This window comes from Pleurodeles waltl, chromosome 4_1 (assembly GCF_031143425.1).
Source record: "Pleurodeles waltl isolate 20211129_DDA chromosome 4_1, aPleWal1.hap1.20221129, whole genome shotgun sequence".
Classification (NCBI taxonomy): Eukaryota; Metazoa; Chordata; class Amphibia; order Caudata; family Salamandridae; genus Pleurodeles; species Pleurodeles waltl.
The window spans coordinates 875654869-875726957 of record NC_090442.1 but is presented as its reverse complement, the minus strand read 5'-3'; positions in this window follow the sequence as shown (position 1 = coordinate 875726957).

Sequence of the window (72089 nt, the reverse complement as noted above, 5' to 3'; positions counted from 1 at the left end):
GGTATTAGAGGAAGAGGATATTTATTCTTTATTGTAGCCTTATTTAGTCCTCTATAATCGATACACGCGCGCAGGGATTTATCCGGCTTCGGGATAAAAAAGAGTGGAGATGACACCGGAGATGTGGAATGACGGATGAACCCAGACTGTAGTAGGTCATCTAGGTAGGTTCTTAAGTATTTGGTTTCTTCGTCAGTCAAAGCATATACTCTGTTATTAGGTAAAGGGGCCCCTGGGATAACATCTATACGACAGTCATAAGACCTATGTGGGGGCAGCACACTAGCCTTTACTGGATCAAAGACGTCTTTAAAGTCAGAATATTCAGGAGGGAGACTTGGTTCATCTTGTATAACACTAGCACAGTGTAATACTGTGCTCTGTTCTGTACCTGCTTCTTGATAGCAATTGGTTCTACAGAAAGAGGAATCCAAAGTAACATTTCTATTCACCCAATCAATTTTTGGGTTATGAGTTGTTAACCAGGGTACCCCGAGAATCAAACCAAAATTAGGAGTATCTATCAGATCAAAGCTAATCACCTCTGTGTGCCCGTTCTGACAGACCATAACAAGTGGACTTGTTTGTTTTGAGATTAATCCAGAGGTCAATTCTGACCCATCCACTGCACATACTGCTTCTGGACAAGGCTTTAGGCACATAGGAAGTCCTAAGTTTTCAGCTAACTTATTATCCACAAAATTTCCTGTCGCGCCTGAGTCCAGTAGGACAGGGAGAGAATGCCTCACTTGGGTAGTAACAATGAAAACGACCTGAATTATGAAATGTCTAGGTATGTGCGGTACCATGAAGGCTGCAGCATTAGAGGTTTGATTAAGATGTTTTCTCGAACAAGTAACCTCTCCCCTTGTCGAGCTTAATCGTTTCCCGATTCAGTTGAGGAGGTGGAGGAAACAGCACCCTTTTGTGGATTTTTAGGCTTTACTGGACATTCTCTGGCAAAGTGACCTGCCCTTCCACAATATAAACATAATTGAAGTTTTCTCCTTCTTTCTTTTTCCTCTGATGTGAGTGAACCTCTGAGTGTCCCTATTTGCATAGGCTCAGGTTCAGGGAGTTTATTATCTGGGTCTTTCTTCTCGTGTCTAATACAAGTTAACCGTGATTCCAGTTTGTATTTATCTCCCTTTCTTTCTCCTAGTCTATGTTCTAATTTCACAACTAAATCTACAAAGTCCGAATAGTCTTCTGGCAAATCAACGATATGAGCCAGCGCGTCTTTTAACTCGTCTCTCAAACCTTTATAGAAAAGGGAGACACGCTTTTCTTCTGGCCAGTGTGTCTCGGTGAGTAAACAATTAAAACTAGTGAGATAGGTCAATAAATCCTTGTTACCTTGTTTAAGATTTAAAAGCTCATTATCACTTGCCTGCATGAAAGTGTGTTTTGCAAAAAGGCTGGTCATGGTACGTTCAAATTGATTCCAATTATGGAGGATGGGATCATCTCTCTCCACGAAAGGAATTGACCAATTGGCTGCTGTGCCACCCAAATAAGACAAGACGAATGCCACTTTCGTAGCATCAGTAGGGAACTGTTGTGGCTTACAAATGAAGTGTAATTGACATTGATTGATAAAAACATGGAATTTGTTACTATCTCCATGAAAACGTTCAGGTGCTGCTAAGGGCACAGCATTAGGAACATTAACAGTGACCTCAACTGGGGGAGGCAAAGTTGTATGTTTTGATGGCGCCCCTGTCTCTGAGGAGGTTTTAAACAAAGGCGTAAAAGCTGTGTTCCACTGAGATACCCTAAATTTATACCTGCTTAAATCCTGTTTTAAAGAGGTATTCTCCATCTTTAATCTCTCTATTTCCTCTTGCATATGTTGCAAGATGCCAGACACTGATTCATTATGAGCCAAGTCCTCATTTAGGGCCTGCGCCATATCCGTGACGTCAATGCCCTCTATTTCTTCCCCGATATTCATCATCCACCAGAACTGAATTTTTATTTTTTATTTAAGGCTTGTGCTTCTGTCAAAGCCCAGCTCACCTGAGTCCTTGTTCAGTTCTGATGGAGGTTGAAGACAATCCGACCCCACCCTGAAACTGCTTGTTCCAGCACACTAGTTTTTAAAACAGTGCACTAAGAACAGAAGCTCAAGGGAAGGGGGAAGTGGATAAAATAAAATAAAGAGACAACTGCGTTTCCACTGTTGAAGTGCTGCACAAATCTGCGGCCCTCTCTGACTTCGGTAGAAACTGGTGCCTAATGAAACATAAACAAAGAACAGATAAGTACATCCTATTCCTAACTGGGTTCCTGACTATCCCTTTATTTATTAGAAATTTTCTTCTAAAAGTACCTCTTGGATCCTGGTCTCTAGTTTCCAGGTTTGGAATGTGTTACTGCTCTGGGATGTGCTTTCTATTACTCTAAAGCTTCTAAAACATTAAACAAATACTGTCATCAGAATTATCAATATCAAACATTCATCTCAATATAACTAAAGCCTAAATTGCCAATAGCAGACTCACTTTTCCCATATTTCCAGAATCTTTTATAAAACAAATACTGTACTTTTACGTCAAAATACAGCATGTAATTTGTGCAAGTCCTTGATTTACTGTTTGCCTTGCTGTTAATGGTTTCCACGGTTCGATTCTTAAAAGTTCCATAAAAAAATGTTTGCTTCACAAAGTTCCGCAAAGTATTGTTGTAACAAAGAGTTTGAATCACAATGTTCGTGGAAGGTATCTTGTTTCAAATTGTCTATACACTAATCCAGAAATTGTTGTCAAAGTTCTTTCAGGTAATAAAAGTTTTGCACTTACTTGTTGCTGGCAAGAGATACTGATCAGTCTAACCTTGTCTTCTTTCTCTTTTGCAGGTTGCTTGTAGGAGAGAGGCTGAGGCAAGGAGGAACCGGAAACCGGAAGAAGGAAGAGCCACCAGCTGCGCCCATTGAAGCCAATGAAAGTCTGTAGAGAGCAGGAGTGCCAGCGCCGAGGGATCTGTCCTCAGGTAAGCGGGAGGTAGACGAGCACAAGCACTGGGCGAGGCTCGAGGGCTGCCTTTTATAGACAGGGCTGGGTGTGGTCCTCACATGCTGCAAATGTTCTTGAAAGGTGTGCAGAGCTGGGTGTGGTTTGAAGAGCTGGGTGTGGTCCTCACATGCTGCACATGTTCTTGAAAGGTGTGCAGAGTTTCAGTTATTATGCAAATGAGTTAAATTAACACATGGCCTAGAGAGGAGTGTTTTAAAGAAGCCTTGGTAAAAGCAAGGCCCAATGTGTAAACAAAACAGCACATTAAACAACATACACAGAAGCCTGGGGGGGGGAAAGGTGAGATAACAAGAAAGGCTTTCAATAGTAATTTTAAAAGGGAGCAATTACAGAACCCACTAGTGCAGTGAGAGGGGACATGCTCTTTGCTGTGCACAAACCCTAACACCTGCATGCCATGGCCGGATCCATTGAACTGGGCCTTTTCACTCAAGCACCGCTGAACTGGGCCCGCCGTCTCAAGCACCGCTGAACTGGACCCGCCGTCTCAAGCACCGCTGAAATGGGCACCGGCGTCTCAAGCACCGCTGAACTGGGCCCGCCGTCTCAAGCACCGCTGAACTGGGCCCTTTCACTCAAGCACCGCTGAACTGGGCTCCGCCGTCTCAAGCACCGCTGAACTGGGCACCACCGTCTCAAGCACCGCTGAACTGGGCACCGCCGTCTCAAGCACCGCTGAACTGGGCCCTTTCACTCAAGCACCGCTGAACTGGGCACTGCCGTCTCAAGCACAGCTGAACTGGGCACCGCCGTCTCAAGCACCGCTGAACTGGGCACCGCCGTCTCAAGCACCGCTGAACTGGGCACCACCGTCTCAAGCACCGCTGAACTGGGCCCTTTCACTCAAGCACCGCTGAACTGGGCCCCGCCGTCTCAAGCACTGCTGGCCCATTCGCGGCTGGGGCAGGCCCGCATCTGTGTCGGGCAGGGCTGCACGAAGCACTCTGGGCACCAGTCCCCCTCAGGAACCAGTGGAGACTGTCATCCACTTGAGAGACTGTGGCTTTGCACTCCCCAGGATGTTACAGTGGGCAACCCACCCACTGTTGAGACTTGTGAGACTGTGGCTTTGCACTCCCCAGGATTGAACAGTGGGCAATCCACCCACTGTAGAGACTTGAGAGACTGTGGCTTTGCACTCCCCAGGATATGGCAGTGGGCAACCCACCCACTGTAGACACTTGAGAGACTGTGGCTTTGCACTCCCCAGGATATGGCAGTGGGCAACCCACCCACTGTAGAGACTTGAGAGACTGTGGCTTCGCACTCCCCAGGATTGAACAGTGGGCAAGCCACCCACTGTAGAGACTTGAGAGACTGTGGCTTTGCACTCCCCAGGATTGAACAGTGGCCATGGAGGCCCCTCGTGGATCTGGCGTCGTGCACTCATCTGGCTGAGGTGCCCCCCTTCCCTTCCCCCTGAGGTGCCTGTAGTTTTCCTATCTGATGCCCCTGCAGTGTTCTCTCCGTTGGAGTCAGGTATCCTGTGTGGGCTTTGCCCATGTGATTTGGGCCCAGTGGTCCACGGACAATGCCTGCTACAATGCTCGGACTTGTACATATATGTTTATAAGTGTTTTTGATGTGTAGAAATATATATATATAATTCAGCCAGTATTACAATATATTCCAATGTTTAGATTCATTTCCTTTTGTCTTTGCTTTCTTCCGAGGGGTTTTGGGGGGGGGGGACTGTGATGTATTTCTATGCATTGATGTGTGTGTTGTAGTGGGTGAAGGTGGGGGTGGGTGTGTCGCGTATGTGTGTGCCCGTAATATTTTCATCTCCCCCCTCCCCTGTGTCGTAGGTGCAGTACTCACCGTTGTCTTCTGCGCTAGCGTTCGTGCTCCTGGTAGAGGAGCAGGAAGACAATCGCTGGGAGGATGTGGAGTTCGGGTTCCATGCTGTCCTGATTCCTCGTGGGGTGTATGGAGGTGAGCGTTTTCCGTTTGTAATAGCTGTTTCCGCCGTGTTTTTATCGGCGGGGCTACCGCCCCGGAAAAGGTGGCGGATTGGTGTGTTGTGATAGGGTGGGCGGTACATTGTCTCCCGCCTGTCTGTTGGCGGTGACCGCCGCGCTGTTTGTTTGTCCCGCCGTGGCAGGCGGTGTGTTGATGTGGTGGTCTCTGTTGGCGGTTTCCGCCAGGGTCGGAATTCCATTTTTTTTACCGGCTGCCTGTTGGCGGTTTAGCCGCATCTTTAACACCGACCGCCAGGGTTGGAATGACCCCTGAAGTCTTTTAGGTCCTGAGACTTCAGGGAACACGAGGCAAGCTCTATCCAAGCCCTTGGAGAGCACTTCTCACCACAGCCAGAGAGCAGCAAGGCAGCAGGGCAACAGCAAGGCAGCAATCCCTCTCAGAAAGCAGTCAGGTGAGTCCTTTGGGCAGCCAGGGAGTTCTTCTTGGCAGGATGCAGGTTCTGGTTCAGGTTCCCTTCTCCAGGAAGTGTATGAATTGGTAGGGGCAGAGGCCCTGTTTAAATACCCAAATGTGCCTTTGAAGCGGGGGGAGGCTTCAAAGAGTACCTTAGGGGTGATGTATATGTAGAAAAAGGGGAGTTTTAGGCTTGGCAAGTACTTTTAAATGTCGATTCGAATTGGCAGTGAAACTGCACACACAGGCCTTGCAATGGCAGGCCTGAGACAAGGTTAAGGAGCTGCTTAAGTGGGTGGCACAATCAGTGCTGCAGGCCCACTAGTAGCATTTAATCTAAAGGCCCTGGGCACATATAGTGCACTTTACTAGGGACTTATGAGTAAATTAAATAATCCAATTGGGTATGATTCAATGTTATCATGTTTAAAGGGAGAGAGCATATGCACTTTAGCACTGGTTAGCAGTGGTAAAGTGTGCAGAGTCTTAAAACCAGCAAAAACAGCATCTAAAAAGTGGAGCGAGGCAGGCAAAAAGTTAGGGGTGACCAGCCTAAGGCTGTCAGGTCTAACATGTGTCCCCCCCAGCTGAAAGTGGGTAGAGCTGCCCAAACTCCTGGGAGCTCTCATCGCTAAGGCGGAAGTATCTGGAGAGACCATCATCGTTGGCGTGGTCAATCCCCCGGCGATGCTCCACTGTAAAGTCCATCCCCTGTAGGGAAATGGACCACCTCAAGAATTTAGGATTCTCACCCCTCATCTGCATGAGCCATCTGAGGGGCTGAACCCAGAAGTGAGTCTCAAACAGGTATGGTCTCTGCTTCTTCAGTGCCCAGGCCATAGCAAATGCTTCTCTCTCAATAGCACTCCACTTCTGTTCCCGTGGTAATAGTCTTCTGCTAATAAAGACTACTGGTAGGTCTAGGCCCTCCTCATTTAGCTGTGATAGAACTGCACCTATGCCATGCTCTGAAGCTTTTGCTTGCATAAGAAATTCCTGCGAGTAGTCAAGGGTCTTGAGCACGGGGCCATGCACATGCCTTCCTTCAGGGAGTCAAAGGCTTTTTGACAAGCCTCTTTCAAATTCACCAACCTAGGTTGCTGTTTGGAAGTAAGTTCTGACAAGGGTGTCACAATGGATTCATAGCCCTTGACAAAACTGCAGTAGTATCCAGTGAGGCCTAAGAAGGCTCTCGCTTCTGTCTGTGTTTTAGGTGGTTGCCAGGCCTGGATAGTTTCAATCTTGGCCTGGAGTGGCTGAACCTTGCCACCATCTACTAGGTGTCCCAAGTACACCCACGGAACCCTGCCCAATCTGGCACTTACTAACTTTGATGGTCAGGCCTGCCTGTTGCAGAGCCTGAAGCAACTCCTTGAGGTGGAGCAGGTATTCCACCCAGCTGGAACTATAGACTGCTATATCGTCTGGGTAGGCTGCGCAGAAGGCATCCTTGCCAGCTAGGACCCAGTTGACCAACCGTTGGAAGGTGGCAGGGGTATTTTTCAACCCAGAGGGCATCACCTGGAATTGGTAATGGCCCTCCAGTGTGGAAATGCAGATCTCTCTTTACCCCCCTCAGTCAAGGTCATCTGCCAGTACCCTTATGTGAGATCAAAAGTACTGAGGAATTTGGTAGTGCCTAGTCTGTCTACGAGCTCATCAGATCAGGGGATGGGGTGAGCATCAGTCCATGTGACTGAGTTGAGACCCCTGTAGTACACACAGAAGCGGAGTTCTGGCTTGTCCTCCTTGATGCTGGCCTTCACCTTATCTGACAACCTTTAAATTTTGTTCTTTACAGGGGGACTGTCTCCAGTTTCAATATCGTAGACACACAGGTGGGTGAGTCCAGGAGTATGGGAAAACAGGGAAGAGAACTGCTCCAACAACTCATAGCAGTCTCCTCTCTGATTTAGAGTCAGGGAGTCAGAGAGATTGACACCCTCCACTGACCCATCACCTTCTTTGGCAGAGAGGAGTTCGGGGAGAGGTTCACTCTCCTCTTCCATGCCCTCATCTGTCACAAGGAGCATACTGACCTCAGACTTTGCAAAATGAGGCTTGAGTCGGTTGTGGTGGAGAACCCTCAGGGGGTGTCTAGGGGTCTTGAGGTCCACTAGGTAAGTGGCCTCCCCTTCTGCTCCTTTATCTCAAATGGGCCAGTCCAGCAGTCCTGGAGAACTCTAGGCTCAACTCGGTCCATTACCCAAACCTTGTAACCAGGTGAGAATTCAACCAGAGTGGTCTTCCGGTCTTACCACTCCTTCATCACCTCTTGACTGGCTTGCTTCCAGAAGCGTTGGGTTTGGTTGCGGAGTGCGAGCATGTAGCTGACCACATCCTGGGGAGGTGTCTTGGGAGCTTTCTCCCAGCCCTCTTTCACTATGCTTAGTGGTCCCCTGACAGGGTGACCATAGAGAAGCTCAAAGAGGCTGAACTCCACCCCTTTCTGGGGCACCTCCCTATAAGCAAAGAGAAGACATTGCAAGAGGAAGTCCCACTTACTCCTCATGGCCACACGTATGCCATTTATCTTGCATTTGAGGGTCTTGTTGAATCTCTCAACAAGCCCATTGGATTGAGGCTGATAAGGGGTGGTAAACTGGCAGGTCACCTCACACTCATCCCACAAGGAATTCATGTACGCTGACATGATGTTTGTGCCTCTGTCAGACACAACCTCCTTTGGGAACCCGACACAGGTAAATATTCCCATCAGGGCTCTGGTCACCACCGGTGCAGTCACTGTTCTCATACGGATTGCCTCTGGATAGCGGGTGGCATTGTCCATTAAAACCAGGATAAACCTGTTTTCCAAGGCAGTTTTGGGGTCGAAGAGACCAATGACGTCAATGCCCACCCTTTCAAAGGGGGTGCCAATGTTTGGGAGTGGGACGAGGGGGGACTTAAGCCTTTTCCTGTCTTCCCACTAGCCTGGCAGGTGGGGCCAGCCCTGCAGAAACTATCTGAGGCTACCCGCATTCTAGGCCAATGGAAGTGGGTGACAAGCCTGGCTAAGGTCTTGTCTTGGCCCAAATATCCTGCCAAGGGGATGTTGTGAGCCAGACCCAGTAGGAAGGACCAGTAACACTGGGGACCACCAGCACCCATGCTGCCCCAATGGCCGGACCCTTAGGCTCACTGTAATGAAGATAATCTTCTCAGTAGATATGGTGATCGCCAGAGGATTCACCAGCTGCTTGGGCTGCGGACTGTTGCCTCAGACCCTCAAGGGTGGGGCATTCTTTCTGTGTCTTGCAGAATTCTGTCCTGGTTGCCCACCCTCTACTTTCCAGCCAGCAACTTCAGGCAGGTTGCCCAAGTCAGCAATATCCTCTCCAGTTGGCTCAGGGGCCTCCTCCTATGGGGCCCCTTCCTCCATTGTTCCAGACTCCAGATGCCCTTGACTCCCTTCCCGGGCAGCCATGGACCTTGTGGTCATGCAGACCCACTCAGGCAAACCTAACATCTCCAGGTGGGATCTGAGCTCTACCTCTTTCCAGGTATTATGCTCAAGATCATTGCCTAACAGACAATCTACAGGCATGTCAGGACTCACAGCTACTTTTAGACTACCAGAGACTCCTTCCCCCCACCCAAAGGGAACCAGAGCCACCGGTAGGTGACTCTCAAGATTGTCAGCAACTATGACCTGGTGGAATGCATTAGGGACCATCTGATCTGCTGACACCAGCTGACTCTTGACAGTAGTCATACTGGCTCCTGTGTCACGCAGAGCCTCCACACTTTGCCCATCAATGGTGACTCACTGCCTATACTTGGAAGTATTGGCAGGCATGTGGGCTTTTGGCACCATCTCCTTATCTCCCAGGGATACTAGGGACACCTCTATCTACTAACTGGGACTGTCTCCCCCCTGAGCGCTACACTAGCCAACCCAGGTGTCAGCTCTCCAGGGGTGGGCTGTGCTCTCTTGGAACACTGGGAGTCGCCCTTAGAGTGTCCATGCTGGTAGCATTCTAAGCATTTGAGGATGAATTTCCCTATCTTCTTATCAAAGTACCCTGGTTACTTCCCAAACTTAGATGATGAATGGTTACTACCCCTCCGTCCTTGGGAATTGTTTTGGGGGCGTTTTGAGAGTTCCTTATCTTTAAATTTTTCTCCCCCCTCTTTCTTCTGTTGGGAACCCTGACCACCTTTGTGAGTGTCCCCCCCAGACACCTTTTTGGATACTCTGGTGCTAACCCAGAGATCCGCCTCCTCAGAAAGCTTCCTGGAATCAGTCAGCCTACTGTCTACTAAGTGCTGGCGCAACTCTGTAAAACAAATACAGAGCATATGCTCTCTCTGAATCAAATCATATAATCCTTTGTGATAATTTACTTTGCTGCCCTCACCCATCCATTCAGTGCCTTATTGGAGAAATCAAAACATTCTACCCAAGTCTGTGTGGAAAGTTTGGTGCTGTCCCTAAACCTCTTCTGGTATTTTTCAGGGGTCAGCCCAAACTTGGCCAGTAAAGCGGCTTTCATGGGTGCATAGACATTTTCATCATGTGGATCTAGTGTAAGAAGTGTCCCCCCCCCCCCCACTGCTGGTACATAAAACCACAAGGCCACCCCCCCATTGCTCCTCAGAGGTCCCATGAGCCCTTAGTGCAACTTCATAGGCAGCCAACCACTTGTCAATGTAATCGCCCACCACATAACTTGGCACCACATCTTTGGGCATACAGACCTTTCTCTCCCCAACAGGTCCTGCATGTATGCTGCCACCATCACTGCCGAACGCAGACTGTCTTGTCTTGATCTCCAGCTCCTTGAGACTCAGTTCATGAGCCAACAAAAGTTTATTTTCAGCCAAGGCTCTCTCAGCAGCACCCTCAGCCCCCTCAGCTTCAATTTGCTTGGCTGATCTCTCAGCTTCAGCCTGTTTGGCTTATCACTCTGCCCTCCTCTCCTCCTGTTGGGCTTCAATTTTTAACCTTGCCATTTGCAATTGGAATTATTTTTCCTCTTTCGTATCCAGTGCGGTCAGGCCCTGATCACAGACACAGCTCCCTGGTTTCGCAGGGGGCACAATTGCAGTGGTAACATCCTCCACCATTGGCACACAATCCTCTGAGGAGCCATCCTCTGGACCCTCCTCCTCAACATGCTCATCAGAAAGGGATCCTGCCCAGGTCCTCAGCACCTTTTGGAATTCCTCCTTTCTGGAGGCCTTCTGGATAGGTACTCCCATATTCCTGCAGAACCCCTTCAGCTGTTTAACAGTGTAGGTCTCCAGCATGGCCAGATCAAAATCTTCATCTCCTGCTTGAGACCGAACCAGAGACATGTTGAATGAGGATTTTAGTTAAAAAATGTAAGGTCGAAAAATGAAATTGCAGAAAAAGATAAAAAATCAAGTTGACCTTCAACTGTGGGTAGGTAATGAACACTTAGCTATTGTATGTCACTGCACAAATACAAGTCCTATCCCATGCTGCCACCAATGCTAATAATGGGGTCTTTGGTTGGCAGTCAGGTTACCCCCTGTTGAAGCAAGGACCCTCTCTTTAGTCAGGGTAAGTCACACACAATCCAAATTATCCTGTGCCCACCCTCTGGTAGCTTTACACTGAGCAGTCAGGCTTAACTTAGAACGCAATGTGTAAAGTATTTGTGCAATAAATCATGCCATAACACAGTATAGCACCACAAAAATACACCACGCAGTGTTTAGAAAAATATATAATATTTATCTGATAAAATGCTAGTCAAAACGATTAAGATGCAATAAGCATATGTTGAGATACAGCAGTAAAAGTGATGTAAAGTGTCTTTAGTCTTTTAAAAGCAATAAAGGTCTCTTTCAAGCACAAAGTACCTGGTTTGCGTTCAAAATCTCCGCAAAGGACCACAAAGGAGGAGATGCGTGGAAAACAAGGAGGTGTGCGTCGATTTCTCAGGCTCCCCACGGGGATGCGTCGTTTAGTTTTCGCGCAGGGATACCTGTGCGTCGATTTTCGGCCCTCTGCCATGGATCCTCTTTGTGTTGCGGGGTTTTCAGACTCCCCAGGATTGATGAGTGGATTTCTGCCGCTGACAGGACAAAGTCACATGGGCTATGTCGATCCGGGGGCATTGTGTGGAAATTTCTACCGCACGGCAGGCGCTGCGTCAATTCCTCTCTGGAAGTCGGGCTGAGTTGTTCTGGCTCAGCTGTGTGTCGATCCAGTGGGCCGTGCATCGAATTTCCGGTCGCTATGCTGACACTGCATCAATCTTTTCACCGCAATGCAAGCTGTGCATCATTTCTGGCAGGCTGTGCGTCAATTTTCGACGCACAAGGAGTCCTTCTTGTAGAGATGAAGTCTTTTTGGTCCTGAGACTTCAGGGAACAGGAGGCAAGCTCTATCCAAGCACTTGGAGAGCACATCTCACCCCAGCCAGAGAGCAGCAAGGCAGCAGGGCAACAGCAAGGCAGCAGTCCTTCACAGAAAGCAGTCAGGTGAGTCCTTTGAGCAGCCAGGCAGTTGTTCTTGGCAGGATGCAGGTTCTGGTTCAGGTTCTCTTCTCCAGGAAGTGTCTGAGTTGGTAGGGGCAGAGGCCCTGTTTAAATAGACTTCAAAGAATGGCTTAGAAGTGCACAAGGTCCCCTTTCAGTTCAATCCTGTCTGCCAGGGTCCCAGTAGTGGGTGTGGCAGTCCTTTGTGTGAGGGCAGGCTACTGTCCTTTGACATGCAAGTGTCAGGCCCTCCACCCTCCAAGCCCAGGAAGACCCATTCAAAATACAGATTATGCAAGTGAGGTTGGGTACCCTGTTTTTGGGGTGTGTCTGAGTGAATGCACAAGGGAACTGTCAACTGAACCCAGCCAGTTTTGGATTGTAAGGCACAGAAGGATTTAAGTGCAGAGAAATGGTCACTTTCTAAAAGTAGCATTTCTAAAATAGTAATATTAAATCCAACTTCACCAGTCAGCAGGATTTTCTATCAGCATTCTGGCCATACTAAATGTGACCTTCCTACTCCTTTCAGATCAGCAGCTACCACTCAAACAGTATATGAGGGTAGTCCCAATGTTAGCCTATGAAGGGAGCAGATCTCACAGCAGTGTAAAAACAAATTCAGTACATGTAAACTACATAAGTGCATGTCTTGTCATTTGCCTACACAGCACCCTGCCCTATGGGTTACCTAGGGCATACCTTAGGGGTGACATGTAGACAAATGGGAGTTTTAGGCTTGGCAAGTACTTTTAAATGCCAAGTCAAATTGCCAATGAAATTACACACACAGGCCTTGCAATGGCAGGCCTGAGACAAGGTTAAGGAGCTACTTAAGTGGGTAGCACAATCAGTGTTGCAGGCCCTCTAGTAGCATTTAATCTACAGGCCCTGGGCACATATGGTTCACTTTACTAGGGACTTATGAGTAAATTAATTAATCCAGTTGGGTATGATCCAATGTTATCATGTTTAAAGGGAAAGAGCCTATGCACTTAAGCACTGGTTAGCAGTGCTAAAGTGCGCAGAGTCTTAAAAACAGTAAAAACAGCATCTAACAAGTGAAGGGAGGCAGGCAAAACGTTAGGGGTGACCACCCAAAGGCTGTCAGGTCTAACAGTTCATGACGTATGTCGTGTCTCCCAAACAAAGGAAAACTAGGAATGCATCTAAAAAATAGTGTCCCCCAGCTGATGTGTAAGAAGAATAAATAACTGTAGTAACTGAAGTTACTACCGCTTCCTATGTGTGATGCATTCTGTGGCACGCATACATAGATGACTATGCCTCTAAGAGTTATTTTTGTGTAGGAATGTGTCCCTTCCTGCACAAAGATAGTCCTGCATGCAACAGAGGCACCCTTGCACTATCGTGCAAGGGTGCCTTTGTTATACTATGTAGCCCATTGTATACCAGTATAGGGTGAAAGGATAGGAATGCACTGTTCGGCCAAAATACTGTGCACTGCTGCCCTTTCCTAGTGGCGCAGGGTAGCATAGATTGGTGACTTGCAGCACTGCACTGTGCCACTTTCCTAAATATTTGGCCCCTAATGTCATGTGTACATAGTGGGGACAACGTGCAGTATCATGTAGCCAATGATTTCACATACTGAAATTCCCTCACTATTCTGTCAATGTCAGATGCTACAGAACATCTGTGAGCAGTAATGTTTCATTCCAGTATGTGCGAATGGATGCAACCACATCAATTGCACTGGTCAAAGAATTACATCAAAAACCATCTGTATCCCAAAAAAGTTCATATGAGTACAATGGCTACACAATACATAACTGTGACATGAGTATCTCCACCATGGTGTACCTACTCTTTGTATCAGTCAACGGTCCACAAATTCAATGGTGTGATACCAAATACTGTGGAAATGAATAAGAATGTCACACACAGCAGTATACTTGTACGTTGTCCAAAGTTTCATGAGCAACACTGGAAGAAGTATTTACAAAGTCCCTGTGTGGCATGCAATGGAAGTGTCGGCCTCAGGAATGTATAAATGTCAATATTGGTTAACTTTGTGATACCAACAGTAAACAAATGTCTCATAAACATACAGACAGATTAGGTACACACATAAATATAGGTATTAGCTTCATTGACATTTGTAAGCAACGCAATAGATCACCAGTTTTGTGGTGTAAGGTTGCCCAACTGAAGAGCTTATGAATCCATGAATGTGGAACTCACAAAGTCTAACAGAATGCTGTCAAGCATATCATGCATCAGTCATGAACATAGATTAAAACACAACCTGTAAAAGGCATCACAGTGTACTCAGTATACCAATGTCAGCATTCATGTGTCACAGCAATGAGGACAGAATCAAGGCATGGAGTCAAAGAATCCTCTACATGTTAGAGTCATACAGATATATGTTAAAAAACAAAGTATTCTGTCCAGATTTGTTGTAGACAGCCACTTGTAACAACATCAGTATATCCCACATAAACATGGCCCACATTGTTCCAATCCAAGTGCATCATAAGAACTTCTCTGTCAAAAATCATTAGCTGAAGGCTGACAACAAATTGTCGAACAATCCATGTTACATGTTTGAAACACACAACATTTATGCACCACATCCACATGCTAAAGCAAGTGAACAATGAAACGTCTGTTTCAATGTCATGAGGGCTAGCAAAATCATCAGTGGCTTTACAAGGACATATGTATGTGTCAAACATGTTGGGAATGTCACAATCTACCTAGAGAGGAGCAACTGGCCAAAAATGTGATCAATAATCTGTCACTTTATGTCACACACTTGCCTAGTTCCAACCGCAGAGACCACGCTGGACCTCCAATCCCACTCGAGGCAGGGAACGAAATCAAGTAACATCACCCCTAATTCATCCACTGCCTCCAATTGGAAGGGAGGATGGAATAAAACAAGAAAAGATGGAGTGTTATCACTTGACCTGCTATGCTGCCTTGCGATACTGCCTAGAAGAGTCTGAACTCCCTGGAGCTCATTTCTGTTGATGCAGATGCAGAGAACTAGAAACAACAAGAAGCATTGTTTACCAACAATTCTCAGTTCATACTGTTTTAGCAATTGTTTACAAATAATGTACACTTACAGGCTTCATCACAATTATTGCATAAAATAGCAGGAACTATTTCAGAAATTACCTGGAGTTTCTGGAAATTCCAAGAAAGTCAAAACACACAAGTTTCAGATCAAAACTCAAAAGCAAGATTGTGCGGTAGAAGCTTCTCCAATACTTAATACAACTAGTCAAGGACTACAATAGAAAAAAATTCAGTTCAGGTTTGATAAAGCTCCCAAGAAAAGTGTCCAGAGTGATGGGCCTCTTTGGGACTGAGGAACTCATACAATGTCCAATCTCCAAGAATGTACTCACAACTTTAAGAAACTCAGGCCCTCATTACAACCCTGGCGGTCGGTGATAAAGTGGCGGTAATGCCGCCAACAGGCTGGCGATAAAAAAAAAAATGGAATTATGACCATGGCGGAAACCGCTCAGACAGACAGACACTTTAACACTCCGACTGCCATGGTGGTAGCAACAAGCACCACGGCGGTGACCGCCAACAGCCAGGCGGAAGACAATGTACCGCCCACTGTATTAAGACAGGCCTATCCGCCCCCTTTTCCTGGGCGGTACCAAGGACATCAAAAGCACGGCGGAAACAGAACACAGAAGTCAAAGCACTCACCTCTGGACACTCAGAGAACAATCACAATGCCATGGAGCCCGAGTTGCACATTTTCCCCATGCTCGTCTACCTCTTCCTGCATTACGAGCAGCAACGCCGGCAAAGACGACCACGGTGAGTACTGCTGCCTAGCACACAAGGGAGGGGGGAGGAAAAATAGACTGACACACACACGCACCACACAGCACCCCCACCCCAACACCATACACACAACCAGATGCAGTAACATTACATATTCCCCCCACCCCTCAGGAATAATGCAAGGACAAAAAGATTGGAAGAAAGTGAGTGTAATATGATAAAATAACATGAATAAGTGCATCAAAATACAAAATTATATACATATTTACAAATGAAGGGACACTGCCCAGTCCTCAATGTCAGTGGGCCACAGGGCCACAACACATAGGCCAAGGCCCCACCTCACTCCTGCAACAACACGCAGAGAACACTGCAGGGGCATCAGGTTGAAAACACACAGGCACCTCAAGGGGCCAGGAAATGGGGGGCACCTCAGCAGGAAGAAGGTAGAGTGCAACTGGTCCTGGAGGGGGCTACATGCTCTGTGCGATGTCCTTGGGAGTGCAAAGCTACAGTCTCTCAAGTGGGTGGTTTCCCCAATGTTTGGTCCTGGGGAGTGGAGGGCCACAGTCTCACAAGTAGGTGGTTTGCCCACTGCTTGGTCCTGGGGAGTGCAAAGCCACAGTCTCCCAAGTGGGTGGCTTGCCCACTGCTTGGTCCTGGGGAGTGCAAGGCCACAGTCTCTCAAGTGGGTGGTTCGCCCACTGCTTGGTCCTGGGGAGTGCAAGGCCACAGTCTCACAAGTGGGTGGAATGCCCACTGCTTGGTCCTGGGGAGTGCAAGGCCACAATTTTTCAAGTGGGTTGTTTGCCCACTGCTTGGTCCTGGGGAGTGCAAGGCCACAGTCTCACAAGTGGGTGGAATGCCCACTGCTTGGTCCTGGGAAGTGCAAGGCCACAGTCTCTCTTGTGGATGGCTTCTCTACTGGTGCTGGAGGGGGCCTTGTGCCCACTGTGCTTCATCCTGGGAAGGATGGGGTGAGTGGATAGCTTCTTCCACTGGTTATGGAGCAGGCCTTGCGCCCAGTGTGCTTCATCCTGGGAAGGATGGGGTGAGTGGATGGCTTCTTCCACTGGTCCTGGAGGGGACATGGTGCCCAGTGTGCTTCATCCTGGGAATGATGGGGTGAGTGGATGGCTTCCTCCACTGGTTCTGGAGGGGGCTTTGTGCCCTGTGATGGAGATCTTGGGAGTGCAAGGTCACAGTCTCTCATCTGGGTGTTACACCTACATGATTTGCAGGTTCCAGGATGCACTACAGCCCATGGAGGCAGGACTACACACTGCCCGCCGGCGGTGATGGCTGCTCAGTGGTGGCAGTGGTGGGTCTGGTGTCGGGGCTGCCAGTGGTGGAGGGAGGCTCCAGCCCATCCCCTGCAGCCTCAGACGGCTACCCACTGGGGCTGCTGCTGCTGGCAGTGGCAGGTCTGGTGTCGGGGCTGGCAGTGGTGGGGGGGCTCCAGCCCATCCCCTGCAGCCTCGGATGCCTGCCCACTGGGGTTGCTGCTGCTGGCAGTGGTGCTGGTGGTGGTGCTAGCAGTGGTGGGGGGAGGATCCAGCCCTTCCCCTACAGCCTCGGATGGCTGACCACTGGGGCTGCTTCTGGCTGCACAGGTGGCGGTGCTGGTGGCAGTTCTGCTGGCGGTGCTGGTTGTGGTGCTGGTGTTGGGGCTGGCAGTGGTGGGGGGAGGCTCCAGCCCATCCCCTGCAGCCCCAGACAGCTGCCCACCGGGGCTGCTGCTCTGGCAGTGGTGCTGGTGGCGGTGCTGGTGGTGGTGCTGGTGGTGGTGCTGGTGGTGGTGCTAGCAGTGGTGCTGGTGGTGGGGCTGGCAGTGGGGGGGGGGAGGCTCCAGCCCATCCCCTGCAGCCTTAGACGGCTGAACCACCAAGGTTGGTGGTGGGGGCTCTGAATGAGTCCCAGCTCCAGGCTTCCTGTCCTTCCTGCTTGCTGGTGTTGGCCCCATGCTCTTCCCTTTTGCAGCTGGTGCTGCCTCCTTGCCCTTCCCTTTGGAAGCTGGTGGTGCCTCCTCGCCCTTCACTTTTGCAGCTGGTGATGCCTCCTTGATCATCCCTTTCACAGCTGGTGGTGCCTCCTTTCCGTTCCTTGATGCACCTGGGGCATGCACACTTCCAGTACTGCTGGCTGGTTCCCAGGATCATCTCCCACCTGAGTAGCTGTCAACACCACTGTGGCTGTGGACTGGGTGGCTGAGGTGCTCGCCTGGGTTCTGACCACGCTGGCCCGACGTGAAGGATGGAGGGGAAGGGGTAGGGAACAGGTCAACGGTGGAGAGGAAAAGCTTCTTAGGGACATTGGGGCTTGAAGAAGGTGAAGGTTTGGGAGTGGAGGAATGGGGAGTGGTTGTAGGAGGTGTCTGTCTGCTGTGTTTGGGTGCAGGTGCTTGTGCTGGATGCTGTTGTGAGGTGGATGGCTGTTGGGTGTCTGAGTGCTTGCGTTTGTGTACATTGGGAGGAGGGATGTGTAGTGATAGGCGTGCTGGTGATGGAGTAGTGGATGAGGATGTAGTACATGCAGGTGTGTGTGGAGACGCTACTGGGAGGGAGGTGGAGGAGGAGGGGGACACAGTGGAGGCAGTGGATGTTGGTATGTCTGCATATGGATGTGTTTGTGTGAGTGCCTGCGGGATGATGTGTGGTGCTTGTATTTGCCTGAACCACTCCTGTGTGTTGTCCTGGGTGCATGCTGGTCTGCCTGTGTGCTTGGGATAGGTTGGGGTTGAGAGGAATAGGACCAGGAAGAGGAAGTTGGAGGGGGGAGGCTAGAAACAGGGAAAATGGCGATCATCAGAGAGGCTTTGAGGATTCATCTCTGTTGGCACGCGATGCCAGAGTGAATGCCCTCCAGGAATGCATTTGTATGTTGCAAATGGCCTGAGAGCCCATGGATAGCATTCACAATGATTGACTGCCTAAGAGGGATGGATCGCATGAGGTCAATAGCCTCCTCACTCAGGGCCGGGGGCAGGGCCTGAGGTGCCTGGGGCGAAGGAGATGCCCACCCTCCTTGGTGAGCGGGCACAGGAAACTCACTGAGGGGCTGCTGGGAGGGCAGTGCTGGTACGGGGTGGCAGTTGTACCACCACCAGGGAGCTTCTATCGGAGGAGATATCCCTATCCGAACTGTCCCCTCCTGTCTCCACCGTGGTGCTCCCCTCGCCCTCCGTCCCACCTGTGCCATCACCGTAGGTTGATTCGGCCTCCTGGGCCCTATGGGATGCAGCTCCCTCTGTCACTGGTGCATCTACTCCTGCGCCAGATGATGCTAATGCACAGAAGGACAGGTTGACAAAACAAAAAGGGTGGGGGAGAGACAAAGGATACACTGGGTCAATGGCTGCTCCAACACCACCGTTAGTGTACACGACACACACACACAGGGAACAGCCCTACTCATTAGGCAATACGCTACCAGTCACAATGCTAGTCACCATCCCATGGAGAGTAATACCTAGCGCCACTAACAGCATACCAGAGACCCACAGACCCAAGCCCAGTAGTGGATGCCTACTAGCATGGTTGGAGGTGGTTCACATAATACCCTGCCCAACATGGGACCTTCCCTGCAAAGTCCGGCTTGGCCTAGGGGCACCCACAGGCCCACATCCCCCACCCGGAGATCACCCCACGACGCGCAAGTAGTATATTTGGAAACTGTACTCACCCCCTTGTGGCTGTTGTGATGCCCTCAAGTGCCCATCCAGCTACGGATAGGCCACCGCCAGTATGCGGGCCATCAGGGGGGTCAGGGTTTGACAGGCACCCCTTCCTCATTAGGAGGCCGTCCCCAGCTGGGCCTCCGTCGTCTTCCTTGCCCAGCGTCTCAGGTCCTCCCATCGTTTCCAACAGTGGGTACTCTGACTGCCATAGACCCCCAGGGTCCGCACGTCCTTGGCGATAGCACACCATATACCCTTTTTCTGATGGGCATTCATCTGCAGAAAAAGACAAATAGGAAAAGGGTATCAGTCAGACTGTCCAGCCTGTTACACTCATGTCCCACCATTGCTCTCCCATCCCCTTATGCACAGACATTGCCCACCATACATGCAGCACGCTGCCCAGGACCTTTCCACCAACCCCCACTTACACGAGGCCCTCACACACAGCACTCCATGCATTCATGCCCCATGCATCGTGCTCACAGTGTACTCACCTGTTGGTCTGGAGGCCCATACAGCATTCGGTACTGGGGTAGGACCCCATCCACCAGCCTCTCCAACTCCACAGCGGTGAAGGCAGGGGCCCTTTTCCCAGTCACACAAGCCATGATTGGTTCCAGACACAGGTCACAGCAGCACTTGCAGTGTAGGTCCTCTCCTGTTGAAGGTCAGGTAGCAAGTGGATGAACAGATAGAAAATGGCATTCAGGTCCACGGCGGTGTGTACTGTCACCACCGGAGTACATGACCATTGGCCACTGTAACCCATAGAGCCCAATGGGATCCAATGAGGAGTTGCACAGTGGTTTTTGACTGCCTCCCGCAACGGCGCACAACATCAGCGGAATTACCTCATTTCCACATGTCACTCCATACAGGACAGGCGGATGCCATTTCAGGGGGGAGGGCAGGCCATGGCACCTAACTGCGTCACAGTACACATATGCACCATTTGGGGCTATACAACAATCTTGTGTTACAGTCACAACATGCAATGCAGTGTAGTGTTTTGAAATATGGGATACTGACCAGCTACTTACTGTTTGCCCCCTACATTGCAACCGCTGCAGATGAATCAGAGATGGAGACATCCCCCGTGTACAGGCCCCTGGTGGACTTGGTAACAATTGAGGACAGGCACATTATAGACTCGACAGGGCCACAATCACAGAGCTGTGCGCCCAATTGGAAACTGACCTGATATCTGCTATCCATCAGCCCACCAGGACCCCCCCTCTTGTGCAAGTCCCATCTGTGCTCCATTTCCTGGCAAGTGGCTCCTTCCAAGTGACAGTGGGCTTGGCAGCAGGAATGTCTCAGCCAATGTTCTCTATAGTGCTGACCAGAGTGCTGTCTGCCCTGATTAAACACATGCACAGCTACATCGTTTTCCCCAAGTTGGAGGATTTGGCCACAGTGAAAACTGAGTTCTATGCAATGTGACACATCCCCAACCTTATTGGGGCTATTGATGGTACACGTATTGCATTTGTCTCCCCCCCCCTGGCGAAATGAACAGGTGTTCAGAAATCAAAAGAGCTTTCACTCCATGAATGTGCAGATAGTGTGCCAAGTACCCTAGGTCTGTACATGATGCCTTTATCCCAAGGAATAGCAGTATCCCATATGTAATAGATCAACTCCAGAGGCACAGGATGTGGCAAATAGTGATCCCTGGTTCCCTACCAGTTGATGTTGGTGGATGTTGGTGTATGGGTATGGTGTGGGCCCTAAGGGTTAGTGTGTGTCTAACAGTTGTCCCTCGATATTTTCAGGTGACTCTGGTTACCCCAACCTCTCATGGCTACTGACCACTGTGAGGAACCCCAGGACAAGGGCAGAGGAACATTACAATGAGGCACATGGGCGAATAAGAAGAATAATTGAAAGGACATTCGGCCTCCTGAAGACCAGGTTTCATTGCCTCCATCTAACAGGTGGATCCCTGTACTACTCGCCCAAGAAGGTGTGCCACATCATCGTGGCATGATGTATGTTGCACAATCTTACCTTACGTGGAAAGGAGCCTTTTCTACAGGAGGATGAGGCTGGAGATGGGCGTGTGGCAGCAGTGGACCCTGTGGACAGTGAAGATGAGGAAGCAGAGAGTGAGGATGAGGACAACAGAAGTGCTATTATAAGAAAGTAGTTCCATTGACACACAGGTAAGACACTGTAATTACACTTTACATTGACAGTTTTGTATGCAAAATTGTCACTGGCAGGCTACTTTTCAAAATTCTATGCCCACTTACTGTACCCTTTGGCATCTCTATTTTCAGATATTTATGTCCCACGTCCTCGTGTGTTGACTGCAGCCAACTACAGGTCATTCCTATGTATACAATACTGTACAGTTATATTGGAGTGTTTAAAACTTGTTAAACGAATACATGCTTAAATGATTTGACAGACTCCATCATTTTTTTTAAAGAGCTAATGATTGGACGGGGATATGCAATGGGCTGGGTTGATGATGGAGGAAAGTCCAGGATAGAGTCCAGTCTATTTGTATCACAGGTGCATTGTCCAAGGGGGCATGGGAAGGGGAGCAATGGCAGTTCAAGGTGGACAGGGTGACAGAGTGGGACACAAGGGTGACATTGAGTAGAGTCTTATTTCCTTGCGGGGGTCTTGACAATGTTCTCTGGGTTCTGCCTGGATCGCAGGGACTGTTTGCTGGGTGGTTCTCCTTCTGCGGGGGGTGGGGTGCTGGTGGTCTATTGGTCCAGTGGCGGGGCCTCGTGTCCACTAGTGGCAGCGGAGGTGGAAGGCTGTTCATCTGTTTGGCTAGTGTCAGGAGCCTGGTGCAGTGCCACTGCCTCCCTCATGGTATTGGCCATGTCAGCCAGCACCCCTGCAATGGTGACCAGGGTGGTGTTTATGTCCTTCAAGTACTCCCTGATCCCCAGGTACTGTCCCTCCTGCAGCCGCTAGGTCTCCTGCAACTTGACCAGTATCTGGCCCATCGTCTCCTGGGAATGGTGGTATGCTCCCAGGATGTTGGTAAGTGCCTCCTGGAGAGTCAGTTCCCTGGGCATGTCCTCCCCCGTCACACAGCAGTCCTCCAAGCTTCCCTGTTGTCCTGTGCCTCTCTCCCCTGAATCGCCTGCCCCCCCGCCACTGACCCCAGGTCCCTAATCATCCTGTGTTTGTGGGGTGGCCTGAGATCCCTGTGGTGGTGGACACACTGCTGATTGATGTGTCCTGGGGACAGAGGTATGGGCCCGCTGGGTGGGTACTGTGGTAGTGTTTCCTGAGGGGGAAAGCTCTGTGGTGGTATGGGACTGTGCTTGGGTAACCGACTGTCCGGAGATCCCTAATAGGCCAGGTTGGTCATCCAGATCCAGGTTTCCAGAGCTGCTGTCATCACTGTGGGCCTCTTCCGGGGGTGGACTGGAAGTTGCTGGCACCTCTTCTCCAGTGAAGTTGGGTGGGGGACCTGTGGGGATGTAAATGCAGTGTTATTGTTTCTGTGTGTGTCATCTTGTGCTTGGGTGTGTTGCCCTGTATGGTTGTTATTGCCCTGACAGCTTTGCCTTGTGTGAGCAGTGATTTTGTGGGCTAGGTGATTCTCTCTAATATGCATGCTTTAGTGATGGGTGTCCATGCAGGTCTGCGAGTGGTGTCCATGCATTGGTGTTACATGCAGGGTTTGGTATTGGGATGAGTGGGTTGTGATGGTGGGGTATGTGGGAGGTGGTGAAGTGGTGGGAGTGAGGGGAGGGGTGGGGGTTTGTGATGGCATGCAGGTAGGTGGGGTGATAGTAATAGAGATTTGACTTACCAGAGCCCAGTCCTCCTACTCCTGCCAGGCCCTCAGGATGCATGATCGCCAAGACTTGCTCCTCCCATGTTGTTAGTTGTGGGGGAGGAGGTGGGTGTCCACCGCCAGTACTCTGTACAGCTATTTGGTGTCTTGCTGCTGTGGAACGTACCTTCCCCCGTAGGTAGTTCCACCTCTTCCTGATGTCATCGCTTGTTCTGGGGTGCTGTACCATGGCGTTCAACCTGTCCACGATTCTCCACCATAGCTCCATCTTCCTTGCAATGGACATCTGCTGCACCTGTGATCTGAATAACTGTGGCTCTATCCGGATGATTTCCTCCACCATGACCCTTAGTGCCTCCTCAGAGAACCTGGGGTGTCATTGCGGTGCCATGGGTGTATTGTGAGTGGTGTGGGTGAGGGTGTTTGGGGTGCAGTGTTGGGGTTTGTGATGTGGGGTACATGAATGGTGTGTAGGTGATGGTGGTGTGTGTCTGTGGTCTGTCTGTGCTCTTGCTATCTCTCTTGTGGCACTTGTTTGTAATGGTAAAGGGTTGTGGGTAATGTGGGTGTGTGTTTTATTGTGGTGTGGGTGTGGGTGTGTGGTGTGTGTATGTGTGTCAGGTGTGTGCAGTTTGAATTGTCCAATGTGGTGCTGTTTTGTATGTGTGTGTGTATTTTGAGCGCAGCGATATGTACCGCCTATGGTTTAGTGCCATTGAATGTCCACCACGGTGATTCGTGGGTCATAATGCTGTGGGCATAGTTCCGTTGACATTACTCTGTGGGTTTTGGTACCGGCAGTTTATCACTGACCTTTGGTCTGGCGGACTTGTGTGTGTGGCTGTATGGTGACGGATTGCTATGTGTGGGTCATAATGTGGGTGGCGGTAATCTGCTGCGGCGGCAGTATGTTGGCGGCAGTCAGCATGGCGGTAAGTGGGATTTACCTACAAGGTCATAATGAGGGCCTCAGTCTTGGATTTATAAACTAAACTATGGATTAGTGTGCTCCACACTGAGGTTTAAGGACTTAGCCTTGTCTAAGTTCTTAAACTGGAATCTCAAGGAAGACAGGTGGCTGTGGTGTAAGAAGCCCAGTTGGAGGCAGAATTGTAGCCATGATTAAAGACAAAGGAAGCATTGCAGGACTTAGGATCATAGGATCCGCATGAAGGTTTTGAAGAATAGAGCACTGGAAGTTCCGGGCGACTCAGGAGGTGAGTGTAGGAAAGATGCTTTTGTAGGACTAGAATGAGGCCAAACACTCATTCAGGTTCAATGGGGTATTTATGCTGGATGGAGGCTTTGTTCTAGAAAGGCATGTGTCTCACCTGGAAGAATGGAAGTTTCCAAAGAACCTGGGGAAGAGCACGTGTTACACACAATGAATATGACCCCTTGCAGGTGGCAGGTGGAAGTGGCAGTTGGAAACAATTAACAATGATTAACGGAAGCCAAAAACATTATGGTAAAAGTCAACAGGTCAGGGCATTTGCAGCTTATTGCCCAGGAAGCATGTGGTTCATCTGCAGGAGCAAGACAGAACAAGCTAGCAAAAATACAGGAGGTTCACTGGTTCAAGAGCTCTGGGAGGAAGGCCCTGAATTGCAAAAGACAGAAAGGTGCCACAAGGGAAGGATTACACGAGCCCGGTGTGTAACTTCTACAGCACAGAGGGTACATGTGGGGTTCATGACAATGGGGTTCATGTAGTGAGTGCACATAACATAGAGAGATCTAGACCCTCTCAAAATGATGATCATATTAAGCTACTGGCTAGACATGAAAGTCAGAATGTACAAGTGTCCAAAGTATCAGAGCATGCTCATCATTTGCTATTACACAGAGAACTGGAAGAGACATGTGCAAACCAAAGGCCAACTGTATATGTAACACACATTGTTAAATACTGCAAGAAATGTGCATGAGTTATTCAGTACACGAAACACACATTTTTTACTTTCAGCTGACAAAGGGTATGGTCACCATCCATGGGTCATGGCCCCAATTACACACCCCCAGACTGAGCTGAAACGACACTACAATAAAGCACTGGTCAAGACCCTGAATATCACAGAACACACTTTTGGTGTGCTATACTGGTTCCAATGCCTGGACATTTCGAGAGAGAGATTGCTATAATCACCCCCTATGGTCTGCTAGATTATTCTAGTATGTGCCTTCCTGCACAACATCTGCATATGAATGTGGACCATAGTGAGCAGGAACCAATAGAGGAGGAGGATGGAGGAGAGATCCAACACAGATTGGCTGGTAGATGGCGACACAAGCACATTGTGCAAATTATCTGTACTTAATTCACTTTTACCTTGATGGACAAATTTTCGGAAAATAATAAAAATGTTCAACATTAAAATAAATGTTGAATTCATTCTTTGTGTTGGCTTTTATGCCACAGTCACTGTAAACGTCAAGTCACCCACATCTGCTCAACTAGAAGTAGGCTTCATCATGTAACAATCATGTCATCGGACCCATTGAGCAACATGGTGCCATGCCTCTCATTAATCGAACGACCCATGCAGAAATTGAATGTGACACAATGTACTGCATTAAAGGGGCAGGCCAGGCATGCCACATTTCCAAATTCCAAAATGATCATTACTTTCCTCACACCCTTGATCAATGCAGAGCAGCACAGCTAGCAGTCTTGCTGTGTTCTCTAGTAGCAGAATGTGTTACAGATGGCACTCAGTGAATTTTGGAACACAAATCTCTAACTACCACACCTGAGAAAAACCTCCCACCCTAGTGGGTCTCACCAATGTGGCAGGGTGTAGAATGGCAACACTTTGCTGGAGCTAAGGTCATTGCAGAAACCATCAGAGAAAATGAGTGATAGTTGTCATGAACAAAGGCTTAGGGGGTCATTCCGACCCTGGCGGTAAATACCGCCAGGGCCGGGGACCGCGGGAGCACATCCAACAGGCTGGCGGTGCTCCCTTGGGCATTCTGACCGCGGCGGTTCGGCCGCGGTCAGAAGAGGAAAACCGGCGGTCTCCGGCCGGTTTTCCGCTGCCCTGGGAATCCCCCATGGCGGTGCAGCTTGCTGCGCCGCCATGGGGGATTCCGACCCCCTCACCGCCATCCTGTTCCTGGCGGTTCCGCCCGCCAGGAACAGGATGGTGGTGAGGGGTGTTGGGGGGCCCCTGGGGGCCCCTGCAGTGCACATGCCAATGGCATGGGCACTGCAGGGGCCCCCGTAAGAGGGCCCCACTTTGTATTTCAGTGTCTGCATTGCAGACACTGAAATACGCGACGGGTGCCACTGCACCCGTCGCACACCCTCCACTCCGCCGGCTCCATTCGGAGCCGGCATCCTCATGGAGGGCTGTTTCCCACTGGGCTGGCGGGCGGCCTTTTTGCGGTCGCCCGCCAGCCCAGTGGGAAACCCAGAATGACCGCCGCGGTCTTTTGACCGCGGTACGGTCTTCTGGCGGTTCCCTCCAGGCGGGCGGCTCCCGCCGCCCGCCGGGGTCAGAATTACCCCCTTAGTGTCATGTGAACATGTAAAAGCCGCCACTTGCAAAGATCGCATACATGCATTTGTAGCCATCCTCATAACATAGGAGGTATTGTGTCTCAATACCTGGCTACATTGTCACAAAGACCACATCATGCTACAATAGAAAAATTACACATTTGGCAGGCATTGCACAGTAATGCAATGCGGAATTGTACAGTGAGTAAATAGACAGTGAAGTATGACATTGGAGAGGTTTTATGCAAGCATCTGAACACTCAAAGATTACAAAGATGTCAAGCATGTGATTTCTCTTTTTCAAAAGGCAGACGACAAAAATTTAGGTGTATTTACACTAACTCAGTGCTTATGGTGTGATGGAGGACTTTGGATAAAAACTTACCTTTGCATGGCAAGAGTAGGTTACCTCTGACCTAAGTGTACAAGTGCATAGTTCAGTCGATCACAAATCTTGTATCATCCCAAAGGGGGAATGTGAGTTGAGTGTGTGCCTTTACATATGCCTATGTCAGAGTAGATGCACTGCTACTAACCTTGACAGGAGTATGACAGAGATTATGGGGGTCATTCTGACCCCGGCGGTCCTTGACCGCCGGGGCCAGGGTCGGCGGGAGCACCGCCAACAGGCTGGCGGTACCACGCAGGGCATTCTGACCGTGGCGGTTTGGCCGTGGTCAGAAAGGGAAAACCGGCGGTCTGCCCTGCTGAATCCTTCATGGCGGCGCAGCTTGCTGCGCCGCCATGGGGATTCAGACACCCCATACCGCCATCCTGTTCTTGGCGGTTCGCCCGCCAGGAACAGGATGGCGGTATGGGGTGTCGTGGGGCCCCAATGGCATGGGCACTGCAGGGGCCCCCGTAAGAGGGCCCCACAAAGAATTTCAGTGTCTGCTCAGCAGACACTGAAATTCGCGACGGGTGCAACTGCACCCGTCGCACCTTCCCACTCCGCCGGCTCCATTCGGAGCCGGCTTCCTCGTGGGAAGGGGTTTCCCGCTGGGCTGGCGGGTGGCCTCCGCCGCCCGCCACAGTTAGAATGACCCCCTATGTGTTTTGGCAGCATTATGTTCATTTAATCTCAGTAGCTAAATTGACTATTTCACCCTGGTTCACTGCAGTGCTGCCTAATGGCTCACACGCCTATTCTAAATGTCTGTTGCTGTATGTCACACTCACCCTTGAACAACATAATGTTTTCAGAAATATGTGTGCATGATATCACCATGTGCGGAACACATGTGCCTGTGCAAGACATACACAACAGAAAGGTTGCAATGTGGAACAGTGTGCGCATGATGAGAGTGTGTGTGCTTCACCTTCAGACCCTCTAGCACAGTCCAAAGGGAGTGTAGTTCCAAACAGTGTGCGATGACTGAGTGTTTGTGCTACACATCATGATGTTCGATTCTGTCGTATACATGTGGATTCCAGTATAGCTTGCCTACTGTCCTGTAGCTGTAAACAGAGGGGCATATAATGAGCATACCCACAAAGTGCAGCACAGATTGTGCCCCGACTCCACAGCTATGCCTGAAAGCCAATTGCAAGTAAACTTCTGTATCTAAAGTTTTACAAATCTTGCCTTGTCCCCTGTGCCCGTGCTGTTTTGGCTGCCTAGGCCCAATGCAGGCACACTTGTATCATGGGGCCAGGATGCAACTATTGCATGCAGGAATGTATATGAGCATGAAGGTGCATCTCACTACTAACCAATATATCCCGTGAGCCATATTCTGCCATATTTGTGTGCTGTAGACCACAGCACACCGAGAAAAAATAAATAAGGAGGAGAATTTAAGGTCAAACTCCTCGTAATGTCACTCCCTAGAAGGTAATACTGGTGCTTTTCTAGGTTTAGCTTGTATGGCATATTTGGGAATGCATAAATAACATCCGGACGTGAATGGGTACCCTCATTCATCAGTCAAGGAGCCTCTCTCTGGCATGGAGTCAGGCAATGCAGTGATTTGTCACACATTATGCCACTCACGATTGATGGCACTTCTCAGCGCTACACAAGCCGGCCTTGTTTGGATCAAACAATATACAGATAGATTTGCCTACCACATTTACTATGGTGCATTGTGCAAGCTCGACAAATATTGGTTCAGACATAAAGGGGCTCATTCTGAGCCCGGCGGGCGGCGGGAGCCGCCCGCCTGGAGGGAGCCGCCAAATGACCGCACCGCGGTCAAAAGACCGCGGCGGCCATTCAGACATTTCCTCTGGGCCGGCGGGCGCTCTCCAAAAGAGCGCCCGCTGGCCCAGAGGAAATGCACCTGCAACGAGGACGCCGGCTCAGAATTGAGCCGGCGTAGTTGCAGGGGTGCGACGGGTGCAGTTTGCACCCGTCGCGTATTTCAGTGTCTGCATTGCAGACACTGAAATACACAGTGGGGCCCTCTTACGGGGGCCCCGCGGCACCCCCTACCGCCATCCTGTTCCTGGCGGGAGACCCGCCAGGAACAGGATGGCGGTAGGGGGTGTCAGAATCCCCATGGCTGCGGAGCGCGCTCCGCAGCCATGGAGGATTCCCCCGAGCAGCGGGAAGTCGGCGGGAGACCGCCGACTTTCCGCTTCTGACCGCGGCTGAACCACCGCGGTGAGAATGCTCGTGGGAGCACCGCCAGCCTGTTGGCGGTGCTCCCGTGGTCGGTGGCCCTGGCGGCCACCGGCCGCCAGCGTCAGAATGACCCCCAAAGCCCTGAGTACAGACATGTCTTTACCAGCAAACTACACGGCTGACCTTGCCTAGCTTTTTGTGAGAATACATGGTTGCCTGACAATCATATGTGCCATATAGGAATTACGCCATATGTTTTATAACAATATAGTAAATCTGCAAGCTGGGTGGAACATAAACTGTAGCATGGGTGAGTAAGCCTGCCCCTTTGCTTACCTAAGTGTGTGTTGCAGCCATAACACATCTTTTTATCAGGATTCATGACAGATTGAATGAATAAATATATTGGGCAGATTGGGGAATACAATATCAGGTCACAGAGGACCCTGGAGCAATTGTCACATGAACAAATGATTGTGGGTGACATTCAGGTGTTGATCCTGGTAATGGCTGTGACAACTTAAGTGTGATCACAATGTTCCTGGTTCCTGCCTTGTTGTGCTGCCATGTTGCCTGCTGTTCCCTGGGTGGGTGAAGAGGAATGCACATGCACTGCTTGAACCCAGATTCACCTTGGAACCCATATGGCAGTCCACCAGCCACAAAGTGATGGGGCATGAACTAATGACACCCCCCCAGATTCACCATCTGGACACTGCCCACTGTCACACAGACCTGCCAACTGGGGCCAGCCCAGTCTACAGCTAAAAGTGCTATGCAAAACTGGGAGTATTAACTTAGATAATACTTAATACCTGAATGGCTTCAGTGACCTAAGTCCACTAAAGTCTACTTCAAACCACAAAAGGAAGATTTTTAAATAAATGTATCCATACATTACAATATGTGTGGTTTCCCTCACAATAAACTGTCACTCAAGATGTCACACCTAAGAAGGTGTAATGTCACCCATAAGCACACTGTAACCATTGAAATGTCAGCCATAACAAAACTTTTAAATTGCCTGCTAAGAATCCATGACCAATGGAAGTGGGCCCAAGGTGTGATTTCCTGCATTTCACAGTCCTCTACATTAGATGTTGTGTGATACTTTGCACCAGTTGCGGTGATCGTAAGCTGTGCATCAACCCCAAGGCTTCAAAAAAACATAAAACCCTGTGCGTTCATTATGCAATGGCAATTTCAGTACCTATGCATCATAAAAAACAACTCATTTGAAGAAAATGGGCTTGATACACCCAGGAAATTATGCAATGGGTGTGGATGGCTGTATATTAAGAAGTGTGAACTTACTATGACATTCTCATACTCTCTGTTAGTTTGTGCTTGGTGCTGGAGATGTTTTGAGAGTGGCTGGTGTTTCATTGTGCTTTTTGGTCTTGTTGGTGTCTGCTCTGCCCCTGTTTTGTGGTTAGTGTTTATTGTTGTAAACTGCCTTATTATTGTCATTTTTTGTCAGGTGTTTGCCCATTTAGGAGTACTAATAGTTCAGGGGTAGGGGTTAGGTTAAGAGGTATTTGTTGTGGGGTTAGTGGGTATACCATAGTTGTAGGCATTTTGGGAAAAGGTAGGGCTAAGAACTTGTCTAAAGAAGAGTTTAGGGCCTTGCTATGGTTGCTGGCCCATTATGCAACAAACACGATGGCATTGGGGCTACAGTCAGTCAGGGATACCTCCTAAAGGAACTTAAGGAGCACTGGGAAATGGTGCGTTGGCACATGTCCAGGTTATTTGGGGTGGAGTGCACTGTCCACCAGCTAAAGCACCGATGGGCTGATGTGGTGGTCCAAGAGGCAGATTTGATACACCACCTTGGTTTGGAGATTGGCGGACCTGAGGGTATGTATGCGTGTTCCAACTGCAAATAGATGTGTAAGTATCACAGTGTACAAATTTGTTAAAATTCCAATGAACATCTACTGAGTTGTTTCCTAAATTTCTGTGTAAAGCTGTTCAATTGATATTTTCCTGCACCAGGGGGGTATTGTATGATATGTGGCTTCAACTTTTACATATATATACCTGTATTATGAAACATGACCTGATTTCACAGAGGTGTTTGTGTAGGGCTTTATCCAAAGATTTTTAAGAATTGCACAGGTGAGGTATCAGGAGACATGTGATTTTCAATCTTCTATGAGGTAAATCTTCATTTGTGTTTCTGCATTGTTCCACACACGTGTAAGTTTCAAACATGGCACTGGGAAACGTAAAAATTCTTGTAGGATGGCCCTTACAGGACAGATATGTATACCATACCGTCTTTCAAGGCATACATCCTTGCACCATGTTTCAAGGTAGCACGCTTTGCTGCTAGTCAGGACTCTGTGCACGGTGATGTGAATAGTATGATGTGGTTGTTCTCATGTCACATATGGGGTTTACCTGTCTTTGCCCATACAAGCAGCACTTTGCTCTCCCTGGGCCACTGCTTTTGGCCCTTTGCGTCATAGTGCTAGGGGTCCTGAGATGATGTTAGCCAGCACTACTCAAACAATAATATGCCTGACGCATGTTACAGACATGTGCTGTGAGATATGTCTTAGAGTAACCTTCAAAACACCTCTGCCATGTGAGGTGACTAGCTGCATCTCATAAGATAAAGGTGGTCAATATGAACATGGCGGCAGTTACTTCTGACCGCTGTACTGACGGTGAACAAAAAAACGCCAGTGGCGGTGAACTTCACGGTGAACTTCACACACTGAATAATGATGCCAAAAAGACAAACCTCCAAAAATCCGGCAACCTCCACCCACCACCAGGGCCAACAATGGCAGAAAGACAGTACACCCCACCCCGCCACAGCCATGCAGACAAATCCTCCACCCACCAAAAAATGGTGCACAAATCAGCTTGGCGGCCAATAAATGTTGAACGACCATTGGCGGTACGGACCGCCACGGCCAGCAATGGGACTCACCAACAACAAATGCACACATTGGCAAATTTGAAACCCACACACCTAACACACATCAACAACACTATAAAACACACACATACACACTCCACAATCGTTTCCAACACCAATAGCACAACATATATTGACACCACAACATGCATGCACTGAACTCACCATCACTCAAGTCACACACACAAAACCTACCAAAACCCATACATTCCCCAAACACCATCACAAGCCACACACCCAAGCACAAAACAGCACCCTCACCAATACATATACAACACACCAGCCACAACACACACCATGGCACCCTCTAAGCACCCCCGCTTCACAGACAGGGAGCTAAGGGCCATGGTGGACTAAATACTCAGGTTCGAGCCACAACTATTCGGTGCACAGGTGCAATAGACACCTGTGGCCAGGAAGATGGAGCTATGGCAGACAATAGTCAACAAGGTCAACAGAGTGGGAAACCATCCACGCACAAGGGAGGACATCAGGAAGAGATGGAACGACCCGCGCAGGAAGGTTTGGTCCATTGCATCCAGGCACAACATCGCTGTGTTGTGTAGTCATTTTAGTTATAGCTCAATGCACGTTATTTTAGCACACTAGGCCTGCTGCTGTGCACTTTAATCTACATATATTTTATTCAGCTTTGTTTAATATTTTAACAACAGCCAGTTTTACGGTCTTGTTTTATTTTCTCTCTATCAGCTGTTTTTGCTTAGGCCAGCACTATGTTCTTAACCAAGACATTCTTGTTCACTCTGCTTGTTTCAAGGCTGCAGTAAGATGGGTTTCCGGAGAACGTAGTACAAGTTTTTTCTCTGAAATTCATAGAAAACGCACATCCTTATGTAGGGACATTTTCTCAGAACATCAGCTGTTTTATTATATAAACACATCCCTGTCCCTTAGACGTTAGAGGGAGTTTCCAGACAGAGAACTACGACTGTATGCTGATTGCTGAACACTTCGCTACAGCTGCTCATGCAGACTTCAGGCCTTTGCTCAGGTATGGGGATGATGTCTTCCCAGGGGATCCTGAAGGGCAGAATTAGAGCTTAACATACTGTGTTCTATTATAGCCTAGGTAGGAATTAGTCTATTGACTTTGGTGACAATATGATAGCGTTATTTCTGTGCTTTTCTCTCCTTGTCGCAATTTTAATCCTGTCCTGGTTATTGCAGCACATGCTTTGCTATCTAAGATGCAGTTGCTTCATTAAAAACTTATTGAAGCACATACTGCCTCTGTTTGTCATTGTGTCTGTGAGACTAATGTATCTGAAAGAAACGGATGAGACCTGAGTGACCACGGCTTCCCTGAGAAATCAATTATGTCATGCGCTCTGCTGCCCAATCATCCTTGACCTTGGGTAGAGATGAGGCACTGCTAGTCAGCCGGAGCAAAACTCGGATTGGGGCGACAGGTGTCATCTGTAGTTGGTCAGACTCAGTCTCCCACACCACAGGAGATTCTGCTGCTCAAAATCCAGTAGTGTCATTAGAATAATGAGAGCCTACCCGACATGGTGCCGCCAACTTTTGGTCAAGCTCTAATTTTCTGGTCCTTCTGAGTTTCTCTGTCTCACTATATACAAAGACACATCAGTACTATATACAGAGACATCCGTGGTATTGAGTATTTCCTCCTCAGCTAAGTAGGGCATACCTATCTGATGCTGGAGGTTGTTCAAGCTTAAACTCTAAAAGGAAAATTCTCATTTGGTGTGCTTATCTCTGAAAAAAATTACCATTTAATATGGCGAATTCGCAACAGGTAGCAATTGCAGTCAATATGAAACAACCCCTAAATGCACATTTGTTAGCAAATAGCCTAACGGCCCAGGGGGTCCAGTCACATTTGTGGTGGACGCACATGCAACTTATGGAATAGAACTCTTCTATTCTTGGGTCACATTTCCAGCTGTTGATGGGAACACAAACACATTTCATCACACCTGCAAACGTACCTGGATAATACAGAGCATACGCATATTTAGAAACACCTTTATCTTATCAAGAACATAATAATTGGCTTGATCGAGCCCTACCCCACACAATTTTACCAGTTAGGTTAGGTCCTCTAAGTGTTGATGGTCCTATCTGGCCTCTATTGGCCACTTATACACCTCACCCTGCTGCCTCGAATCTAGCGGTAGCCGAAGTCTGTCGCTTATACACTGTGTTGACAGCAATATTCAGTTGACTAGTACAGTTTGTAAAGCAAACATTAAATACAAACCCATCACATGCTGCTCCAGCACAGCCACATGAAGTGATGCCAGGCATTAACCCTGCAACTGTACATTCGATCATGGGTAAGGTACCGCCAAACGAGAAGAAATTCTGCTTTGGTTAGCTCACAAAATTAATGCACTGGAAGTAGTATTTCCCCATATGGGACCTCAGGATAAACATAGAATACTAACAATGTGCTTGCCATTTGGGATGGTTCCCACAATGGATAACTTTAATACATGGGGCACTGTATTTGTCACACTCTATACTACCACACATGGTACACCGACACTTGACAACTTACCGGAAGTGTTGAAACAGATTCAGGATGAATACGGGGCTGCCCCGGCCTTAGATTTGGGGATGCAATTAATGGGCTACTTTGCCTCAGTATCCTCAATTATTTATTAATTAAAGGGCAACGGGTTGTGTTAGCAGTGCGCATGCAGCTCTGGTATGTTCCTCAACAGGATCAAAAACGTGAGCTGAAAGATTATCGTGGAGACCTACTATAGTATTGGTCGAGTTAGTCTGGGGGCCAGACCAACAAAACCACAACTTCAGGGTAAATATAATAAAGATTTTTCCAAGCAAGCTCCTGAGGCTAATACGAAATGCTGGGATAAAAAACAACAAACTCCTGAAAAAGAATGGGAGAATCTCTGCGCACAGAGACCCCACAGAATAGATATAATCTCAGAATAGAGATAATATAAAAACTGGCATATCAATATACTGATACACACCAAACTCATTCCTTTATGGACTCATTGGAAAAACACAGTGAGAGAGGTGGGCCATCAAAGCGAAGAACAGAGTACGTGAAACGGAGACAGGAATCACAACGCTCAACAGAGTTTTCTGTTAAAAAGGAAGAGAAACCTCCCCAACAAAAAAAACAATTTAAAAAGAAAAAGGTGGCAACAGTTGTAGTTCGACATGCCACTCAAGAAGAGGGCTCTATTGAAGAACAGGAAGTGGGCATTAGCGCTGCTAGTCAGCGCGGCAGAGGTCACAATAGTTTGCCGGAGTCTTCTAGAGCATCTGGAGGTGAAAATAACTGATGACTTTCCACAAATAGAAACTGCGGACATGCGCGTCTCACACCTGATAGGGTGTACAAAGTAACGTTACAGTTGGAAGGAGACATTGAACGCACAATAGATGCAATCCTTTGGGATCGCGTGATAAACATATATGATAGTTAGTTGGCCGAACAAGACTGGCCACCTGAATTTGTCTGTACCTGTCCATATGGGGAAGATGTTATCAAACATTCTTTCTTGACGCTTGTTCCCGAAGAGCTCGCAGAATCCATCGCCATCGATTGGGAAATCCTCACACAACTGGAGTACCAGGGCATAATTTAACCCTGTGTCTCACCTATGAATAATCCTTTATTCCCAGTAGTTAAAACGGACCATTCATACAGAATAGTCTGAGACTACAGACACTTAAACAGTCATACACACATATATGCTATACAAAACTCACATAGCACAGCACTTATGAACAACATAGGTCGCAAGAAATACAAAACAACACTGGACATTTGCCAATGTTTTTTTCTGCCAAAATATAGTGCCTGAGAGTAGAGACTTAACAAGTTTCAGCACACTAGGCTCCCAGGAAAAATTCTGTCATTTACCCCAGGGGTACAAGAACAGTCCAGGACTGTTTGCAACTCGTGTGACTTCAATATTGTAAGACATTGACCCTGAAGCATTGTCCTATGTAGAGGATATCGATCTCATGGATGATGAAGTGCTGCAACATTTAAGGTGGGTAGCCCACATTGTTGTAGGATTTGCTGAATTTGGCTACAAATTCAATTTCAAAAAACAAAAATAGCCTTCCTCACCGTCCTGTTTCTGGGATATGACCTATTGAGTGAAGGAAAGAGCATAGCGCCACCATTTTTTTTTTTGCATAATTACAACCTCCAAAGTCCATTAAAAAACCCAAATCTCTATTGGGTTTCCTAAATTTTGGCAGAACTTACATTCCTGATTATGCAACATTCATAAAACCTTTATATGACTTAATACGTCCTGTTTTTTCAAGTAAACTTTGGACAGTCCAACACACACACATTCTCAGAGACCTTCAGACAGACATGCTTGCAGCACAACATTTACACACAAGGGACAAAAAAACGCACTTGGTCATCAGAGTAATTGCTGGTGCCATTGGTTTCACCTATGTAACTTTCAATGAGGGTGAGACAGTCCCAATTGCATATAAATCACATTTGTACTCAGCAGCAGGACAACGCTTTGCTCCCACTGAGAAAATTCTCACTGGTGTTCAGATGGCTGTCATTAAAGAAAGACCTCTAGCCCAGGGCAAATGCATTATTGTCTTCTCTCCATTTCCAGCCCTTGAGGCTGTCACCAAAGCCGGCATTCCAAATGCTAAAGCAGTACATCCATGTTGGATACAATGGCCACGTCTCTGACAACCACTGATGTAGACAAAATTTTGTCCCCAGCATACATTCATGCAAACCCTAGAGGATTGCACAGTACAACCAGCAGAGCTAAAGGCTCTGGTGATGGCACTGGAACATACGGATCTTGCACAGTTAACACTGATTGTTTGTGATTCATACTACTGTGTCCAGTCCTTCAATGAATACCTGCATTACTGGCGCCAGATCGGGTTCAGAGATTCTAAAGGAAGCACCATTAAACACAGACTTCTGTGGGGGAATTAGCGGATCTGAAGGAAACACTACCAAATGTCCATGTTGTACATACACTTGGAGACCAGCGTGTTGGAGTACACGTTGCTGGGAAAACACTGGCTGATGAAGCCGCAAAGTCAGCAGTATCTAATGCCACTGTTGCTGCAGTAACCCCCTTAGGTGCGCAACCGGATGAAGACATATGCTGTGAAAGCTACTGCTGAAGGTACGCCATATCCAAAAGCATTCCCTACTAAATATTCTTACTGGATGAGTAGCTGCCTAAGTGCTGAGGTTAAGATACCAGGCATAGGGGTTAGAAATATTCCCAGCAAAGATATAAGACCAGAATTGATTAAAGCAGTGCATGAGGGGGCAGCATCTGCCCATGATGGTGTGGCGGCTACAATATCATAGTTACAAGCCTGTTATTGGTGGCCAGGTCTACACAAAGAGGCCAAGCAGTATGTCCTTTGTTGTGACATCTTCCAACAAAACAAAGTTTCCACTGCTAAGCGACCACCACAGACACCCCTCCTAATTTCCAACAAACCTTTACAATGTGTGTACTTGGACCATAGTGGTCCCCTAAGACCGAATAATGCATACAAATACATCTCAGTCACTGTTGACTCCTGCTCCAGATTTCCATGGGAGTGGCAACAACGCTCGGCTGACGCTCGGACTGTTATTAAAGATTTGCGAGTCTTTATCAGTGCATATGCAGTTGCGGCTTTCCACTCGGACCATTGTCCTGCTTTTGCCTCAAGGGCATTCAGGGATGCCATGGCTTCGTTGGGGGTCCAACTCCAGTACTGGTCTCCATTTCATTCCGAGGGAAATAGTGTTGTGGAGCGACTAAACAATGATTCAAAGCAGTCTTCAATAGCCAGAGTCTTAGGTACGGGTCGTGGTTGGCTTAATCACCTGTGTGGAGTTCAGAGAGCACTTAACAATCTGCCTAGTAGGTCCCTGGGGGGGTCGTACTTCATATGAGAGCCTGTTCGAAACTCAAATGTATGTTCCAGATCTTGATGGTCCTGGCGTGGAGGCGGCAAAAACACCCTTCGAAATAGATGAACGTGTAACTGTCTTACAGGAATTGCAACAGTTCCGTGATGACAATGCTTCTGCAAGTGCTGCCTCCACAGGAATTAAGGATGTACCTGTAACACCTACATGCTGGATTCCTAAAGTTGGGGATCTAGTACGTGAAAAGGTGTCCGTGAAAAAGGAATAAGGTCCTTCTTATCGTGCACCAATCCCAGTCTTGGGAATACACGGTACAAGAACTGTTATTCTACCACCGTAGGCTGGTGCCAAAGAAAACCACTTTGTATCTATCAACAATGTCCAGTTACACCATGTGGCTGATCCTGCACAGCCGACCAAAAGGAACAGCTAGTAGTTCCTCAATCCCTCTCACTACTGGTCAAGACGTTCCTTCACAAGTTGTAAGCAGCAACACTAGCGCCTCTCCAAGCTTGGGGAGGGTGGAACATGATCTTGCATTGGTTCCACTGACATCAAACAATACAGAAATAACTGATCGATTTGATACAACTTCAACACAGATGGATGGCGTCATTTATTCTGAGCCACCACGGGAAACACCCACTCCACCTACAAATACAGCTCCAGCTTTTGCACAAACTGCTTCTGGATACTTTGCTGACATCAACAACAACATTTCACACTCATTCGCCTCCTCGACACCTGAACTGTCAAAAACAAGTAAGCTGATAAATTGGCTTAACACAACTTACTTTATTCTTCCAAGGAACTGTCTGTTGCTTTCCTTGACTGTACTGGCTTTTCTGCTTTGGACTGGGTTTTTATAACTTTCTTTTTACTAATACATGGTCATTTTCTTCCTGAAAAATCAACTGTTGAACTAGTGGATGAGGTCATAAAACCACATTTTTCTTCCCACAAGGTCCGCAGAGACTTGTCTTTTGTGACCATTTCCGCTATACCAATTCCTGATGGGATTGTGTGGGATAAAGTAACATTTGATATATACTGCCCCACAGAAGTCATTCAAATACTATAGGTGTTTAAACTTTCAATGAACGATATAATAATACCCAGAGTTGTTTCTGATGATTGGGATGTGAAAACAGTTGATTCTATGATGACTGAATTGCAGTATTACACTGTATTTGAAAACAAAGATGTTTATCAATCTAAAGAGAATTATGGTGATATGCTTTGCTATAATTATTATGGGCACCATTTCATCCACAGAGCAAGTACCCCAAAGACTGTATTTAATTACACACAATGGGAACATTGTCCAACTCCACTGCAAGGGAGTTCTAAAACATACTCTGAAAAGTTTATACATTTTTCTGGGCACAATGTTAAAAATGCTAAGTCATATCATTTTAAATTGCCTCTGACAGAAAATATACACATATTATTGACAAACTGACCAATACAAAATGTATTTATTCAGATTCCTTTGTTGCCTGGTTGACTATAGAAGGCTGTGAATTGGTTGAAGTCGATTGACTTAAAAAGTATATGGGGAACTAGACATTGTCAAATAAGGGGGAAGGAAGCTTTGTTTAGAGCATGCCTGATACCTGTTCAAATTATATTTTTAAATGAAACTGTGCAACAAACAAGTTCTTTAGGCTTAGCAAAGGTTAAGGAATTGAGTACGCCCAATATTCCTGCACCTGCGAAATTTCATTGATGGCAAAAATATATAAAAGCAACTGAACATCAGCTCGATGAATGGGTCCTGAATGGCACATTTAATGCTTCACTGTCATGTCCTGGTGTGTGGTTATTGTGGCCAATAGATACCAATGGGTGTCATAAACGTTTTATAAACTCCACAGGGGTTTTTAGAACTATTAGGCAGGACTCTTGCTACATATCATACGAACATGCGGGTATCATAGCAACATACAGTGTAGGGAAACTATGCCAGCAATGGTAAAAGAGTTCGTCACTAGATGCGGTTAGAGAACACCTCAGTCTCCTGTCTAATAACACTGACTTACAGGACTTTCTGTTAGGCCCCAGAAACCAACGCAGAAAGCGCTTCTTATATGAAGTGTATAATGACATTTGGAAGCTTTCCCAACCAGAAGCTGCTGCCTGGTTAAGGCAAATAGACCTGGAAAACTTACAGAAGGCATTAGCTGTTGTAAATAATGGGATTAATACCCTGTCCGACCGGATATACACCTTAAATAACATTGTCTCTTCTGTGATAGACATCATACAAACAGATATGTCTTCCTTACACCATGGACTCATCCCAATGCCAAGCCCTGCATGCCATACCAATGCATGGACACCACTTACAGACTTGCATGGACACCTATCACTAAAGCATGCACACTAGAGAGAATCAGCTAGCCCACCACATACCAACTCACACAAGTTAAAGCTGCAAGGACAAATACAACCAAAGAGGACAACCCACCCATGCACAATATGTCACGCACAGAAACAACAACTCTGCATTTACATCCCCACAGGTATCCCAGCCAATGTCAGCGGAGAAGAGGTGCCAGCAATATCCAGTCCGCTCACAGAAGAGGCCCACAGTGATGACAGCAACTCTGGTCACATGGATCTGCATGACCAACCTGGCCCATCAGGGACCTCTGGACAGTCGGTTACCCAGCCACAATCATTTACCACCACAGAGCCTCCCCCCTCAGGAAACACCACCACAGCACCCACTCAGCATACCCATGCCTCTGTCCACAGGACACATCAATCAGCAGTGTGTCCACCACTACAGAGACCCCAGGGCACACCTCGCACCCAAGAAAATCAGAGACCTAGGGTCAGTGGCAGTGGCCTCGGTTCAGGGGACAGAGGCACAGGATAACAGGGACACTAGGAGGACTACTGTGCGCCAAGGAGAGGGCAGGTTCAGGGAACCGACTCTCCGGGAGGCACTCACAGAGATCTTGGGAGAATACCAACATTCTCAGGATATGCTGGGCCAGATCCTGTCCAATGTGCAGGAGAACAGGCGGCTGTAAGACAGTACCAGGGGATCAGTGAGGACTTGCAGGCCATTAACGCTACCCTGGTCTCCTTTGCAGGGGTGCTGGCAGACATGACCAACAATATGAGGGAGGAAGCCTCTCAATAGAGGGCCCCTACCACTAGCCAGACTTCTGAATTGCATTCCAACTCCGCTGCCGCTAGTGGACAGGAGGCCCCGCTACAGACCAAGTGGCCACCAGAACCCCCCCACTGCAGAAGGAGAACCACCCCACATACGTTCCCTGCGAACCAGGCAGAAGCCAGAGACCATTGCCAGGACCCCTGCCAGGAAATGAGACTCTCCTGATTGTCACCCTTGTGTCCCACTCTGTCACCCTGTCCACTGTGAACTGCCATTACTCCCTTTTCTATGTCCCCATGGACAATGCATCTGTGCTACAAAAAGACTGGAACAATACCTTGGACTTTCCTCCATCATCACCCCATCCCATTGCACTACCCCCTCTTCTTCTAAGCACTTCAATTAACACACTTTAAAAAAATACAAGTATGGAGTATGTCAAATGATTTAAGTGTGTATTTGTTTAACAAGGTTCAAACATTGCAAATCAACTGTACAGTAATGTTCACATAGGATAGGCCTGTAGTTATCTGCAGTGAACACACCAGGAGGGATAGTGGGGCAGCAACATCTGCAAAAAGAGTTGCCAACGGGTACAGTGAGTGGGCATAGAAGTGGGAAAGCACAGCCTGCCAGTGACAATGTGAAATCAAAAAATGACAATGAAATGTGAGGTACACTGCCTTTCCTGTGTGTCATTGGAAGTGTTGATGAATCACTGCAGAAGTGCTGTCCTCATCTTCATCCTCTGCCTCCTCATCTTCACTGTCCACAGGATCCACTACTGCCACACGGCCATCTCCAGCCTCCTCCTCCTGCGCAAAGGCACATGGCGTCTCAAGGGTATGCAACATGCAGCATGTCACGATTATCTGGCAGACCTTCTTGGGTGAGTAGCATAGGGATCTACTTGTTAGATGGAGGTACCGAAACCTGGCCTTCAGGAGGCCAAAAGTACGTTCAATTATCCTTCTTGTTCCCCCATGTGCCTCATTGTAACCCTCCTCTGCCCTTGTCCTGGGATTCCTCACAGGGGTCAGTAACCATGACAGGTTGGGGTAACCTTAGTCACCTGCAAATATTGAGGGACAACATTTAGCCACACACTACGCCATATGGTCGGCACCATACCCATACACCAACATCCACTGGGTGGGAACCAGGGCTCACCTATTAGCCACACCCTGTGCCTCTGTAGTTGGCCCATCACATTTGGAATGCTGCTATTCCTCAGGATAAAGGCATCATGCACCGACCCAGGATACTTAGAATTGACGTGGGAGATGTAGTGGTCAGCCAGGCACACCATCTGGACATTCATTGAGTGAAAACGTTTTCGATTTCTAAACACCTGTTCATTTTGCCGGTGGGGGGGAATGCAATTTGTGTGCCATCAATTGCCCAGTGATGTTGGGGATCTGTCCCATTGCATAGAAGTCAGCCTTCACTGTTGCCAAATCCTCCATGTGGGGAAAACAATGTAGCTGCACATGTGTTTAGTCAGGGCAGAAAACACTCTTGTCAGCACTATTGAGAACATTGGCTGTGACATTCCTGCTGCCAAGCCCGCTGTCACTTAGAAAGAACCAGTTGCCAGGAAATGGATCACTGACAGAACTTGCACAAGAGGGGGGATCCCAGTGGGAGGACGGATAGCTGAGATCAGGTCAGGCTCCAGTTGGGCACCCAGCTCTATGATTGTGGCCCTGTCAAGTCTGTAGGTGAGGATAATGTGCCTGTCCTGCATTGTTGCCAAGTCTACCAGGTCCTGTACATGGGGGTATGTCTCCATCTCCTATTCATCCGCAGCGGTGGCAATCTATGGAGCAAAAGATTGAGGAGCCAGTCACAAACGGAACATCGTAGCCACAACCGTACAATGCATGATGTTAATTTGTAATGTATAAGTGGTATTTGTCCTGTATGTCCTATTTTGAACTGTGATGCAGTTATTATCCAGGCCCTGCCTCCCCCTGAAAAGGAGTCCATCTGTCCTGTGTGGAGGGACAGGTGGAAGTGAGGTAATTCCGCTGATGTTGTGCGCCATTGCGGGAGGCGGTTCGGGAACCGCAGTGCAACTCCTCATTAGTTATTATTGGGCCCTCTAGGGTACAGTGGCCAATGGTGATGTACGCCGCTGTCGTGACTGCCATTTTCTATTTGTTCACTCACTTGCTGCCTGACCTTCAACAGGAGAGGACCTACTCAGCATGTGCTGCTGTGATCTGTGTTGGAACCAACCATGGCCTCGTGTGACTGGAGAAAGGGCCTCTGCCTTCACGTCGGTGGAGTTGGAGAGACTGGTGGACGGGGTCCTTCCCCAAATATGGACTGCTGTATGGGCTTTCAGACCAACAGGTGAGTACACTGTGAGCACGATGCATGGGGCATGAATGCATGCAGTGGTTTGTGAAGGCCTTGTGTAAGGAGGGGTGGGTGGCTGTCCCCTGTGCGGCATGCAGCTTGTGTGCTGGGCCATGTCTGTGCAAATGGGGATGGGAAGGGTTCTGGTGGGCCATGAGTGTAACAGGCAGGACGGCCAGAATAATACCTTTCCCTGTGTGTATTACCTCTGCAGGAATGCGCCCATCAAAAAAAGGGGATATGATGTGTCATCGCCAAGGACATGCGGATCCTGGAGGTCTACGGCAGGTGGAGCACCCACTGTCAGAAACAGTGGGAGGGCTTGCAACGCTGGGCACAGAAGACGGCAGAGGCCCAGCTGGGGATTGTAGGAGGCTGGCCTGGTTTGTAATGGGTACCTTGGGTGCTTACACCTTACATCAGTTCTAGTTATCCCTTATTAGTGAAATGTAGAAGTTTCTAGCAGCTTAGGCTGATAGGGGTAGCTATAGCAGAGCAGTTTAGGCTGAACTAGGAGACATGCAAAGTTCATGCAATACCACTTATACACAGTACTTACACACAAGTAAAGACAATACTCAGTGTTACCAAAAATAAACGTAGTTTATTTGGGTGAGACAGTACCAAATATATCTTGGAGGCAATACTCCTTCTGGAGATAAGTATTATACACAATATATACACTAGACACCAAAATAGGGTAAGTAATTAGACATAGGATAGTGCAAACAATAGGAAATTATATAGAATGTAATGGGAGAAAATAGGTCTAGGGTCAACACAAACCATATACTAAGAAAGTGGAATGCAAGTCACAAATTCCCTCCTTGACAAGTGCAATGTGTGCAGAATCACTGGGAAAATAAGAATACAGTAAAGGTAAGTAAATTACCCCACCCCAGAGCTCAGAAATGCAAGAGTAAAGTACTGCAAGTTTCTTTACGACACACTACACCTCATGATTTGAATTATTGCAAGAACCAACCAAGTCTGCAAATAACATGCAGTGAATTCCTGGATCTGAAGACCTGCAAAGGAAGGAGACCAAGTCCAGAAGTCGAAAGAAGTTCTAGGAAGGACAGGAGCCCCTGCCAACCCAGAACAGGGTGCAAAAGAAGAGTCCCCGGTTGGACGAAGACTGCAGAAATTCACCCCAGGAAGATGCCAGCAGGTTCCTGCATGATGCAAAGAATGTCCCACGTCGTGAAGTTGGATGCAGGCTAGTTTTGGGGCTGGATTCCTTTAACAAGCCTTGCTTCGGCAAAGTCAAGTTTTGCATCAACTAGGCGCTCTCTGGATCCAGGAGGGACCTGGGTGCCTCAACTCTGTGTGAGGAGGAAGAGGGGGCTCTCGGCACTTCAGAGAGCCCTCAGAGCATCAGATAGCACCTACAGGTGTCCCAGGACATGGGGACAAAGAAAGTGCAAAATGCAGTTGGTGTAGCACTACAAAAGAAGGTCCCACATCGCTGGAGAACAACTCAGTGAGTTGAGAGTCGCAGGATAAAGTGCCGGGGACCTGGGCCAGGCTATGAACGAAGGAAATTAGCAAATAGTGCACAGAGGCCTCAGGAGCTGAAGAAGACATGGTGCACAGGGTTACTGTCGTTCTGGGGGAAGGCAAGGTCTTACCTCTTCCAAATTGCGACAGCAGGATCTCAGGACAGTCTGTGTCGATGGGGTCCACCCTCTGTGTTCCAAGGAGCATGCTTATCTCCTGAAGAGAACCAGTTGTCGACTTAGAAGGTGCCTGCGTGATTAGGGGAGTGACTCTGTCACCCCACAGGAGATTTCTTCGGTCCTTCTGGTGCAGGGTGAAGACAGGGAGTCCTCAGAGAGTGCACACGGTGGAAACTGTTGCAGTTGCTGGCTGGAGCTGAAGTTTCAGAGAAAAGGTATCCCTTCTGGATACTTTCTTGCTGTTACAGCAGTTCCTGTAGCAGGCTGCGGTTGATCCAAGGTCAGAGGATGGAGTAGTAGTTGCAGAGGATTCCTGCTGGAAAATTGCATGTAGAATCTGAAGAGAACCCACAGGAGAGACCCTAAATAGCCCTGAGAGGGGGATTGGCTACCTTATCAGTTAAGGACCTATAAGGAGGGGTCTCTGATGTCACCTGCTGGCACTGGCCACTCCGAGCCCTCCAGAGTGCCCCCACACCTTGTAAAGCAAAATGACTGAAATCTGGGACACACTGGAGGAGCTCTGGGCACCACCCCTAGGGTGGTGATGGACAGGGAAGTGGCCACTTCCCTTTCCTTTGTCCAGTTTCACACCAGAGCAGGGGACAAGGGGTCCCTGAACCAGTGTAGACTGGCTTATGCAAGGAGGGCACCATCTGTGCCCTTCAAAGCATTTCCAGAGGCTGGGGGAGGCTACAACACCCCAGCCTGTAACACCTATTTCCAAAGGGAGAGGGTGTAACACTCTGCTCCAAAAGGAAATGCTTTGTTCTGCCTTCCTGGGACTGAGCTGCTCAGACCCCAGGAGGGCAGAACCCTGTCTGTGAGGTGGCAGCAGCTGTAGCTGCAGTGCAAGCCTGAGAGAGCTGGTTTGGCAGTACTGGGGCTCCATGACGGAGCCCCCAGGATTCATGGAATAGGCTCCCCAATACCAGATTTGGAATGGCGGGACAATTCCATGATCTTAGACACCTTACAAGGCCCTATTCGGAGTTACCATTGTGAAGCTACATATAGGTATTGACCTATATGTAGTGCACCTGTTTAATGTCGTCCCCGCACTCACAAAGTCCAGTGAAATGGCCCTGAACTATGTGGGGGCACCTTTGCTAGTGTAAGGGTGCCCTCACACCTAGTAACTTTGCACCTAACCTTCAGCAAGTGAAGGTTAGACATATAGGTGACTTATAAGTTACTTAAGTGCAGTGAAAATGGCCGTGAAATAGTGTGTGCACTGTGGAAGGGTTTGTCTGAGCTCCTTAAGGGTGGCAAAAGAATTGCTGCAGCCCATAAGGATCTCCTGGAACCCCTATGCCCTGGGTACCTAGGTACCATATACTAGGGACTTATAGGGGGGGTCCAGTGTGTCAATCCAAATTGGGAAATGAAGTCACTAGCCTACAGTGACAAATTTAAAAGCAGAGAGAGCATAAGCACTAAGGATTAGCAGAGCCTCAGTGACACAGTTAAGCACTATACAGACACACACATTAGCCCATAAACTATGAGCACTGGGGTCCTGACCAGCAAGATCCCAGTGAGACAGGCAAAAACATGCTGACATACAGGCACAAATGTGGGTAACATGCCAAGAAAGATGGTACTTTCCTACAGGGATGGCCTCCCAAAGAGGAAGGGGTGCCCGTCGAACCCTGACCCCCCTGATGGCCCGCATACTGGCGGTGGCCTATCAGAGCTGGATGGGCGCTTGAGGGTGTCACAGCAGCCACAAGGGGGTGAGTACAGTGCCCATCATTACAACCTATGCATGGTGAGGTGGTATCTGGGTGGGGGATGTATGTCTGTGGGTGCCCCTAGTACAGGCCTGACATTGCAGAGTAGGTCCCACGTTGGGCAGGGTTCTGATGTGATATTCCTCCTACCCAGCTTGTAGGCATCCACTACTGGAAAGAGCCGTTTGGGTCCCAAGTATGCTGCAGTTGGCGGTATTTGTCCCTCCCCATTCCCTGGTGACTAGCATTATTACTGGTAGTGCATTGCATAGTTTGTAGGGATGTTCTCTGTGTGTGAGTGTGCTGTGTACGCCAACGGTGCAGCCACTGACCCAGTGTATCCTTTGTCTCTCCCCCGCCTTTTTGTTTTGTCATCCTGTCCTTATGTGCATTAGCATCATCTGACGGAGGAGCAGAGGCATCAGCGACGGAGGGAGCTGCATCCCTGAGTGAGGAGGCTATTGACCTCCTGAGATCCATCTCAGTTGGGCAGTCAATCATTGTGAATGCCAACCATGGGCTGGCAGCCCAAATGCAACAGACCAATGCATTTCTGGATAGCATTTCACTGGCTTGGCAGCCCAACAGAGATCAATCCAGGCTTTGGCCTCCTCTCTGATGGCAGCCATTGTTCCTGTTTCCTCTCCCCCCTCCAACTTCCTCTTCCCAGTCCCAGTCCCCTCAAACCCAACCTTTCCCAAGCACACAGGCAGACCAGCATGCACACAAGTCAACACACAAGAGTGGCACAGGCAAACACAAGCAACACACTTCATCCCACAGGCACTCACACAAACACCATTCAGATGCAGACATACCAACATCCACTGCCTCCACTGTGGCCCTCTCCTCCTACACCTCCCTCCCAGTTGCGTCTACACTCACACCTGCATGCACTACATCCTCATCCACTACCGCCATCACCACCACACCTATCAGAACACACACCTCACTGGCAGACACCACCCCAACAGCCAATCACACGTCCCCTGTGTCCTCTCCCACTGTGTCTGTTCCCCCTCTCAAGGTACACAAACGCAAGTACTCAGACACCCAACAGCCATCCACTTCACAATAGTATCCAGCCCATGCACATGCACCCAAACACAGCAGACAGACACCTCCCACAACCACTCCCTCTTCTTCCACTCCCAAACCTTCTCCCTCTCCCCCAATGTCGCTAAGCAGCTTTTCCTCTCCACCATTGACCTGGTCCCTACCCTCCACCCGTACTTCACATCGGGCCAGGGTGCCTAAAACCCAGGCAATCACCTCAGCCACCCAGTCCACGGGCCCCGTAGTGTCCACAGCAAATCGTGCTGGTCAAGGATCCAGGGCACCAGAAAGCGTCACAGAAAGGGTGCCTGCCCCAAGTGCTGGCCGGAAGTGCAAGGAGCCCGTCCCAGCTGTTGCCCTGAAGGGCAAGGAGCCCTCCCCATCTGCTGCCAGGAAGGGCAAGGAGCCATCCCCAGCTGCTGCCAGGAAGGGCAAATGACCTGCACCAGCAGGCAGGAAGGACAAGGGGCCTGCGCCAGAAGGCAGGAAGGATAAGGGGCCTGGAGATGGGATTCAGTCGGAGCCCCCACCACAAACCATGGTTGTGCAGCTGTCCGAGGCTGCAGAGGATGGGCTGGAGCTTCCCCCCACAACCACCACCAGCTGCAGCAGCAGCATCACCACTGCCACCACTGAGCACCAACCCCCCGGCAGACATTCTGTAGACCAGCCTCCACAGGCTGTTGTGCGGCCTGCCCCCTGCAAGTCTTGTGGGTATGACACCCAGCTGAGCCATCCGGGGCTGCAGAGGATGGGCTGGAGCTTCCCCCCACAACCACCACCAGCAGCAGAAGCACCACCACCAGCAGTGGGCAGCTGTCCGAGGCTGCAGGGGATGGGCTGGAGCCTCCCCCCACAACCACCAGCAGCAGCACCACCACCACCAGCAGTGGGCAGCTGTCCAAGGCTGCAGGGGATGGGCTAGAGCTTCTCCCCACAACCACCGCCAGCAGCAGCAGCACCATCACCACCAGCAGTGGGCAGCCGTCCGAGGATGCAGGGGATGGGCTGAAGCCTCCCCCTCACCACTACCAGCAGCAGCAGCACCAGCAGTGGGCAGCTGTCCAAGTCTGCAGGTGATGGGCAGGAGCATCCCCCTAAACCCACCAGCCCCACCACCACCACTGCCACCACTGAGCAGCCATCCCCCCCGGTGGACATTCTGTAGGCCTACCTCCACGGGCTGTTGTGCGGCCTGACCCCTGCAAGTCTTGTAGGTATGTCACCCAGCTGAGAGACTGTGACCTTGCACTCCTCAAGATCTGCATCACGGGGCACGATGACCCCTCAAGAACCAGTGGGGAAAACACCCAGTCACCCCATCCTCCCAAGGATGAAGAGCACAGGGCACAATGCCCCCTCCAGAACCAGTGGGTAAGACACCCACTCACCCCATCCTCCCCAGGACGAAGAGCACAGGACACGATGTCCCCTCCAGAACCAGTGGGGAAGACACCCACTCACCCCATTCTCCCCAGGATGAAGATCACAGGGCATGATGCCCCCTCCAGAACCAGTGGGAAAGTCATTCACTTGAGAGACTGTGGCCTTGAACTCCCCAGGACGGAGCAATGGGCATGTTGCCCACTCCAGGACCAGTGGTGTTGTTCCATCTGCCGCCTGAGGTGTCCCACTATTCCCCGGCCCCCTGAGGTGCCTGCCTTTTTTCTAACGGATGCCCCTGCAGTTTCTCTCTGTGTTGTTGCAGGAGACAAGTGGGACCTTGGACTTTGTCATGTGGCCCTGTGGGCCACGCACATTGAGGACTGGGCAGTGTCCCTTGAATTGTACATATGTATATACTTTTACATTGGATGTTTGTAATTTTACTGTAGTTATATAGTAACACTCACTTTCATCTATTCGTGATGTCCTTGCATTATTCCTGAGGTGTACATGGTAAATATATTTTATTACTGCATCTGATTGTGTGTATGGTGTTGGCGGTGGGTGTGTGTGTTGAGCGGGTGTGTGTGCCACTCTCTTCCCCCCCCTTCCCTGTGTGCTAGGCGTCTGTAGTCACCGTTGTCATCTTCGCCGTTGTTGGTGTTCATGGTGGAGCAGGACATCAAATCTCATTGGAAATTTTTGCAGCCCGGGCTCCATGGCAGAGTGGTTCTTCCCTGTGTCTCCAAAGGTGAGTCCTTTCTCTTCTGAACTCATTTTCCTCCAGGCTTTTAATGTCGTTGGTATCGCCCCGGAAAAGGTGGCAGATTGGGTTGTCATTATACGGTGGGAAGAACATTGACTTCCACCTGGTTATAGGCGGCTACCGCCGTGGTGACTGTTGTTTCCGCCCTGACGGTCGGTGTGGTAAAGTGGCTGTCAACTCGAGCTCTTTCCGCCCTGGTCATAATTTGGCCTTATTTACCACCACTTTATCACCGAACGCCAGGGCTGTAATGAGGGCCTAAGTTCTTAAACAAGACATTCTTGTTCACTCTGTGCTTCTTTTAAGGCTGCAGTAAGATAGGTTGCGAGTGAACGTGGTACAAGTTTTGTCGCTGAAATTCATAGAAAACACACAGCCTTATGCAGGGACATTTTCTCAGAACATTAGCTGTTTTATTATATAAACACTTCCCTGTCCTTACACATTAGAGGGAGATTCCAGCCAGAGAACCACAATTGTATGCTGATTGCTGAACGCTTCACTACAGCTGCTTATGCAGACTTCAGGCCTTTGCTCAGGTATGGGGGATGATGTCTTCCCAGGGGAACCTGGAGGGCAGAATTCGAGCTTAACATGCTGTGTTCTATTATAGCCTAGGTAGGAATTAGTCTATTGACTTTAGTGACAATATGGTAGCGTTATTTCTATGCTTTACTCTCCTTCTCACAATTTTCATCTTGTCATGCTGTATCGTCCCGGTAATTGCAGCACATGCTTTGCTATGTAAGATGCAGTTGCTTCATTAAAATCTTATTGAAACACATACTGCCTCTGTTTGTCATTGTGTATGTGAGATTAATGTAACTGAGAGAAACGGATGAGACCTGAGTGACCACGGCCTCCCTGAGAAATCAATTATGTCATATGCTCGGCTGCCCTATCTTCCTTGCCCTTGGGTAGAGATGAAGCATTGCTAGTTAGCCGGAGCAAAACCTGGATTGGGGCGTCAGGTATCACCTGTAGTGTAGTTGACTCACCCTCACCAGACTGACTGGAGGACTGGACTCGGGTAAGTCAACTACAATACTGTAATGCATATATCAACCCATCCCTCACTCTACCACAGGACTCCATCCCCTACCCAGTCCACAACACCCACACATCCACATCCAAGTCCCCTGCATGCCCACAATCCTCCCAAAAAATCACCATCCAGCCCCCTATGCACACTCACCGACCCCTGTATGGAATCACAGTGGCACTACAGCTCCCACAATGCAGATCCACCCCCCACAAAAAATGCACCAAAATGTACACAAAGGGACTTTGCATGCCACTACAGGGGAATATAACCATCAATTAGTGCAGACCAGTGCTGCAATTGGGACCCACATCTCTTTTCTCTCACACACATGCACCACCACCCATGCCTCCCAGATGGAGACGTCAAGGAGTGCCAGTCCTACACCTGAAGACAGAGGCCCCACTCAGGAGAGTGCAGAGGGATGTCTGGACACAGATGAAATCCCTGGCCCATCCCACTGTCCTGGACTATCACCCTCCAGAAGCCCCACCCAGGACACCACTGACACCCCTACCATCATCAGCTCTGGCCAAACACCCCCACACCAGTGCCCCTAGGCCACGGAATGGCTGCACACATGTACAGAGGCCAGAGTCTCCACCCACCAACAGACAGTATGATGAAGGGCACAATGCAAGTGGGACTGCCAGACCTATGCAGGGGACACAGGCACGGGGAGCTAGGGCCACTGGGAGGCCATCAGTGTCCGGGGGGGGCAAAGGATGGATGCAGCAGCCCAGGAGCTGATTTCTGAGGTCTGGGAGCATACTACCATTCCCAGGACAGGATGGGCCAGATCCTGGCGACCGTGGAGCAGAATCAGAGGCTGCAGAAAAGCACACCACCAGGAGGCCATGGAGCTATGGAAAAAGCTCAATGCCACCATTGCCTCCATTGCAGGGGTGCTGCAGGGCTAGTACCACCGCCAGTCTAAGTCCGCCACCCACCTGCAGGCCCCTACCACTAGCCAGGACACTGCCCTGTCATCTACATCTGCAGCATCCACTGGACTGGTGGCACTGCCAGAGGACTCACAGGACATCAGCACCCCTACCTATGCATCCCAGCTGCACCTTCACAAACATGCCCTCAGACCCAGATATGCCACTGAAACACCAGCCAAGACCAAGCCCAGTGCTAGGAAGTGACTCTGCCCTGAAATGTCTTCCTTGTGTGCCACTGAGCTACCTTGTTACATGCCACTGCATCACACCATCTTCCAATGGCCCGATGCACTATACCCCAGTGCAACCAAAAGCTGAGCAAATGTACCTGAGCATGTTGTTCAACATGTGCCCACTCCCTTTCACTGTCCCAACACCTATGTATGTATTGACTTTGAATAAATACACCTGTGCACTCAAAATACATGTCCTTAATCAATATGAGAGATCAATTGTGAATGTGAATGCATTAGCCAATTACCATCAGAATCCCACTTTTATTGCAGGAGGGGATCGAACACACTGTAGTGTCTGAACTATGTCACACTGTACATAAAATTGCGTTCCCTGGCACCTGCCACTTCAGTCATAATTTAGCATTGTGACTGACTAAAGACACCACAGTACTTATTACATGAGTCAGACTGAAACTATGCAGTGAAGACATCAGCATCATTGAACAGTACCTGAGAGCCACTTGAAGCATAGGCGGATTAGCTGGTCCTGGAGTTGATATCTTCCCCCTCTTCTTCCTCACCATCACTCCCATCCCTCCTCTGAGGTTGCAGGGCTGGTTGGACAGCACCCTCCTCTTCCAAAAGTGGGATAGCTTTCCTCACAGCCAAGCTGTGCAGCATGCAGCAGGCCACCACTATCTTACACACCTTGTCAGGGACATAGCACAGGGATCCTCCAGAGAGATGGAGGCAATGAAATCTTGCCTTCAGGAGTCCTATAGTGTGCTCTATCACCCTCCTATTATGACCATGGGTCTCATTTTAATTCCTCTCAGCATCTGTCCTGGGATTCCTCACAGGTATCAGGAGCCATTGCAAGTTGAGGTAGCCAGAATCACCTGCAAAGGTGGGCGAAAGAGGACTTGAACACACATATTTTACTTGCATACAGCCTGCCTGTCAGCTATGTAACTGATTCACCATATGGGGGATATTAGGAAAGACATAGAATCCAGATTTGATGGCAGTGAGTTCAGCCCTTTGGGGAAACTGGATATAAGTTTGCAAGTGTTGAACAAATGCATCCTGGAAATTGGACAGGATGTGGCAGAACATTGGCTGTGATACCCCTGCAGCCATGCCCACTGTCACCTGAAATGAGCCTGTGGCCACAAAATGGAGCACAGATAGCACTTGCACAGTTGTAGGAATGGCATGCTGATTCCAATTGTCCGGCTTCAGAACAGGATCTACTAATGCACAGAGGTCATGGATTGTAGCTCTATGACGCCAGTAGGTAATAATAATGTGACGTTGCGCCATAGTGGCCATATCTACCAGGGGTCTGTAAACAGATGGGGCCCTCCTTCGTCACATGGGTCCACTGTTAGGGTTTGTGCACAGCAAAGAGCATGTCCCCTCTCACTGCACTAGTGGGTTCTGTAATAGCTCCCTTTTAAACTTACTATTGAAAGCCTTTCTTGTTATCTCACCTTCCCCCCCCCCTAGGCTTCTGTGTATGTTGTTTAATGTGCTGTTTTGTTTACACATTGGGCCTTGCTTTTACCAAGGCTTCTTTAAAACACTCCTCTCTAGGCCATGTGTTAATTTAACTCATTTGCATAATAACTGAAACTCTGCACACCTTTCAAGAACATGTGCAGCATGTGAGGACCACACCCAGCTCTTCAAACCACACCCAGCTCTGCACACCTTTCAAGAACATGTGCAGCATGTGAGGACCACACCCAGCCCTGTCTATAAAAGGCAGCCCTCGAGCCTCGCCCAGTGCTTGTGCTCGTCTACCTCCCGCTTACCTGAGGACAGATCCCTCGGCGCTGGCACTCCTGCTCTCTACAGACTTTCATTGGCTTCAATGGGCGCAGCTGCTGGCTCTTCCTTCTTCCGGTTTCCGGTTCCTCCTTGCCTCAGCCTCTCTCCTACAAGCAACCTGCAAAAGAGAAAGAAGACAAGGTTAGACTGATCAGTATCTCTTGCCAGCAACAAGTAAGTGCAAAACTTTTATTACCTGAAAGAACTTTGACAACAATTTCTGGATTAGTGTATAGACAATTTGAAACAAGATACCTTCCACGAACATTGTGATTCAAACTCTTTGTTACAACAATACTTTGCGGAACTTTGTGAAGCAAACATTTTTTTATGGAACTTTTAAGAATCGAACCGTGGAAACCATTAACAGCAAGGCAAACAGTAAATCAAGGACTTACACAAATTACATGCTGTATTTTGACGTAAAAGTACAGTATTTGTTTTATAAAAGATTCTGGAAATATGGGAAAAGTGAGTCTGCTATTGGCAATTTAGGCTTTAGTTATATTGAGATGAATGTTTGATATTGATAATTCTGATAACAGTATTTGTTTAATGTTTTAGAAGCTTTAGAGTAATAGAAAGCACATCCCAGAGCAGTAACACATTCCAAACCTGGAAACTAGAGACCAGGATCCAAGAGGTACTTTTAGAAGAACATTTCTAATAAATAAAGGGATAGTCAGGAACCCAGTTAGGAATAGGATGTACTTATCTGTTCTTTGTTTATGTTTCATTAGGCACCAGTTTCTACCAAAGTCAGAGAGGGCCGCAGATTTGTGCAGCACTTCAACAGTGGAAACGCAGTTGTCTCTTTATTTTATTTTATCCACTTCCCCCCTTCCCTTGAGCTTCTGTTCTTAGTGCACTGTTTTAAAAACTAGTGTGCTGGAACAAGCAGTTTCAGGGTGGGGTCGGATTGTCTTCAACCTCCATCAGAACTGAACAAGGACTCAGGTGAGCTGGGCTTTGACAGAAGCACAAGCCTTAAATAAAAAAAAAAATTCAGTTCTGGTGGACGATGAATATCGGGGAAGAAATAGAGGGCATTGACGTCACGGATATGGCGCAGGCCCTAAATGAGGACTTGGCTCATAATGAATCAGTGTCTGGCATCTTGCAACATATGCAAGAGGAAATAGAGAGATTAAAGATGGAGAATACCTCTTTAAAACAGGATTTAAGCAGGTATAAATTTAGGGTATCTCAGTGGAACACAGCTTTTACGCCTTTGTTTAAAACCTCCTCAGAGACAGGGGCGCCATCAAAACATACAACTTTGCCTCCCCCAGTTGAGGTCACTGTTAATGTGCCTAATGCTGTGCCCTTAGCAGCACCTGAACGTTTTCATGGAGATAGTAACAAATTCCATGTTTTTATCAATCAATGTCAATTACACTTCGTTTGTAAGCCACAACAGTTCCCTACTGATGCTAGGAAAGTGGCATTCGTCTTGTCTTATTTGGGTGGCACAGCAGCCAATTGGTCAATTCCTTTCGTGGAGAGAGATGATCCCATCCTCCATAATTGGAATCAATTTAAACGTACCATGACCAGCCTTTTTGCAAAACACACTTTCATGCAGGCAAGTGATAATGAGCTTTTAAATCTTAAACAAGGTAACAAGGATTTATTGACCTATCTCACTAGTTTTAATCGTTTACTCACCGAGACACACTGGCCAGAAGAAAAGCGTGTCTCCCTTTTCTATAAAGGTTTGAGATACGAGTTAAAAGACGCGCTGGCTCATATCGTTGATTTGCCAGAAGACTATTCGGACTTTGTAGATTTAGTTGTGAAATTAGAACATAGACTAGGAGAAAGAAAGGGAGATAAATACAAACTGGAATCACGGTTAACTTGTATTAGACACGAGAAGAAAGACCCAGATAATAAACTCCCTGAACCTGAGCCTATGCAAATAGGGACACTCAGAGGTTCACTCACATCAGAGGAAAAAGAAAGAAGGAGAAAACTTCAATTATGTTTATATTGTGGAAGGGCAGGTCACTTTGCCAGAGAATGTCCAGTAAAGCCTAAAAATCCACGAAAGGGTGCTGTTTCCTCCACCTCCTCAACTGAATCGGGAAACGATTAAGCTCGACAAGGGGAGAGGTTACTTGTTCGAGAAAACATCTTAATCAAACCTCTAATGCTGCAGCCTTCATGGTACCGCACATACCTAGACATTTCATAATTCAGGTCGTTTTAATTGTTACTACCCAAGTGAGGCATTCTCTCCCTGTCCTACTGGACTCAGGCGCGACAGGAAATTTTGTGGATAATAAGTTAGCTGGAAACTTAGGACTTCCTATGTGCCTAAAGCCTTGTCCAGAAGCAGTATGTGCAGTGAATGGGTCAGAATTGACCTCTGGATTAATCACAAAACAAACAAGTCCACTTGTTATGGTCTGTCAGAACGGGCACACAGAGGTGATTAGCTTTGATCTGATAGATACTCCTAATTTTGGTTTGATTCTCGGGGTACCCTGGTTAACAACTCATAACCCAAAAATTGATTGGGTGAATAGAAATGTTACTTTGGATTCCTCTTTCTGTAGAACCAATTGCTATCAAGAAGCAGGTACAGAACAGAGCACAGTATTACACTGTGGTAGTGTTATACAAGATGAACCAAGTCTCCCTCCTGAATATTCTGACTTTAAAGACGTCTTTGATCCAGTAAAGGCTAGTGTGCTGCCCCCACATAGGTCTTATGACTGTCGTATAGATCTTATCCCAGGGGCCCCTTTACCTAATAACAGAGTATATGCTTTGACTGACGAAGAAACCAAATACTTAAGAACCTACCTAGATGACCTACTACAGTCTGGGTTCATCCGCCATTCCACATCTCCGGTGTCATCTCCACTCTTTTTTATCCCGAAGCCGGATAAATCCCTGCGCACGTGTATCGATTATAGAGGACTAAATAAGGCTACAATAAAGAATAAATATCCTCTTCCTCTAATACCTGTGTTGTTGGATCAGTTAAGACATTCTACTGTATACACTAAACTAGATCTGCGGGGAGCTTACCACCTGGTCCGAGTAAAAGACGGGGATGAGTGGAAGACAGCTTTCAAGACAAAGTTTGGTTTATTTGAGTACACAGTAATGCCCTTTGGGTTATGTAATGCCCCTGCGGCCTTTCAGTTCTTTATAAATGAGGTCCTACACGAATTCCTGGACGTTTGTGTCATAGTATACATAGACGACATCCTCATTTACTCTAAGAACTCAGAAGAACATACCCAACATGTTCGTGCAGTATTATCAAAGTTAAAAGAAAATCATCTTTTTGCTAAGTTAGAAAAGTGTACTTTTAATGTCAGCAAGGTGGACTTTTTAGGATACTGCCTGTCACCTCAAGGAATAACTATGGATGTAAAGAAAATCAGTGCTATTGCTGATTGGCCAGAACCATCCTCTGTAAAAGATATTCAGAAATTTCTGGGTTTCGCCAATTTTTATAGGAGGTTTATTGCACATTTCGCAGACATTGCGGCCCCAATAACTACCTTGTTGCGGAAAGGGCAACGATTCCTTTGGACTGATGAGGCGGCACACGCCTTTCAACTCCTAAAACAAAAGTTCACTTCAGCCCCAATTCTGAAACATCCTGATCCTGACTTGCCTTTTTTTGTTGAAGCGGATGCTTCACAAGTAGCTTTAGGAGGAGTTCTCTCTCAACGAGATGCAGTAGATGGCCAGTTACATCCTATAGCCTTCTATTCCAAAAAGTTATTACCAGCTGAACAAAATTACACTGTGGCTGAAAGGGAACTACTAGCTATCAAAGTAGCCTTTTCAGAATGGAGACACCATTTAATGGGAGCCAAGTACCCAGTTACAATCTTTTCTGACCATAGGAACCTACAGTTTTTTGGATCACTTAAAGCACTAACACCACGTCAGAAGCGCTGGTTAATTTTTTTTAGCACATTTGACTTTGTAATAACCTATAGACCAGGTGCACAACAAATTCAATCTGATGTGTTATCTAGATACGGACATACTTCAGACATGAAACAAGATAAAATAGGAGAACCCATTATTCCTCCCCAAAAGTTTTTGGCACCAGTACAACAGAAGGATTTCATCACAGATCTATATAATGCACACATGCAAATAGCACCTAAGGATTGGTTAAAAGATTCCCATAACACAATACAACGAGGTTTATTGTATCACGACAACATGCTGTTAGTGCCCACCTCTGAATTACAAACACAGGTGATAATTTGGCATCACGCCTCACAGTTGGCAGGTCATCCTGGTTGGGTAAAAACCCTGGAAAATGTGCAAAAACACTTTAAGAAAGGACATTAAGCAATTTGTCACTACCTGTCCAATTTGTGCAAGACATAAATCTTCTCATAAGGCCCCTGACGGTTTGTTAATACCAATGCCAACACCCAAGCAACCTTGGCACACTGTGAGCGTAGACTTTATTGTAGGTTTACCACATGTAAAATCTTTCACAACAGTGTTGGTTATAGTGGATTTTTTATCTAAAATGGCACATTTTGTACCATTACGGAAATTACCCACGGTGGCAGAATTTGCCAATATTTTTATGAGGGAAATTGTGCGTTTACATGGTTTGCCAAGCAAAGTGGTGTCAGACCGAGGGAGCCAGTTCAACTCTAAATTTTGGAAAAAATTATGTAAAAAACTGAAAATAGATGTGGCATTATCCACTGCTTTCCACCCAGAGACAGATGGACAGACTGAACGACTGAACCAAACCTTACTTCAAACGCTACGTTGTTTATTGGCTGATTATTCTAGTGAATGGTTGGAAGCTCTCCCTGTAGCGGAGTTTGTTTATAATAATACTGAGCATTCAGCTCTACTTTGCTCACCATTCTATTTCTTGCAGGGGTATCATCCAAGAGCTATACCCATTTTGTTAGAAGATTCTCTGTTACCTACAGTAACGGATAGACTAACAAGGTTAGGTGACATACAAGACAAAGCCTGGATACATTTATTAAAGTACAAGGAAAGCATGAAAAGACAAGCAGACAAACACAGATCTGAGGCCCCAATGTATAAAATCAGTGACAAGGTATGGCTCTCCACAAAGAACCTAAACATAGAGGGATCCCGAAAGCTGCAACCACATTTCATTGGACCCTTTAGTATAACTGCCATAGTAAACCCGGTAACAGTAAAATTAGATTTACCAAAAGAATATCCAGTACATACTACATTCCATGTGTTCTTGCTTAAGCCGTACAATCCAAAAACCCGACCTGAACCACCACCTCCACCCATACCAATTAAGGGAAATCTAGAATATGAAGTGAAAAGCATAAAAGACTCAAAAAGAATTAGCGGACGTCTGTTTTATTTAGTAGAATGGAAAGGATATGATGAATCTGAGAATTCATGGGAACCAGCATCATATGTACATGCCCCACAGCTGATTAGACGGTTTTATTTAAAAAATACAGGAAAACCCCTTCCTGTAGGAGGGCCTTTGAGGGGGGCAACTGTTAGGGTTTGTGCACAGCAAAGAGCATGTCCCCTCTCACTGCACTAGTGGGTTCTGTAATAGCTCCCTTTTAAACTTACTATTGAAAGCCTTTCTTGTTATCTCACCTTCCCCCCCCCTAGGCTTCTGTGTATGTTGTTTAATGTGCTGTTTTGTTTACACATTGGGCCTTGCTTTTACCAAGGCTTCTTTAAAACACTCCTCTCTAGGCCATGTGTTAATTTAACTCATTTGCATAATAACTGAAACTCTGCACACCTTTCAAGAACATGTGCAGCATGTGAGGAACACCCAGCTCTTCAAACCACACCCAGCTCTGCACACCTTTCAAGAACATGTGCAGCATGTGAGGACCACACCCAGCCCTGGCTATAAAAGGCAGCCCTCGAGCCTCACCCAGTGTTTGTGCTCGTCTACCTCCCGCTTACCTGAGGACAGATCCCTCGGCGCTGGCACTCCTGCTCTCTACAGACTTTCATTGGCTTCAATGGGCGCAGCTGCTGGCTCTTCCTTCTTCCGGTTTCCGGTTCCTCCTTGCCTCAGCCTCTCTCCTACAAGCAACCTGCAAAAGAGAAAGAAGACAAGGTTAGACTGATCAGTATCTCTTGCCAGCAACAAGTAAGTGCAAAACTTTTATTACCTGAAAGAACTTTGACAACAATTTCTGGATTCGTGTATAGACAATTTGAAACAAGATACCTTCCACGAACATTGTGATTCAAACTCTTTGTCACAACAATACTTTGCAGAACTTTGTGAAGCAAACATTTTTTTATGGAACTTTTAAGAATCGAACCGTGGAAACCATTAACAGCAAGGCAAACAGTAAATCAAGGACTTGCACAAATTACATGCTGTATTTTGACGTAAAAGTGCAGTATTTGTTTTATAAAAGATTCTGGAAATATGGGAAAAGTGAGTCTGCTATTGGCAATTTAGGCTTTAGTTATATTAAGATGAATGTTTGATATTGATAATTCTGATAACGGTATTTGTTTAATGTTTTAGAAGCTTTAGAGTAATAGAAAGCACATCCCAGAGCAGTAACACATTCCAAACCTGGAAACTAGAGACCAGGATCCAAGAGGTACTTTTAGAAGAAAATTTCTAATAAATAAAGGGATAGTCAGGAGCCCAGTTAGGAATAGGATGTACTTATCTGTTCTATGTTTATGTTTCAATAGGCACCAGTTTCTACCGAAGTCAGAGAGGGCCGCAGATTTGTGCAGCACTTCAACAGTGGAAACGCAAGAACGCTGTTGTCTCTTTATTTTATTTTATCCACTTCCCCCCTTCCCTTGAGCTTCTGTTCTTAGTGCACTGTTTTAAAAAACTAGTGTGCTGGAACAAGCAGTTTCAGGGTGGGGTCGGATTGTCTTCAACCTCCATCAGAACTGAACAAGGACTCAGGTGAGCTGGGCTTTGACATCCGTACCTATGGGGGAGGAAAGAACACATTTTGAGTGTCGACAGACACTTGCATCGCACGCTGTCACTATACTTTTCAAAGTGTGACACATAAGTAAGGCACACAAACAGAAAGAATGAGGTACACCATCAGGCTAATGTGTGCTGAGGTTTCTCTGTCATAATGGCATGACATTGTATGCACACTTCCAACTGTGAGTACATGTGTGAATCAAAAAATCATGTAAGTAATGGACGAAGGGGAGAGAGAATGGGGCCATGCATGAGGCCCCCAGCAAGGCTATGGAGACGTGGTGAAAGCAAAATGGCAGCCTCCTGCCATCCAGGTATGGTAGTGTGGAAGTGACTTCATTCCACTGGCGTTAGTTGTCATGGCAGTAGGCGGTGTTCACCGCCATGCACCTGATCATTGGATGACATGGTTGTCAGTGGGGAACCTGGGACAATTATGAGCGCTGCCAGCAGTGACGGTGCACACCGCCGCAGCATCTACCGTCATTTTGACTGACACTTGACTTCTGCATCACATGAAGGGTAGTACTCCACTGCCTGTGCTGCTGTGTCCTGACTCTGGTCCCTGAGATGGTGCTTGTCACAGGGGAACAGACCCTGGCCTTCATCTGTGGAGGAGCTGCAGGAGCTGGGGGACAGGGTCCTACCCCTGTATGCAAAGTTTTATGGGCAACCAGAGGAGCAGGTGAGTTGCCATCTGTCAGCCTTAGATGTGTTTGATTGCGGCGGATGCCTGTATGCATGTGTGTTCAATGTGTGACTGCCCAGCTGTAGGTTGTCTGGCACTTTCTGCTTGTAATTTGTTCATATGCATGTCTCCATGGGCCTTGTCAGTATGAAGGGGCATTGCATTTTTGTACGTGGCACCCACACTGACGTCTGTTTCTTTACTCTCTGTGTCCCATGCAGGTCAGCGCCTATCAAAAGAAAGGCCTGTGGCAAGCCATTGTCAAGGAAGTGCGGACCCTGGGGGTCTACAACTGGCAGAATATCCACTGCAGGAAGCGGTGGGAGGACCTGAGGCGCTGGGCCACGAAGACCGGAGAGGTCTAGATGGGGAAGGCCTCCCAACGAGGAAGGGGTGCCCGTCGGACCCTGACCCCCTAATGGCATGCATTCTGGTGGTGGATTTGGATGGGCACTTAAAGGTAGCATAGCAGCCACAAAGGGGTGAGGGCCAACACTGTTGTGATACCACTATGATGGGTGTATTTGGGTGCTGTGGGATGCATGCATTGTAGTGCCTGCCACTTAGACAGGTGTGTCCCTGCAGTCCTGCCCACCTCCACGACATTGGGATAGTGTCATAACTAGTTTTGGCAGGGTCTGTAGGCCTATGAGGGGTCCCCTTTTTGTCATCTGGTATTCATTGTGGCCTTATGAACTTGTAGATGTATTGGCTTGGCATGGTCTCTCATGGGTTTACTTCACACAGTGTATCAGAGTTGTGTTTCATGAAGGTAATAGGGTATATGCTGGGGTCATGCCTATTAGTCAGGGGCACATTCATAACGTATGTTGTGTCTGCGGAGGGTTCGTGCCTGACATAGGTGGGAGTGTCTGTGTCCCAAAATGTACCTATTTCAGGGATTTAACATACATGTTTCTTGTTTTGTTTGCTCCCCCCTGTGCTCTTGTGTCCCTGTGTAAATTAGCATCATCTGGCAAGGGAGTTGAGGCACCGGCGAGTGGGGATGCAGCAGCCCACGGTTCCAAGGAGGCAGAGTCGACTGACGCCAAGGGGACCAGTGGGTTGGAGGGCGAGGAGAGTACCACGGGGGAGGCAACTACCACTGGAGGTAGTGACTCTGATACCTCCTCCGATGGCAGCTTCCTTGTGGTGGCGGACCCTACTGGGCCTACCAATTCTTTGACATCTTCCACCACCCCCCATACCATCACTGCCCTACTAGCTCCTCCCCACGAGTTGCCCAAACATGCTCACCCAGGAGGGTGGGTGTCTCCTTCGCCCCAGGCACCTCATCCCCTGCCCCAGTCAGCCCTGCTGCCCTCATGGAGGAGGCTATTGACCTCCTGAGAACCATCTCTGTAGGGCAGACAACCATTGTGAATGCCTTCCAGGGGCTAGCATCCCAGATGCAGCAATGCAATGCATACCTGGAAGGCATTCATGGTGCCATGTCTGGCCTACAGAGATCTTTTCAGGCTCTGGACTCCTCTTTGACGGCTGCCAGTGTTCCTGGTCTTTCCGTCCCCCTTACCACCACCTCTGCCCCTTCCAGCACCCTATTCCCTTTACCCATCCCAAGCACACATACAGACAGCCATGCGCACAGATCAACACACAAGATGCACACAGAGAAACACAAACACCACACTTCCCACCACAGGCAGGCGGGCACACACCCAACTAACCAAAGCACACACAACAACATCCACCTCCCCAGTGTGTCAACCTCCCCTGCCACCCTGTTGGGCACCTCAACATGCATACCCACATGCACTGCACCCTCAGTCACTGCTGCTGCCCCCATTCGTGCAGTCACTACAACTGCTAACATCCAGACATGCACCCCAGACACCACACCTGCACTCCCCACGACTACATTCACAGACACCTGCAGCACACTCACCAGACCTGCAAATACCAACACAACATCCATCTACTCTGGCAGCCTGTCTTCTCCCACTGTGTCCACCCCCCTTCCCAAAACACTCAAACGTTCACACACATCCACACCACACATATCCACCACACATAAGCATACTAAACAGGCACCTGCGTCCAATTCCGGCACACCTACACCTGGTACGAGCACTCCCTCAACCTCCACTTCCAGACCTGGCTCCAGATCCCCTCCAACTGCACCTAAAAAGTTCCTTCTCTCCCATGTTGACCTGTTTGTACCCACTAGCCCACCCTGTCTTGTCCCTAAATGTTCCCATGCCCTTGTCAGTCCACTCCTTCCTCATCTAAGTCCGCTCCAGTCAACCCTTCCCATTCCTGTGCCACTTCCCCAGGGAGGAAGAAGCCCCGTGTTGCCCCAGGTCCCTCTGCCACCCCAGTCTAGCCCCACTCCCCCTCCTTCCAAGGGCAAGCCCAAACCCCCTCCATCTCCCAAGCCTAAGCCCAAGACCCCCTGCGTCAAAAATATGGAGTTTTCATCATTTCAAGGATGCGTGAAACCGCCTTGCTTCAATGAGATGCAAAGTAGGCGTTCCTATCCAAAAAGTGACTCAAACACCTTAGTGCCATAATTATCCAACAGGTCAAAAATGATGCACAGGTTGGAGGCGGCCCGAAAAATTATGCTAAGCCTGTTTTGCGTCAAATTTTAACTCCTAGTTCAGGGCAGGCTTTAAAATGAGGCAAACACATCACTACTTAAGGAAAACACACACTTACAACATCATTGCTCAATAAGGACAACAGGGAGGTGCTTCTGATGCAGCATGCTAGATGACGCAGAGCACAGGACCAACAGCAGCACCCACCGTCACCCCAACAAGGCCCCCCAAGGCAACGCAGAGGGCAGGAGAGGGTCTTCAGGATGAGGACAACCCTCCAGCACCTCAGGGAACAGAACATCATCCGGAGGTATAGACTCAACTGGCAAGCCATCCAGCAGCTGCTGCACCAAATTGAGCCACATGTAACAGCCAGCCTGCAGACACCACACAATATACCACAAGTGACCAAGCTTCCAGCTGTCCTGCATATGTTGGCAAGTGGCTCCTTCCAAACAACGGGTTCCCTGGTTGCTGGGGTATCACAGCCCTCATTCTCCACCTTCCTTCCCAAGGTCCTAGATGCCATCATCTCCCTCACACCATGCCACATCAGCTTTCCCAACACCCAGCAGAAGCAGCAGGTGATCAAACAGGGGTTTTATCAAATACATGGCTTCCCGCATGTGCTTGGTGCAATTGACTGCACCCATGTCCGGATCGTACCACCTGATGCAACAGAGCATCTATTCGGGAACAGAAAGCACACCCACTCCATAAATGTGCAGGCCATAGTTGACTACCAGGGATAGTTTACCAACATCTTGGCCATGTATCCTTCATCTTCCACCACAGCACGATCAATCAGCACTTCCAGGACGGACGATATGGCAATGGCCTTCTTGTCGGTAAGTCCATAAACCTAGGAATATACACACGGCACACCAACCTTGTAGGACACACAATACATACACCACTACACTGACACGTGGGCAGGAAGACACTGAAGTGTGACACAGGTAGTCATGTTGGACACCCTGACACAACGGGATACACACTTACGGACAAATGACAGCTGCCAATAACATTAGCTGCCACTCTAGAGCTACAAGGGGCCAATGTCAAAGCACACAGTGACAATGACATGGCCTGCACTGGAAGTACAACTTGGAAGATGGACTATTTACTATTACATTAGACCACGTAGTCAATCTGACATCCTCGCAAGCAATATGTAGCGTGGAAGAGGTGTGCAATGTGTGTTGCTGCAGGTCTAACACCATGAGACACACAGCATGATGATGCAGAAATACATGTAGTTGACACTAAAATACTGATGCAGTCCCAACATCATACCTTACTCCTGGGGTGCCGTTGCCAGGTAGCAATAAGGAAGTGCACTGTGCTATAAACACATATTGATGTGCCACCAATGCAAACTGCACACTGCTGCACACACGTAAAGAGCCAATTGTCCATCAAAATAACAGATGTACAGGGAGATGGCCCTTCCTGCACAGATACATCCACCTCCACAAGGCAGTTAGCCAGGTTACCTGGAGCAAGTTTGGTAGTGTAGGTGCACAGTTGCGCATTAGCCACTGGCAGAGGGAACTACAAAGGTTTTCCTAGAACCAAGTCACACAGTGGACAATTGTGCATTGTCAATACTGAACACCTCAATGCTGCCAACTTAAGGAGATGTGTTGTGCATTGTCACCAAGCCAAATCAAAGGGCATCACTGTTGCATTTCATCTGCAATGACATATGTCTAATTGGATGGAATGTCTGGGCCATGTAGTGCAACCATGTCACCACCACATCAGAATGTATTTTGTGTGTGGAAGTATCATGTCCCCTCCAGTGAAAACACACTAAAACATGTTGCTCACTACACAACGCATAGTACATACATACTGACTAGCAGTTTGGAAACAAAATCATAGATACCAGGTCAATGAGCCAATCACAAGTTGTCAAGTTAAACAACCCACTGCAGAAAAAACCTTACAAAAGCCCGGGATCTCACACAATACCACGAACACATATGAGTCACAGACGACACAAGATATCAACTGCTATGCTACATGACATTCTTGATGCAGGCACTAACAACATACTCACTCTTATTTCCTTTTTCAGTTGATCAGGGTTACGGGATCCAGCCATGGATGATGACCTCATTCCCCAACCCAAGCACAGCAGCAGAGCATGCCTATAATGAGGCACATCGGAGGACACACACCATTGTAGAAAGGACCTTTGGCATCCTGAAGTCCAGTCAGGTGCCTGGACATCACAGGAGGCAGCCTCCCATATGCCCCACACATTGTGTGTAAAATAATACTTACATGTGCTATCCTGCACAACATTTGTGTGAGGAGAAACATCCCCCTATATGAACCTGAGCAAGAACTGCCTGAGGAGGAGGATGGTGCCAGGGAAAATGAGGGGGAACTTCAAAACACAGCTGCAGGAATGCGCTGCAGAGAGCAGGTTGTTAAAAACTTTTTAATAGTCTCTCAAAACACCTTGTTAGGATATGTAATTAAACAACTTACTTTATCACACAATCCTGCTCTGGGTGCTTATTTCTCCATCACATGTTCTTTAGGAATATGAGTATTACCTCAGGGAGCATGTCACAAAGACAAATCTGACTACTTATGATGCCACATCACATGTGATGTGTATGATTGTACAGCAAACATCACACACATATAAAAAAGGCATATTTTTAATTTCACATATGAAGAACAACATCATAGGACCACAGCATATGACACACATCCACATTGCCAACATGGTCTACTGTAGCACATGGCACACAATTATGACATCTCCAATCATAAGGTAAATAAGCGCACCATACATGAGGCAGTGGATGTGAAATATCAGTGGTAACAGGAATGTATGAACAGGCCCCTGACATTAGTAAGTGTAACATTTGCTATCTCTGCAAGGAGCTTGTGTGACAAGAGGTGCATCATTTCTGAAAATGGATAGCATGAGTGTCCCAGGTATGAAAAGCAATGTTCACAACACATGCTCTATGCATTCCATCCCTGGAAATAAGTCCTGCCACTGCCATGTGTTAAGTCTCTGCCCTCCCATCTCTAGGGGTGCTGCAAATGGACTATCTGTACCCTGGGAATCACTATTAACACTCACCCAGACTCCCTTTCTGACTCCTGTTTGCTTCCCTTTTCCATATGGCAAGCTATAGAAGAACTACATTAACCTGTATGGACTTCAAGTCCCATAATGCACTACCTGTTAGTCGGTAAAACCGTTAATCTTCTGTCTATTGCTTCCTATGGGAAAAGTCTGGTTGTCCTTTTTTACTGGATTCTCTCCTCCAGGACTTGTGAGAGACTGAAGCTACACACCCCTGTGACCTCTGTTGTGCAGCCCAGCCATGTGACTCTGCCCTGGCCTTGCTGCTGCTTGGAACTGCTTAGAAGCTGCCATTCCCTGAAGCTCCTCATCATGCATTTGAGTACGATTCCTTTGTGTTTCATACCCCTTGTTAGATTGTGTTACAGTCCTGAATAGGCCTGAACCTGCTCTCTGTTTACCCAGTGCTGTTCCTGCTGGTTCCAGTCAGACTCTGCTTCCTGTTTCACAGTCGTATTCATGTTTGTTTCTGCCAGAGCCTGCTTTCTGTTACCCAGACCTGTTCCAGCCTTTGTGTCAACCAAAGCATGTTCCCTGTGCCTGGCTTTGCCACCTAGTTGGTTCCCTTGCTTTCTGTTTCCTCTTGGGTTATTGTGTCTGATAAGTGTCCTGTCAGTCCTCACCTGTCTAGAAGTGTTTTACTTTGTATTTGGTCTGGAGCCTGGTTTCCAGGAGGCTAATCCAGCCACCATACTTTGTCTAGTGTTGCATGTAGTCATTAATGCCTAACAGTGACAGTGTGCTATGGCTGTATTCCAGGAATTGTTACTGTGTCTCCAGCCCAACCAACAAGGGCTAGTCTTGTGTATGTAAGTACAATCCTTGTTTGTGCCCTAAGGGTCCAGACACAGAATCACTTCTGCTGCTACCTTTCAATTGGGCTTGTGTGGTGACTAGCTGTGAGATTAATCTGCACAGAGGCACTGACATTCCTTGTTGCTGTGGGAAGTTCTATGTCCTACCCTGTGTACAATCTTAGTGATAAGCCCTGCGTGTTTGTCCATTACTGTCCTGTTCCATATTTGTCCACACTAAGGTTGCTCTGTATTCACTTTTCTGTTTTATCTGCCTTACCATAGCTGCCCTATCCACTTGTATGCCTTTAGCTCTTCTTCTGCTTTGGTACACTTCTTCCTTGCAAGATACTTTGAAAACTCAAGGGTTGCCCCTAACAGTCTCCTGACTAGACCCGCACGAAACCGTAACACCATTGTGCACAATCCTGACAGAGAGTACACATGCCCAAACACTTGAACTTGTCACTTCTGTGGAATGCACATCTGAAAATATGTAAACACATACAGCCAGGGCAGCAGGTCCACCCCAGCAACACGAGTAACATAGGTCATTTCCATGAGTCAAACTGATGTGTACATAAAACTTTTATGGATGGAATTAAGGCACAGTGTCTAAAACACTGTAAATAACAAACATGTACACATGGCCGATGTATGGGTAGTTGACAGACAAGTCCCCATGAAGTCGTAGCCAACAATTATTGACATATGAGGGGTAACATATCCGACCTAGCACTCATCACCCATCCTCAATAATCCGTGAGTTTTGTTTGTCATGTGAAATGTAATGTCCCCAAAGTCAAACAACTACACACATCAAATGAGTAAACACATATTACAAACACATATCCTGACTGTTGTACATCACTGATTGCTATCTGTTGTAGATACCCATTTGTCAATGTGAGTTTGCAGTGGTATGTCCGTTGGAGTGTCTACATGCAGGATAGAAGCTCACTCATATAAAATGTTACACACTGTGATATGTTGTCCACGCGCTTGTACAGTGATCTGACAACAAGCATATATTTCCTTTCCCTGTCTTACAGGTGGACCGGCCCCCTATACCATTAGGGAAGTGGCTCGATTTCAGGACCCAGACATATCCAGTAAGTGGGATAATGTCTGTCCTGTGTAGTGATTGCAGCTGTTGTGTGAGTGACTCTCGTGTGTTGCACTCCTTGCAAGATATGATGAGCTGGCACATGATCTGATATGTTACTTGACTGGATGTTTACATAGTGTTCCATGCAAGGGTTCATCATTCACAGGCAGCGAATCATATTTTGGGAGTCTTGTGCTGCGCAATAGGCAGCAGCATGTGAACAAGGTGATTATTAGTCACATGTAGGCCCACATGTGACTTGGAAGTGCTCCAGTGTCATAATATTGTCACTGAGTCATACCCTAATTTTCACAAGACAGTGATGCATCAATTTTCTGCACAAAATTGTGCATCCCTGTATTGTAATGTAAATGTAGGACTGTATGGGTAACTGTCCCCCAGCTTCTAGCCCCATAAGTTGTACTCTATTTAAGTGACACTTATGTGGTATGTCATAGGCGTGCATGCAGGTCAAGGCCAGATTTGGCTGGCATCAATGTGGGTGATGTTGAATTGTGTTGGCAGATCAGGTGTTGATGGTTGTCCACAACTAGACACATGAATGTAGATGTGATTGACCTATGGATACCTCATTCCTAGGTGGCAGCCCTCCTCACATGTGTTCCACTCACTAAATCCATGTACAAGTGGACATGGCTTTGTGGTTGTCCTTGACAGTTGAGATGATGTAGTGCATGCCCATCCCCCCTGAGGTACAGGGGTAGGGGAAGAACATATATGTTGGTAAATGTGATGGTCACATTGTAGATGACAGTAATCTCATTCAAGCACGCATGCGTCCCAAACAACACTGACCCTTTATGATTAGCAACTGCATACCATCCTGCCAATTACATCTACAAATCACAGGTCTTGGTGCCTTGAAGTTGACTCAGATAATAAAGATTAGTCGGCCTGGCCCATGTGAAGTATTTGCTGCATTTGCATTGTGACACATTGCACTACATCAATGCACAGCTCACTTTATTTGGTACACCTCTTGTTGTGCCTTGCTGTTCTGCTAAATTCTTGATGGGTGGGCAGTATTGCCATAATTTTTAGTCAGGGACAATGTATCATCTGTCCTGTGATTTGGACTGCATATGCAAATTGAGGGAGAGTGTTAGATTATCATCCGTACGTTCATCACACAATGATGACACTGATGGTTGCCTGTCTAATTTTTACAGCTGCGAAGATGAATGTAGCGGAGATCAGGGATTTCCAGAAGCGGGCAGTGAGGAACAGACACATCTTGGATGTCGAGTCTGGGTACCGGCGGATGGCAAGATGCTATCAGAGAGAGGAAGACACAGGAGAATGTCGAGCTTTCAGCCAAGGGGGACTGGCATTGGCAACAACGGTTGGAGCCACCACCACAACTGCACCCAGTAGCACAGCGGCCACCATCACATCAGCCCCACCTGCTGCACCGTCAACCTCTGGACCAACAACCACCACATCTGCTGCACCTTCCACTTCAGCACCACTGACCACCACAGCTGCAGGAGAATCAACCTCTGCAACACAGACCACCACATCTGCTGCATTGGATATGGCTGCCATTTCCCAGCTCCAGAGGGACATGCAAAAAGTTTTGAAAAAGCTTGACACTCTACAGCGGGACGTCAACAAAAATACCGGGAGGCACAAATCTGTCAAGAAGATTCTGAGGAGGACAAACCTCTGAACTCATGCCTCCCCTCGCCCCTAATTCCGTCCCCTCCCGCCTCATTCCTTATCCAGTTTTTTAGTCAGTTTAGGGGGTTTAGTGATAGGTTAGAGTAGGGTAGTAGTTTAGATAGGATAAGTAGGTGGGGGCGGGGGTTTCATATTATTACATGTTAGTTTGTGGGTGGGTGGGGGTTAATGTTGGGGCTTTTGTGTATTTTATTAAAAAATATATATAACAATTTTAAAAAATACAATAGCTTAGGTTAGTATAGGTGTGTTACATAGTTTTAAGTTCTGTTTTGTACATAGATATTAAAGATTTAGGTACTCCCTTACTGCACGTGTCATATGCTTGGTACATCTTTGCTTGAATGTACAGTGCCAATTGTCTGTTGGCCTGTGTATTCCGTCCTGCATCCTCATCCCTCTCTTGACATGTTAATTTCCACTTTCAACTAAGCTGTCACATTGGCAGATACAACAAATCTAAATCTCTATACATCTGCCATCCATTGTACCCACCACTCAACATGACTATGGTTCCCCTGTATTGGACTGGTAGGTATGGTTTTAAAGCTGCCATCATTTGGGTCCTGTGTCAGAATGTTGGGCACTGTGGGACGTCTGCCTGCAGCCTGATGTTCAAGTGAACACTGCTAAACTGAGTAGTGTCAATTTCAGATGAGTTCAAGTATACAAATTTCACACCTATGTGTTTTAAATGTACCCCCGCTGACGTTATTGGCCAAACACTTTTACACAGCCATTCCTGCTGTATGTTGTGGGTGAGGCATGTCCAAATGTCACATACACAATGACTTTCTTATAGGGGATGTGGCCATCATTGAGTTTCATCTTGTAGATACCTTGGGCAAGAAATATACTATTATTGCACTGCATTTGCCTAATTGTTTGACGCAAAAGCAGCGCAAACTGGTCAGCTGGTCATCCAGGTCATTAGGGTAGTCCAGGACAGACAGATCCACAGGAGAGCCATCGTCCTCTGCAATGAGATATTGTACAATTAGTGTGTCTGTGTTGTGCCAGTTGTAATGTGACATCACTGACTTCCTATTGGTGGTACATTGTTATCTTGG